The following is a 72,089-nucleotide window of genomic DNA, read 5'->3' as shown; positions in this document are numbered from 1 at the left end:
GACTGCAGTGGAATGATGGTGATTAAAGAGGGTGAGATTGCTTCCAATCTATAAACAAGAAATTCAAAAATTTTTCCAATCAAAATGAAAACAACACCGAAAGGCAACAGAACTCAAATAAATTGAAATGAAAAGTCTCATTTCTGGCTATTGTCCATCCTTTGTTCTCAAAGAGGATCACTGACATCAGGAAGGTGATGTCTTCACTTGCAAGTAAATTAGATTTAAGTGAGGCAGAGCTATGTAAATTTATCAACCTCACTCTCTCCTCCAAAGTCATTAGAGTCCAGTGGCAAGACATAACTCAGGATGACTGGCAATGGCCCAGGTTGGTCACAGTTTGTCCATTCAGTGATTAAAGGCTAGGTTAGAACCAAGGCTAAAAGATGTCCTGTTTGTCTTCCCAAAAGAATCCTTTTGTCTTAAGAGAGGGAAAAATATATTCTCTTATTAGAGATGTGAGTGACTACATATGTTAAATGTTCATATAATGTCAAATTTGATTGCTTTGCTGTTCAGTTTGGCTTAATGGTTTTTCCTGGTTAAAACAGGGTTTGTTGGGGAAGAGGAGGTATGAATATCAGACAATGACCATAATATAATAGACGAATTATTTTTCAACTTCCATTTAGCAGAAAATCGACAAAGAAAAGTCAATTTAGTTTATGTTTACTAAGCAATATATTTCCACTAACCTTGGAGTACCTGTGGCAATGGAGCTAGTATATCTGTGAGTTATATCTATAGAATCATTTGGTAGAAAAAGGAGTTTCTATTTCCATTAACTACCTTATTATCAAAAACATTCATAAGTTTACTAAGGTTTATGCTGTTCAGAATGATAATTTACACATACATTTCAACATTTTCCTATATAATCTGCCAGGCAACAAGAATGATTTTATGGTAATAATAAGTTACTCCGTTCATCTTCCACATAGATACCAAACTGATAGTTCTTAAACACAGATCTGACATGCCTAGTTTAGAATTTCACATTTTATCCTAGAGTCTATAAAGAGCTTATGAAGACTTTTAATTTGGATCAGGGGAGGGTATGATCTGGCCAGATCTGGGTTTCCGGATTCTAAATTTGCTATCTGTGTGGAAGATGGAGGGAGTAACTTACTGCCATAGAATCACGCTATAGATTAGAGAAAGTGAAAATTAGCAGTATGTACCTCTGAAATCCAGCTTCCAGTACCATCCTAATCTAATTTCATAATATTTACCTCTGTACAGCTTCCAAATTGATAAAAATTATCCTGTTACTGTCTCCTGACATGACAGTTCTCTTGCCTCCAAGCTTCAGCTCAGATAGATCTGAGTTTGGTATGCATCTCCTCCTCTTTCGGTCTTTTTGTTCATTTTTTTTTTCATCCTAGGTGCTGTGCAAGCCACAGGGATATGGTAGTCAAGGAATCTAGGTCTTGAGTTTGCAGTCAGCCCAAGATTTAAATTTCAAGGAGCATAAAACAATCATATGTATTGACCTTTGGAATCAAAGTTCAGCAGTAGCCACTCTCCTAGGGTCAGTTGTATTATGTTCCCACCCCCACACCATGGTTTTTGGGCACAGAGAGATTTGAGGTTGGCACTGTCTCTTTTTTCTGGCATGCCAGTCATTTTCTCTTGGGTCTCTTTAGGGACCCAGTGACTAGCACACCCAGTTCTATTTAATCTCTTAATGTCAGATTAGCTTTTGGACAGACATATTTGCTTCAAAAATACAGCAATAAAAACCATGAAAATGTCTCCCATAATGATTTCCACAATGCCTCAGGGACATAATCCTCCCCTCACCCCCATACCACCTTGGTACATTAAAAAAAAATAGTCCACTGCATTTACTGATCTAGGCCATATTTCCTTTGACCTCACAGTAAGAAGCAGATAACATCTCATTAATGTGTTGTTGGGAGTTAGATGACAGGGGGTACACAGGAACTCATCCTTTATCTATAGATAAGGAAATTGAGAAACTGAAAGGTTAAGTGATTTCCTCATGGGAATCCAATGAGTCAGCAGAAAGATCCAAACTCAGTTACCTTTCACAGATCCGGCCTCAAAGACAGATTAAGTGTTACTGACCTGGAGATCTTAATAGTTCATATGATTGATCTTCCATCTTACTGGCACTAAGTGACCCTCTCTTTGGTTTCTGTGCTATGGTTGAGATCAAGTCGCTTCTACATCTCCACTCAGTGACTCCTGTATTGTTACCCCCTAACCTGCTCAGCCCAGGGAATCCCTTGTTTCTTGTAAGCAACAAATTTTTCCACCATCATCACCCCACTCCTATACATACAAATACACACACACACACACACACACACACACACACACCACAATAATAAGGCAAAAAATAAATCAAAATCAGCAGCTCAGAAGAGGGTAGGAGATGTTCATTAGCAAGAATAACACATGACAGAAATACAGTGGTGTTATCTTCAGGGGAAGTATTCCCAGTTCTCTGAATGATGCCTGTCAGGAATCCAGATATATTTTAGCACTGAGGGTCCATAACCTATCTATGTCCCCAGAGGTTGGAATCTACTACTGTTCTACTGGTCTAACCCATCTTTTGATCCTGATTAAAGTGGGAGAAAAGTAAATATGCAAATTCCAACCACTTATAAATAAACAAATCTACCTCCAATGCCTGGGCTTTCATGGAAAATTGGAGCAGGAAGTGGGCCTTGGAGATGAACAAGTCCTGCCAGTTGTTCCCTATTTCCTGTAGAGTTGAACACAAATGCCTGTGTTTGGCACAACCTGGCTTCAAACCACCTTTCCAGCCTTATACATTACTCCTTTTCACTCATTCTGTACTTCAGTCAAACTGACCTTCTGTCTGTTGCTCACAAATAACTTCCTCTTCAATTGTATCTGACTCTTCATGACTCCATTTGGGGTTTTCTTGACAAAGGTACTGGAATGGTTTGTCATTTCTTTCTCCAGCTCATTTTACAGATGAGAAAACTGAGGCCAACTAAGCAAATGACTTTCTTAATGCTATACCATGAGTTGGTGACTGAGGAAGTAGAATCAGGTCCCCTTCATGTACAATGTTTTATTTTTTTCACTACCACTAACTTCAGCACTTCTCTTTCTTCCAGATGGTCACAGGATCATAGATTTAGAGTTGGAAGAAACTTTAGAGGTCTGCTAGGTCCAACATCCTCATTTTATAGAGGTGGAAACTAAGGCTTGCTTCTGTGAGGTCACTTCCTGAAAGTCAGGTGGTTAATAAGTGGCAGAGTCTGGAATTGAACCTGGGTCCTCTAGTTTCAAGGCTTGTGTTATTTCTACTAGATTACCCAGTTTTCCATATTCTTACAGAGACTTCTCAGGAGATCCGTCCAGAGCACCAGGAAAATTATTCCATTTTCTGAGTGTGTGCCACCTATCACTTCCCAAACATATTTTATGACATTCCTACCTCTATGAATTGCCCACCTCCCATCACTCTATCTATTTCCAGTGATAATTCTGACAATTCACATTTATATTTAATTACATCGAGCTTTATCCCTGTGATACTCCTTGTTTCTGCTATTTCCTGGATCCTCCATGTTCTTTCCCCTCTGCATTATTAATTTCTTTAGACCTCCTGGGCAAAAGAGGATCTCCCTCTCTTCATCATTATCAATTGCGCTAGGGACAGGTGATGAATTCAACTGCACACATGAATATTCATTTAATAAGTTGGGTTTCCTTTCAGCTGATCTCTTCTTCAGTCGCCTTATTTAAAGTATAGCTAAAAAACACTAACCAGATTCTTAGGATCAAAATAATCTTTCCCAGCCAAAGTTTGTCTTATGGCATGTCTACCCCACTCTTTTAGTGGCTGTCTCTTGAAATCTTCCTTCCCTTAAGGTAATTACTTATTCCACCGAGTTCTCCAAACCAGAAATAAGGCCTTGTATTTATTCTTGTAAATTCAAAAAACATTAGAGATGGACAAGGGTCTTCCATGAACTCTACACTATCTGTCCTCCCTAACCTCGTACTCTCACACTATTTCTGCTCTGCTTTTGTCTCAAAGATATACTACCATGCTGTATGCTGCAGGAATATAATGCCAAATTCACTGGAATTAGAGTCAAAAGACAAAGCAGATCCAACTGTTACTATGTGACTGTTTTTAAACTTTCTGAGCCTCAGGAGTGTTGTGAGTAAAGTATGACAGAGGGATAGACAGACAGATATGATATGATATGATATATGACATGATATGATATGATAAATACATAGGGTGATAAATATACGCAACAGCTGAAAGAGGTTTACTGCCTGATAATCACTGTGCTAAATGTTGAGTCTACAAAGACAAATAAGCAAGAGAGTCCCAGTCCATCATGTAGATGCAAATTACCAAACTCCTTTTTCATCTCATTAGAAATACTAGTATAACACAAATTTGAAGCATACTCAATCTACCTAAAATGGCATCACCCACATGGGCGATCCCATGGACCTGCTTCTGGGGAGCAGGACCAGTACATTATGTTTTGGCCTGTCATGTGATTGGAAGCAGTCTTTTTCCATTGTCTGTATAGCTGGAACTGGTTTCATCTTTAAAATTACCTAACTGGGAGAATCTTTCTCTCTTCCTAGAAGCATTCAGGATTAAAGACTCACAACAGAAGATGAGATATAATAAGGGGAAAGGACCCGAAACCACCTCCATTTCTTCCAAGGCCATGTGACTCCCAAGAAATAGCTGAGAGTACTTGATCAGCAGTCAAGAGACTAGTCCCTATCCTGGCTTTACCTTGCCATGTGACCTTGAGTAAGTCACAACATCTCTTTAGATCTGAGTTTCCTTATGGACAAAAAGAAAAATAATGAATAAAACAACATTAACTAAGTATATCCTAGGTGCCAGGCATTAGGCTAAGCCCTGGGGATATAAAGGTAAAAGACTGGTTCCTGCCCTTAAGGAAGTTACATTTTATTGAGGCAGACAACACATATAGAAGAGTGGTGTCTAGGGAGGGGTATTTTGGTTTGTAAAATAACATATATTATGAGGAGAGTCACAGGGGTGTAAGTTCCTGATTAAACTCCTGATTAAGACCTTAAGAGCAAGAAGGACACAGCTATACAGTAAGGAGATTGGACTAGATGATCTGTAAAGTCTCCTTTCAATTCTATGAAACTAGCTAGTTTGCCTTTTTCCCCTTGAGCCTCAGTCGCTCTCTAAAATGGAAATGATCTTCTGCATATTTCACAGGATTGTTAGGAGATAAATATTTTGTGACCTTAAAAGGAAACATAAATGTGAGTTGCTAGTATAATTTCAAGCATAGTAACCATTATAATTTTCATCACTAAGCACTCTTCCCACTTTGAATAGTCCATGTCTATAAATGAATTGTGCTAATGTGTGAGCACCAGAAGGGGATCCTAAGAAAGTCCCACGTGTGCATTTTAAATATAGGATTGTGGAAATAATAACTTTGTCTTTGTTGTAAAAGTCATGAGTACTTTGCATGATGCTTATTTTAAGTCCCTGGAAATGTTTTGGGGGTGAGAGCATCCTTTTAATATCTATCAAATAACACTGAATGCCATCCATATATAAGTAGGGCCTGTCCTTATTTTTAAAAAAAGGAAAAAAAAAGGACTGCTGTTGGTAAATGATTTGGAAAACCTCTTTTCTGTTCCAGGAAAACAGTCACTTAATATCTCATCATCCTGCACCAATAGACCATCTGTAAGCTTATATAGTAGGATTGCCGTATAGCAGTTGTGCCAGCCTACATCAATAAATGGTAAGCTGGAAATAGATTCCCTTGGTCTCTGGAGAATATAACTCTAGTAGCTACAGAAAAGAATGGAATATTCCTTACTTCTCAGTTGTTTCATAATGTCCTTTTTTTAGCCTCCTTTTCTTAGGAATGTTTGTCTTTGAACTGCATTTCTAGGCATTGTGGAGCAGCACTTCATATCTGCTTCCAAAGGACAGAGGTTATCACTCACCCTATCAGTCACGAGGTTAAGTCTTGCAAAAGAAATTACATTATTAGATCAGTGATTATCTGGAACTGCTGCACCCATGTAGACGTTTTTGGATGTCTACATTCATTTTTCAAATACAGATGTACCTTAATTTATACAATACTTATGTTTGTAATGAGAGAGAGCTTAGTAAAATGGATGGAGGGTGGGTTTTAGAGACAGGAAGCCCTGTTTTCAAGTCCTGCCTTCAAGACTAATAGCGGGGTGGACTAGGGCAAATTTCTAATGCTCTTGGAAAGACTCTAAGCTACTAATACATTGTCAAATTGCATTGCTGTGGGGGGGGGGGGGTTACATTAGGAGTTTTCTCTCCCCAAAAAATGATTATGGAAAAGAAAGAGATACACAAATTCCATTTTCTCAATTAAAGTATGTTTTAGATGCATTAAGGCAGGTCATTATTTTAAAGTAAGCCTACAGTGATTCTTTTTGTAAATCAGATCCTTTTGTAAAGTGAAGAATCACACACCCCCATTTGATTATTTTGTAAAATAAGATTTTATAAAATTAGCGAGCTTTCCTAAAGTAGTTTTTAATAAATAATACCCAGAAAGATTCTTTCAGTTACTTAAAATTCTGTTTGTGAAATGACATTATCACCCCATTCATAATTCTTGTCTTCTTAGGGTTCTTCCAGTTGGTAGATTGAACTTTCAGAGTTCTTGCTTTTGAAAAGTTGGAAGGGTTTCAATTTTGGTTATTGTCATGTTTTCACCATTTTATTTTATTTTATTTGTTGGGGTTTTATGTTTTGTTTTGTTTTTAAAAAATAAAGCTATATAGAGCTTGTGGATAAAACAGAATAAATTTCTAACTTTGAAAATAAATAAATAATACCCAGATAGCTTCCATTTTGTTCAAGAATTTTTTTAAGAAGTTCAGAATGTATATTCATTCATTTTCATTCATCTGATTCTACAGAAATCATTTCAGTGATGAATCAATTTAATATAAATGAACCACAAAATAAGTTAGCCAAAATATGAGGCAGCAGTCATGTAGACAGTCTCATTGTTACTTACTTTTCTCCCCCACCCAGAAGTTCTACATTGACACACGGGGTTTTTACTCTAAGCTGAACATTTCACAAAGTGAAAAGAGCACATAAGATATACAATACTTCCTGTTTTGAACCAGCAAGAAATAAAAGGGATGTTTTCATCTGCTATGCCACACAGCATGCATCTCTGATCCAGCCATATCTCCAAAGTGCAGAGAGCTATAAACATTTATGTTAACTCCATCCATGTAAAAGGACAAAAATGTTAACATGTGAAGAAAATTACTGGATCTCAGAAATCTTTACTCTTAACAGCTGACCTTAAAGAGACTAGGCACTTCTCCAAAGTTATAATCTCTAAAAAGGAACATTTTGATAAAATGCACAGAACAGGAATTATTAAAAAAAAAAAAAGATTTTATGTTCACTTTAGGTTAGGTTACAAGGGAAAGTTGATATTTTTATTTTATTAGCATCTATTTAGTATTCTATTTTATAATTACGTGGAATGATTAACATCTAAATATATCTACAAGGCTTATACTATATATATATATTTGTATATGTATGCATATATATATATATAGGTATATTTATTTTACATATTACACACACACACACACGCACACGCACACACACACACACACACATTTTGCAAAGACCTCCTGGAAAAGAGTTTATACCACAACCCCTGCTGGACATCTCAGATACAATATATCCAAAACTGAATTTTTTAATTTTCCCTACAACTTGCTCCAGATTTTGACTTTACTATCAGGTGTACTCCCATTCACCCAGTCTTCTCAGATTCAAAAAACTTTCTGATGCTTCTCTATTCATTACCTACCATCAAAATCAGCTGCTGAGCCTTATTCATTCTTCTTCAAACATCTCTCTCAATCCAGCCCCTCCTATTTATTCCATATACACAGAGTCAACCACAGGTTCCCATAATTACATGTCTGGACAGGAACCTTCCATTAGGTCTTTCTGACTCCACTTTTCCCTCTCCCCCATAAACCATCCTTCACAATGTGGCTAGATGAATTTTTGTTCACTGTTCTACAAACTCTATGATAGCTATTTCCCAACAAATACAGTTCAAACTGATTCCAGACCTTCAAGATACTGATTAATGTGTTACCACTACATTTTGGACTTTCAATTCAATTCAAGAAGGGAGGAAACATGCCTTTTATTAAAGTACCAACTATGTGCCAGGTACTGTGTAAGATCTTTATAAATATTATTCCCCTTTATCCTCATAGCATCATTTCCAGGAAATGCTATTATCATCTCCACCTCTTATCTTAAAGTTGAGGAAATGAGGCAAACACAGGTTAAGCGACTTGTCTGGGGTCATGTAGCTTGTAGGAGTCTGAATTCAAGTGTTCTTAACTCTAGGCTCAGTGAGTCACTTAGCTGCTTCTAGAAAGATTCATTTATTCAGGACCTACTAAATTCAATAAGTAGATACAAAATAAATCACAAAATAATACTGATAATAAAAGTACTAACAAGTCAGGGGATCTCAGAAACCATGATATAGGAGGTGACCCTTTAGATGAGCCTTTAAGAGAACTAAAAAAGTCAAAGGGAAAAAGGTGAGCCAAGAAAGAGTGTCATATGGACACTAGATATGCCAAGTCATGTATGGGCAATAAAGTATGAGACCATTTAGCTAGAATATAGATGCTTGGACAAAAGTAATATAAAAATCAGCCTAGAAATAAAATCTGCAGACAAATTATGAAAAGCTTTAAATGCCAAAAAGAGGATTTTTTGTCCTAGAGTCAGAGAACACCTGAAGCTTCTTAAGCAGAAAAGTGATTATTTCTTTAAGAGTATCAGTTTGATAGTTACATAGAACCTAAATTAAAACAACATAAGCTGAATGCAAGGACACCAATTAACAGGCTATTGGAACAGTTCAGAGAAAAATTGGTGGGAATTTGAGTTTGGTAGAAGTCATTTAAGTAGAGAAATAGGGATAGATATGAGGGAGATTAGCAAAGTAGAATCAGCTAGAAATGGCAACTGATGGGATATAGGGTGAGGGAGAATGAAGATGATGACTTAAAGCTTGTAGTCCCTAATTAATGGTGCTCTCACCAAAAATAAGGAAGTTAGGAGGAAGTATTGGTTTTAGGGAGGTCTATTTTGGATGTGTTGAGTTTGAGATAATCTGGGCACATCAGGTAATATTTAGCCAATGTCTGGTGTCTGGAACTCAGGAAAGATGTTAGGGTTAGATCTGTAGATTTGAGAGTCTAGAGTCTAGAGATGATAGTTAAATAGAGAAGAGCTGATAAGATAACCAAGGGAGAAGAAAAGAGAAAAGAAGAAAATGGAACGTCAGAGAGTGGGGCCAAGATGGTAGAGGAAGCATTCAGTTGAGCTATCTCAGCATTCCCCTGCAAACAACTTCAAAATAATGCCTCAAATAAAATTTTGGGCTGGCAAAGTCAACAAAAAGACAGAGTGAGATATTCTCCCAGTCCAAGGCAATTTAAGAGGTCAGGAAGGAAAGACCTGTGACAGCAGGGTAGAAGCTAGCCAAAAGTTGACAGAAATTACCAGTGGTGGAACTAGGTGTTGGTGGCAGCAGCAACAGCAGCTTTGGGAGCTCTCAAGACAAAGAGTCTCCAGCAAATGATCAAAAAGAGATTATAGATGACCGTTGTGCTAGCATTGAACCCAGAACTGGACTCTGTTTAGCAACACCATTTCCTATGCCCACTTCTGGATCACAGCTCCAGTACACTCTTGGTGAAGAGGAAGCAGAGATCCTGGGTAAGGAACAGAGCGCAGACCAGGAGAGCAGTATTCATACCTCTACCAAGATCACACCACTTTGGAAACATTGAAAACTTCCAGATCCCTAGAACTAGCTATGAAAACAACTGTGCAAAAAAGTTCAAGCTTGAGACATGACCCTCCCCCCAACACATACCACACAGAGAACAGAGCCTAACTCAAAATCAAGAAATAGCATGAAAAAATTGGCAAACAACAACAACAAAAAAGAACCTGACCTTCTAAAGGTACTTTGGTGAGATGGTATATCAAGATACAATCTCAGAAGACTATGAAGGCAAAGCAATTATAAGCAATGTCTCAAAGAAGAATGTAAATTAGACACAAGCACAATAAAAATTCCTGGAAAAGCAAAAGCAAATGATTTTCAAAATTATATAAGAGTGGTAGAGGAGAAATTATATAAAAAAATAAAAGCAAAAGAAGAAAATTATGAAAAGATAATTATAGCCAGCTTAAAAGAGACACACACACACTCCCATACACACACATACACAAACAAAGAAACTGGAGAAAATAACACTAAAATACAGAATATGCCAAATGGAAAAACAGATTGAAAAACTTCATGGATGAAAATAATTCCTTAAAATGCAGAACTGGTCAAATGGGAAAAAGAGGTACAACGAAGAAAATAATTTCTTAAAAATTCTAATTGAGCAAGTAAAAACTAAAGACTCCATGACACATTAAGAAATAATGAAATAATATCAAAAGAAAGATAAAATAGAGTAATCATGAAATGTTTTGTCAGGAAAACAACTGACCTGAAAAATAGATTGAGCAAGGATTATTTAAGCATTAATGGACTATCTAAAAGCCATGATCAAAGAAAAAGCTTAGACATCATGTTTCAAAAAATTGTCAAGGAAGACTGCCGTGATATTCTACATCCAGAGGGGAAAATAGAAATTGAAAGAATCTACCCATGATCATCAGAAAGAGATTCCCAAATGAAAGCGCCCCAGGATTATTATGGTCAAATTCCAGAGTTCTCAGGTCAAGGAAAAAATATTGCAAGCAGCCAGAAAGAAAACATTCAAATATCATGCACTCACAGTCAGGATCACAAAAGGTTTAACAGCTTCCATGTTAAAAGAGTGGAGTATTTGGAATATATGATATTCCAGAAGGCAAAAAAAAAAAAATTGGAATTACAACCAAGAATAATCTACTCAACAAAACTGAGTGTAATCTTCCAAGGAGGGCATGGATATGTAATGAAGTAGAAACTTTCAAATATTCCTGATGAAAAAATCAGAGCTGATTAGAAATTTTGACTTTCAAATTCAAGATTCACAAGAAACATAATAAGATAAAAATGAAAGAGAAACATAATGGACTCAATAAAGTTAAAGCATTTACATTTCTAAATGGGAAAATGATACATGTAACTTCTAAGAACTTTATCATTATTAGGGCAGTTAGGGAAATTCAATAAAAACAAAGGATATGGGAGTGAGTCAATTATGTTGGGATGATGTAGAAAAAATTGGATGAGTTAGAAACTGGCATGCTCTGGGAAAAGGTGGAAGAGAGAAGAGGAATGGAGAAAAATTATCTCCTATAAAAGGTGTGGGCAATGAGGAGAAGGGAAAATAGGGAGCAGGTAATTCTTGAACTTCATTCTCATCTAAATTGGTTCGAAAGGGGAAAGACATAGATATGCAAATTCAATTGGCCATAGAAATCTATTTTATACAATAGGGAAGTAGAAGGGGAAGGAAATAAGAGAAAGGGGCAGGGGTGTTATAAAAGGAATGGAAGATAAATGATCAGTGATCAGAAGCAAAACAGACTTTAGGAGAGGGACAGAATAAAAAAGAGAGAAAAGGATAAATAGAAGAAAAAAATACGATGGAGGAAATACACAGTGAGTAATCATAACTTTGATTATGAAAGGGAAGAACTCAAGAAGTAGGCAAGCAGGACAGATTAAAACTGTATTACAAAGTGCTAATCATGAAAACAATATGAGATTGACTTAAAAAATAGAATGTTAAATCAATGGAATAGATTATGTAAACAATACACAATACTAATTGACTATAGCAATCTCGTGCTTAAAAAACCCAAAGATCCAAGCTCTTGGGGTAAAAATATGCCATTTGTCAAAAATTTCTAGGAAAACTTGGAAAGTAGTTTGGAAGAAACTATGCCTAGACCAACATCTCATACCATATATCAAGGTAATGTCAAAGTGGATCAATGGTTTAGATGAAAAGGGTGATGGCATAGATAAATAAATTAGGGAAGCATGGAAAAATGTGCCCATCAGATCTATGAATAAGGGAAGAGCTTGTGACCAAATAGAGATAGAGAAGATCATGGGAAATAAAATTGATTATTCTGAGTACATTAAATTTAAATTTTTTTGCATAAACAAAACTAATACAGCCCAAATTAGAAGGAAAACAGGCAACTGCAAGGAGGGAAGATGGAGGGGGTGAACTTTACAGCAAGTTTCTCTGGTAAAGGTCTCATTTCTTAAATATGTAGGGAACTGAGGAAAATTCATAAAAATATAAGCCATCCTCCAATTGATAAAAATGGTCAAAGGATACGAATAAGTAATTTTCAGTAGAAGAAATCAAAGCTATCAATAGTTACATGAAAAATATTCTCCAAATCATTATTGATTAGAGAAATGACAATTAAAACAACTCTGAGGTACCACTTCACATGTATCAGATTGGCTAACATGACAAAAAAGGAAAGTGACAAATTGTGCAGAGGATGTGGGAAAAATGAGATACTAAGGCACAGGTGGTGGAGTTGTGAATTAGTTCAACCACTCTGGAGATAAATTTAAAACTATGCCCAAAGGGCTATAAAACTATGCATATGCTCTGACCAAGCAATACCACCATTAGGTTGGTATCTCAAAGGGATCAAACAAAAAGGAAAGGGACCAATTTGTAGCAAAATATTTATAGCAGTTCTTTTTATGATGATAAAGAATTGGAAATTGAGGGCATGTCCATCAATTAGGAAATGACTGAGCAGTTGTAGTATATAATTGTTCTGGAATATTATTGTGCTATAAGAAATGCGTAAGATGGTTTCAGAAAAACCTGGAAAGATATGTGAACTTATTCAAAGTGAAGTGAGCAGAACCAGGAAAACATTGTACACAGTAACAGCAATACTATATGATGAAGAACTGTGAATGACTTGGTTATTCTCAGTCATACAATGATCCAAGACAATTCCAAAGGACCCATGATGAAAAATGCCGTTTATCTCCAAAGAGAGAAGTGATGAACTGTCAGTGTAGATTGAAAAATACATCCTTTTTTACTTTCTTGTATTTGCCTTAAGTATGTGTGTTATCTTTTGCAACATGCCTAATATGGAAATATATTTTGCATGACTTCACATATATAATCAATATCATATTTCTTGCCTTCTCAAGGTGTAGGGGAGTTGCAAAAGGGAGAGAGAATATGAATTTCAAAATTTTTAAATATGAGTGTTAATAATATTTACATCTAATTGGGAAATATTTAAAGAAAGAAACAAAAGTTAAAAATTTTAAAAAGTAAAGAAAGTTGCCAACAAAGAGTTCTAGGATATATGCAATTCAGGAGAGTATGTAATGATGATTCAGCAAAGCAAACGAAGAAAAGACTTAACCAAAACAAAGAGAATCACAAGAAATCAATGTTACAAAAATCCAAGGAGGACAGAATATCCAGAAGTTAGGGATGCTGCGTGGAAGTTAAGAAGGTGAAGACAGAAAATCCATTGAATTTATCAATTAAGAAATCACTGGTAATCTTGGAGAAAGAAGTTTTCTGGTGAGTGACGATCAAAAAACAGAGTACACAAAGATATGTGGCAGAAGGAACTAAAATAACCAGTCTAGACAACCTTTTTTCTAAGAGTTTGGTTATGAGGAGGAGGATAGATATAGAATAATAAGCTTGAGGGGAATGGCAGTCTCAACTGAAAAAAAAATTAGGGATTTGGCAGATCTGGGCATGTTTGTGGACAGCAGACAAAGAGCAAATCTCTTTATTAAGAGATATTGAAAAATAGAAGAGATGATAGAAGAAGCACACTACTCCCCTACATATTTATCTCAAGAAAAATGTGCTCCTTCCTACATATATCCCAAATCCTCTCCTCTACTTTTAATTATGCCATTTCTATACTCAGAATGCCTTCCATTTCTTTCCATCACTTCATTACATCTACTGAATTCCTAGTCATCCATAAAAAATCAATTAATATACTCAAGCTTCCAGGAAGCCTAACCTTACTTATCTACTTCTCTCCAGTTATCCTGCATCCCTGGATTTCACCCTCTTCTTACCTCTTGATCTAGAGACAGCTAGTTCAATTTTAAGTAATTTGCCCAAGGTCACTTAGGGAATAAGTATTAGAATTATGATTTTAACTCAGGTATTGATGAATACACAAATAGCTGGAATATGATTACATGACCTATATCTATGTACTAGACTGTAAGCTTCTTGAGTAGAGCAAGCAACAGGAATTTATCAAATACCTATATTTTCTTAAGTATTTTGCTAGGCATTAGGGACACAAGGAGCTAGGTTCCCATCCTGGAGAAATTTATATTCTAGCCAAAGGAGACAAAATGTACATATTACAAGTATGTAGAAAATAGAACCAAGATTATTTGGGGAGCAAGGTACTAGTAGCTGAGGGAATCAAGAAAAGCTTCATGTATCAGGTCATACCTGAGATGAGCTGTGAAGGAAACTAGGTGAGAAAAGGGTGGAATCCAGGGATGTGAGATAGCTGGTGCAGACGTATAGAAACATGATTTGGAGGGCCACTGGTGAAAAAGAGTAAAGGTATCAGTTTTGTTGGAACATAGTGAGTGAGAATATCAGTAATATGTAATAAAATTGTAAATATAAGTTGTAACCAACATGTAAAAGATTCTAAATGCCAAACAATAAAATGTATATTGGATCCTAGAGATTAAGAGTCATTGGAGTTTATTAAGTTTGGGAACAGCATGGTCAGACTTGAGCTTTAAGAAAATGACTCTGATACCTGAGTGGAGGGTAGACTGGAGTGAGGAGACATGAGGTAGAAAGACCAATCAGTAAGCTATTGTGATAGTCCTAGAAAAGAGTGATAAAGGCTTGAAGTAGAATAGTGACTATGAGTGAAAAGACATTGACTGATGCAAGAGGTAATAAGGCAGAAGAAAGAGCAAGATGTGGCAGATGACTGGAATGGGGTGGGGTTTGCAGAGTCCATAATGACATAGAGGTTGTACACCTATGGGTCAGGAAGGATAGAGGTGTCATTGAAATAAATAGGGTCATTCAGTTTAAGAGCAAATATATTGAGTTCTGTTTTGGACACTTTGAGATGCCTGCATCAAATATGAAGTATCAAGGAAGCAGTTAGAAATGCAGTATTGGGGGCGAGGGGGGGACAGCTAGGTGGTGCAGTGACTAGAGCACTGAATCTGGAGTCAGGAGGACCTGAGTTCAAATCTGGCCTCAGACACTTGAACTTACTAGGTATGTGACGTTGGGCAAGTCTCAATCCCTATTGCCTCGTCCTCCTAAAAAAAGAAAGAAAAGAAATGGAGCATTGGACCTCAGAAGAGAAACTAGAGCTGAATAAATAGATCTGAGAGCCATCCACATGGAGATGATAGTCAAATCCATGAGCTTGACATCAAACAGGAAAGAAAGAGAGAGAAGAAAAAGGTGCCAGTACCGGCCATGAGGGTACAATCAGGTGTCTGCTGGAACCAGCTCCAAGGGCTTGGGAGAGCTGACAACTTTTCAAGCTAAGTTGCTGATCATTTACCAAGATATTCCTACATTGTTCTATAAATATTGATTAAGCTCAATAGGAGTATAGTAGAAGGTTCAGGGAATGACGTCATCACTGGACTGGAAGTCTGGTGACTATAGTATGATAATAATCAATAATAATAAACAATAATAATAGTCATTTATATAGATTTTAAGTTTTTAAAGTGCTTTACATCCATTATCTCCTTTAAACATCACAGTACCCAAAGTCTGGTAGCATCGTAAGGATAATGATTGTGATCAGAGCAATATTCTCATCCCTCTTTCCATGATGGTTAGGATATATTTTTTTTCCTTTAAAAAGTATTGAGACATTCCTTGAGACTTGGTTAGCTTAGTGACTAAAGGCTCAGGATGTTAATGTCACTTCCTCATCTCCTGGGCACTAAGCAACCCTGAGGAGCTACAGGGGCTCTCAAATGATTACTGGATAGATCACCACAGGAACTTCATTCAGCTGAATACATTCAAAATACTTAATGCCTATACTTGTTCAATATCTTTCTGCTGCTATAGATAAATCTCCTTTTATTAACTGTTGGATAAGCTACAAATATCTCATTTTATTCCAATATGGAACCTAAACTACCAGGGAATGGGCCTGAATTGGTCTGGAAGAGGAGCTAATTGAGACCTATCTATAAAAACCACATGTTGTAGCCATCTGTATTTAGGAACTTTTGGATAAATGATTGGCTTTTTTGTAAATCTTCCTTTAATAATCTTCAAATAGTAACTGAAAATGTTCTTAGAGAGCCATGTGTTTGTTCTTTGATTTATTCCAACCTGTTCTCAGATCTGCAATTCAACAAACTCATTAAGCAAGGTACTACACAAGGTAAGAATACAGGAATATAGCATGAATATAGCTAAACATGAGATCTTTTAGAGTGGGGGAGCAGAGAGGAGAGTGGAACCTGTGGCCTCAAGGTCTCATATGGCCCTCTAGGTCCTCAAGTTCAGTCCTTTGACTGAATCCAAACCTCACAGAATAAATTCCCATAATAAAAGGATTTGTTGTGTAAAACTGGGACTCAGTCAAAAGGCCACACCCTAGGATCTAGAGGGCCACAAAGCCTCAGGTTCCCCACCCCTGCTTTAGAGGATTCTAAAGTCTAAGAAAAGATTTTTAATATATAAGAAAATTTGAAAAAAGCAGAGACCATTAAGTTCACAATTTCTCTATTACTCTTTTCCATTCTCTCCACTTTCATACACCACTCCATTTGAAAATGAATTTTGCTTTAGAAAATGAAAAATATGAAGAATTCAGAGAAACACAGGAAGATTTGCATGAACTAATACTAAGGAAAGAAAATAGAACCAAAAATATTTTGCACAATTGTTGAGGTTTAGACTCTGCCCACCCAGGAATGCCAACAACTGTTGCAATTTCATGATGTATTGTGGTGGAACTGTCTCAAAGAGTTCAGCATCAGACCACCTCTAATCCAAACACAGGCGTTTATTGAGATTGACTCCTGTCATGGAGCAGGCTAAGCTCCAAGAGGAATGAGCAACTTCAGAGAAAGCAGGAAGGATTTTATAGGATAAAGAGGCAATTGCATAACAGAAATTATGAATATTAACAAGACAGGAGGGGTTTGTTAAAGGATTAGGTAACAGGGGAGAGATCCCAGCCTTGGTGCTTAAATATTTTTTGACTGACTGGAGGAGTGACACTAAGTGATGTGTAAGCAAAAGGAAACAATGAAACATTAAAATATTTTAAGTTCTTTTCTTAAAAATTTTGGATACTCTTCTATTTGACGCCACAGATTAATAAAAACAAACACCTTTACACAATATATGGCCTTCAAACCCTATATCTTTTATAAGAGCAATTACTTTTGTCTCCCAGGAGATGAGATTTTTCTTTGGTCTCTTTTAGTTTTCTCCAATGTAAATTGTTTTCAGGGACATACATAATTTTTCATTAGAGGCAGAATTAAATACAGAACTGATAAGCTAGTTTTGGAGAAGGCATAGGAACCCCTCAAACATCCATGTTTGATTCCCTAGTTTGTTGATTTGTATGTTTTTTGTGATTTGAAGATTTCAGCACAGTAAGAGCTTAAGAATGCTTGTCAAAATGAGTTGAACTGAGTGTGTTAAATGACTTTCAGAAGCTTTCCATGTTCAACTGAATATCCTATTAGGACAAAGCAACTTTGTCCAATTCCCGTGGCACTTTAACTCTTCCTGTAAGTTTTAGAACCATCTCATTTTGTCATTTGCAGATCATAAGTAAGAACAAATATTTTTGCTTTGTACAATGCCAAGTTTCCTATTTGACAGTATTCACAAAAATGCCTTTGTTCAACTTTGTTTGCATATTGAAGTAAAAGAAAGAATTGTTTGAATAAATTACCAAGGCAAATCCTACAGTTATGAAACAAGAATGAACTTGCTAATTAATTCCAGCTCTACAGGCCAAAATGTTATAGACAAGTGAGGATGGTACCATTCATGGGGTCAGGGACAGACACAATTGGTTATATTGGAACTCCATTCTCCCCTTCTCTTAAACTCTCTTAATTCCCCCAAATTCTTTTGTTGAGGTGGATTTGGGTTAAAAGGAATGCCTAGGATAGCACTGAATGGAGAAAATAAGTCACAATATTGCAGAAATATAGGCTTAAGAATACAGGTGAAAAGGGCAAAAGATTGTCCTACCCTCTGTGCTTTTATGATGGAATTTTTTGACTTCTTACACTTACATGAGTCTTAAGAGTTTTTTTAGCCCCAGGTACCAACCACTAGAGCTACCCACTTTAAGCTGCTTCCTAGAGGCATAATACCAAAGGATCTAGAACTGGAAGAGACCATGAAAATTATAGTTTCATAAATTTAGAGCTAGAATGGTTATCTAACATGAGGAGACAGATGCAGGGTCCATAGGCCACATAGGGTCCATTACACTCCCAAGTACGTGCCTGAACTAGGTTAAAATGTAATTGGGAAATATTTAAGACAATAAATAAAAATACAATAAAACAAAGATAATATTGCCATATGGCTTTATAAGTAAATATGTGGCCCATGGGGATCCTTACATACAGTTTAGTGGTTTGATACCACTGTTGTAGCATAACCTTTTTCTTTTACAAAATGTGAGGCCCAGCCTAAGGTCACTCAGATAGTAAGTAGCTGAGGTAGGATTTATCCACACCCTCTCACTCCAAATTCAATGTTCTTTATTCCATGTTCTTTTTATTTCACCTCTCCTTCATAACTGGGCAATGAAGGCACCTTCAAGGGGTATTTGCAATCCATCACTCTGCTTCACCTACCCGAGGGAATATACTGGCTAGACACTGTAAACATATTTTTAAATAGTCATATACAGCATAGTCATTTTAAATCTCTGAAACAGAGACGAAAACAGGAACTGTATAGAACAGATGTTCATGCTCTCGTTGGCCAGAAAATCTGCAGAGCTGAAACAGTCAGGAGCCTCTGAGGAAGAGAGAGAACACTGGAGTGGTGAGGTAATAGGAGTTAAGTGTCATTTATGCCATGACTACCATGGGAGCTGAAGACGGTCTTGAAATAGATTTCATTTAAAGGAGAAATTGACAATGCTATCCGCCACCTGCCTCATGAGAGGGTGAGTGTGCGATAAAAACCAACTTTTTTGTTGTTAAAAATCATTACTTTTGCTTATATTCTAGTAAGTTCATGATATTTATTATTTTGTTCTATTAAATGTGTGAAAAATATAGCTATGTGTAGTACTGCAAAGGGTATGTTAGGTTAAAACAGACTTTTCTCTGTTTATGGGAAAATTTAATGCCCTTCATTCCTCAAAAATCAGAATGGTATGGTTGATGAAGTTCTGAACATGGAGTCAGATTACATTAGTGTAAGTCCTGAGTCTACTCAGGATTTGACTCTTGGGTTGATTGAAGGAATTAAGGATGATAAGCCCAGGAAAGAAAAGACTTAGAGATGACATGATAGTTGTCTTCAAGTAATTGGGGTGGTTGGTCATATCCTTTTCCTGCTCATTTTACAGATGAGGAAACTGAGACAAGCAGGGTTAAGTGACTTGCCTAGGATCACATGTCAGAGGCCAGATTTGAACTCAGAAAGATGAGAATTCCTGACCATAGGCCCAGCCCTCTATTCACTGTGTCATCCAAACGTCTTTAGTACTCTGATTGACTGACTTCCAAGTGGAGACAACAATTATACACAAAATACGGATGGACTCAGGCTCTCACACCTCTGTTCATATCAGTGCTATCTTTCTTGGTGAACATAAATGGATGATGTTGTATCTAATTGTAAGCTCTTTGTGGTCAGGGACTGTCTTTTGACTTTTTATATACCCAGAACTTAGCACAGTGCCTGGCAAATAGTAGGTACTTACTAATGTTTATTGTATTAAAATAAATTCAATGACAGGATGACAGTGGGCCATAGATGAATACTCAAGATATTACATATGGTCACCTAAACTTCTACTGATGGTGTCAACCTTTCTGTCTCCACATTCACTACTTATTCTTTGTCTTTTCTACGTATGTCTCACCTTGACACCAAACTGCATCTTCTTAAGACCTCTCCCACTCCACTAAGGGTGGATGAACCGGAAGAATATATTGCTTAGCATTTTTTCTACTAATAGAAACAATGAGGCTGTCTCAAGGAATGAGTGATTTGTCTGGGCTACAGGTCTAATGAAATGAAATAAGCATCGGTCCATAGTATATTTGTCACAATATTGCTTTAAAACACTACGTTCTCTTCCTATATCTTTAGATAAAAATTTTACATAGGTATTACCCATTATCTCTCTCCCTCCATCTGGTTTATTCATTATTTGTGATGCTCCCAATCAAGGAATCCCTTTTCTTGACTTCTCTCTTTGTTGTCTAACCATAGAGATAACTGAACCAATAATTTTATTATTGTATGGAATTCCCAGTTGAGGAAACTCTATGAATGGAAATTGGCTTCATGTCTGTAATGTGGGATTTCAGAGAGTCTCCCAGACCACTGAGAGTTTAAGTGACTTTCCCAGAGTCACACAATCTGAGATGGAACTTGAACCCAGGTCTTCTATCCTTTGCACCTCTACATTTCTTATTATATTTATTAACCCTATTACCAACTCTGTTTATATTATTCACTTATTCTTCCTTATTCCCCTAAGCTTAGGTTACCAATCAAGACAAACTTGGCTCTGCCTTGCTTCACGCTATAGGGTTATTGAGGTATTTGGTGCTGGATTCAAACCACTGTTGCCTTCATGTTTCCATAAGGTGGTTACAGAGGAGTAAGATTTAGTCATACCAGCACTCCTGCCAATCTGATGCCTTCCTCCAAGTCTTACTTTGTACCTCTTAGTACTTCATTGTAATCCTTGTCATTTTTTGCTGTCTATATAATTCCTCTAAATTTCACATAAAACTTAAGGATTTATACACACACACACACACACACACACACAAATACATTTTGCTACAATTTAGATGATTTATTCGGACAGTAAAAGTTAAATGAAACAAAATTTCCTTTAATTCTCCGTATCATATTCTAGTTTTTTCAAACATTTTCATATTGGATAGATAATTTTGTATGTTTGAATCATTATCCCTAATTAGTAATAATTTTCTTCTTAGTTGTTTATAAGATCATTTTTCTGTCACTGTTACTCTAGCATTTGATAACCATAGGTCAGAATGTATTGAAACTAACATAAACTAATGATGATATTCAGTCAATTCTGCTCATCTCTGGCTTGTCTTGATTCCAATAATTCTCAAATATTTTGCTCTATAATTTCTTATAATCTGAAAGATTTTTTCAGGGAACCTGATGGCTCTTAAATTATCTCTTCCATTTTTTGTCCTGCATACCTCTGTCATCTTTGCTTATAAAGGGGCAGGCTTTTTTTGGAGTGACTTATCCTTCCATCCTTTTTACCGATTGCTTGTTCTGCTTCTAGGGTTGTGTCTAACATAGTAGCACTTTTGACATGAATAGCTCCCTCATGAATTTTTAATGAGCTTGCATATTCCAGGAATGTGAATATGTAAACAATTGAAAGTGTTTAAGTCTGGCATACTTGTGACAAGCCTCCATGGTTATCTTGTCCAAATGACATGTTTATAGTCATCAGGATGGCCATCTCTGTTTATCATGAATTATCCCAACATGTGACATCAATATATTTATATATATTTTTACAAAGAACCTTGACCACCTATTACATAAGGAAAGAAACTGATTGGTGAAGTTCCTCTTAAAGGTGGGCCATGCTAAGTCTACTTTGCCATTTGATCATGAAAGAATGGTCCCATGCTACCAGGGAAACAGTCTGAGTTCAGGCAAAACCCATACTGAAAATGATCCAAAATTTGAGTGAAACTACATTATGAGCCTCCAGCTTTCTGAAGCCCAGAGGAAACCAACTGCACCTTCTTCAGAAGGTAGTCTCTTGCTCCAGCTATGGTCCATCACTGACCATAGCCTGTCTACTCACATCCAACTCCCTGAACCCCTATCCCTCAGACCTTTGATCCATAATCAATGCGCCTGCCATCTTGATATGGTAAGGCTATTTTTGGGTAGTTTGAATGTGACTTTGAATGGGATATTTCTTATTGCATCTCTCAGGGAACGTAGGTGATTTCCACTGTGTTTTGTGAGAATCAGTTTAGGGGCTTTTCACTTGTCTATTAAGTAATAGGGTAAAGTATTGAGCAGAGTAATAAAGAGCCATACCTATTGACTGAAGTAAATACAAGCAATTTCACCAAATCTTTGACTGTCTTGCTTTTCTTTGGATTTTTAATTTTTACATTTTTAATTTTTTAAATTTTGACTTTTTTGTAATTTTGACTTCTCTTTCACAGCCAATACAACAACATAACACAACAGAATAATTCTATTTCTCATTAATTCAATTTTTATATTTAGATTTTCTTCAAATCACTACACACTTTAAAATTTCAATATTATTTAATCTTGTTCTTTTTTATTTTTACTAAGCACAGAATTCTCTCTTTCTCTCTGTTAGTGTCAAATCCATTTTTTGCCCACCCCAGTTCCTGCTGTATTCCCCCTACATTGTTTATTACCCAATTTGATGGATCTTGTAAAACTTCCAACTTTGTTTCTGTGGTCATTTTTTCCCCTCATGGTGTCTATTTTTTTCTTTTAACTTATAATATTCATTCACTACGTTAGATTGTTTTGCTTAATTATTTGTTTTTATTGTCCCTGTCCAATTTCTGAAAGGTTATTCTTTTTGGTTACCCTATCTTTTCCCTGATAGCCCTTTGAAAAATTTTGGATAGTTCTTCATTCTATTGGTAAATATTGGGGATCTGAGATTTCTTATGGTCTCTCACCTTCATCTAACCAAAAGTCTAGGAATGTTATTTTAGCAGCTGTGTTAGGGCTAGAAGCAGGGGATCAATAGATCTATAGAAAGCCAGCCATTGTAATAGTCCAGATGAGAGATTATAAGTGTCTGAATGAGTGGTAAAAAGTGATCTGAATAAGGCAAGGGTCTATGTGAGAAGCCAGAGACATTATAGAAATAGAATGGCCATGATTTGGCAACTGATTGGAGGGAGAATATAAGAGAGAGGAAAGTTTTGAAATTTACTGAGCTGGGAGAATGGTGGTGCCATCAACAAAAATATGGAAGTTGACAAGAGGAATAGATTTAATGGAACAGACAACAACTTTAGCAGCTAAGATGAAGCCAAGACGAAGACTCAAATCAAATCTACTGATTTTCCCATTATACCATGTAGTTTTCAGAAACAGAGTATCCAGATCAAGCCAACATTAATCTTGTACTGAGAAACTTCTCTAGGAACACCATCTTCATTTCTAGGCATCACATTTTGAGACAGTACCCAAACAGAAAGCATAAAGAAGGAGAGCAAATTGTTGAAATGTTTGGAAGATAAGAAACATGAGGGACAATCAAAAGAAATGGTGATGATTCAGCTGAAGGAGAGTGAAAGGAAATTGAAAGGAAATTCTTCAAATATTTGAGCAATTTGCATATGGAAGGAAGTATAGACAGCGTGTTCTAGCTCAAAAGGTAGAACTAGAGCTAATGGAATGATATTTCAGCAGACGTACTTTAGCTTGGAATAAGGAAGAACTCTAACCAAAGGAAATGACAAAAACATGGAAAGGCTGCCTGCCAAATTAGAGATCATCCTGTCACTGAAAGTATTCATGAAAATGCTGGATTGACCTCCAGCAAGCCTATCAATTTCTATGTTATAGTGGGATAGCCACCAGACTGAGAACCCAGAGATTTGGGATACAGTCCAATCTGTACCATTTGTCAGCCATGTGACCTTAGAAAAGTCCACTTCCCCTCTCCATATTTATTTTCTTACCTTTAAATTGAGATTAGACCATATTATCCCTAAGGTCCCCCCAAATGGTGAATATTCTAATTAGTGAAAATTGCTAATGTTCTATGATTCAAGGACTCCTGCTAGACTAGACAACTCTTAAATTCCTTTACAAAAATAAGGTCCTATGATCTTCATAAAACATATTCATATATTTAATTTTAAATCTATCTTAGAAAAAGACACTTTGCATTTAAATGGATTAGGGTTTTTTTCAAAGTATTTTCAAATTTTAATATAAAATTTAAGACATATAAATTTTTTGAAGTATCAAGGACTGAAACATAATACATACATTCTAAGAAACCTGAGACAACTAAATACTTTAAAGCCTACAGTTTAAGTAATTAACCAGATAATTTTACAAGGTCCCCTAGTCTTATGTGATGTGTAGTGGTTTTGCAGGAAGTTTTGCAGTTTTACAGTGATAGATACCTCATGAAATGTGCTTCATTATCTTTTCAAAGAATATTTTAATATTCAGAATCACAATTTATATAACTAGGAGATATAATACATTAATCATAAAATATCTGACTTAAAAAATATCTATTGCTTCTGATCATCTCACCATTTCAGCTGATCTGATCATGTTAGATCAAAGTCCTTTTATCGGTAATGTGTCAGAGTCCTGCAGAACTACTTTTCATATTCAATAGAGCCTCATTTTGCATAGATACAGAAGAATATAGGCATGTGTGTTGTGTGTGGGTAAAACAGAGGTTTCATGCAGTAACTTAGTGTGTCGAAAAAGATACTCAGAGAGAAAAGAAAATATTCTTAAGAGAAAAACAAAGGAGAAGCCTGCATGTCTCATGGAATTTCAGAACCTGATCCCATGAATATTTCTGGAAGTAGAAGCAATTAAATAGTATGTTCTGCACAACAAGACATATTTGTAAGTATAAGACTGCACAATGATTGTTAAATCCCTTGTAGCTGAATGTTTACTTCATATTAACAAGGACTAGTAGTTGTTGATTTCCAGTCTTTCACATTGGGATACAGAAACTTTTGCTGAAAGGGTGGACTGGTTTCTTCTGAAAAAAAAAAAAAAAAGGTAGAAGACATTCATTCTGGCCTGGTCTAGGCTGAACTTGCTGAAAATGAAATTCACATTACCAGTAGCAAGATCTGTTTTTTGGCAAAGTACTAATAATAAATGAAGTTTCTTCATTGGGCAATAGAAAAATACTGCAGCTTCAGGGTATAGTATGTTGTTTCTTTTTTAAGTATTCTGAGAGAGAGAGAGAGAGAGAGAGAGAGAGAGTGTTCAGATAAAGAGACATTTTCAGTAAATCAGCCATTCCAAAACTATTTTGAAAATCAGACATTTCCAGACTGTTTCAAGGTTTTAAAAGTTGCATTGATTCCAGTTGTGGATAATTTTGAGGGATCATTTTTATCTGTTGACCTTGATTACATGGAATGCCTTCATTCCTTCATGCTCTGTCCAAGTTCAACTGTATATCACTACAGTTTTAAATAACAAAAATGTTATGTGCTGCTGCAGATAAAATGTCATTTGCTTCAGAATTTTGTTTCTAATTTGGGATTAGAATAGGTAAATACAAGAATTAAAAATGTATGTTACTTCTAGAATAAAAAGTTAATGACATAAAATCACACAGAATCATAGAATTTTAGAAATCAACACCATCTAGCTTAACCCAGAGTCGAGAGGGATCCCTAGATAACAAATCCACCAAGTTGTTACCCAGCCTCTGCTTGAAGGCAATCCTAGAGGAGAACCCAGCATTTCCCAAGCCATCACTTTACAATTTGGTATAACTCAAATTGCTAAGAAGTTTTTTTCCTAACATCAAAACTAATTTTCATCTTTGCAGCTTCTACCTATTGCTCCAGGTTCTCCCCCATAGGATGAGAGAGAAAAATTCCAAAATCCCTTGCATAATACAGCATAGGAAGACTTTCTAAACTCTCTATCCTGTAACTAAAAAGACTTGAATATGGGAGATTTGTTTAGAGTTCATGTATACACACACACACACACACACACACACACACACACACACACACATATATACACATACATATACGGTTTATGTAAAATTTCAAAGTAAATTCAAATAAATAAAAAAGATCAAAGCTACATTTTTGACATTACATGAATCTAACTCTGCCCTCATCTGACATCTTCACAGAAAGATTTAGACTTATTAGATACTTTTTTAAGTCTTTCAAGTGAGTAACAAGAGTATATGTTATAGTCAGGAACTGTTAAGTGAGCAGAAACAGGCTTTAAATATTTTCTACTTGGGTTTTCAAATTGATACATGAAGTTCGTTTAAGAAGAAGGAAGAGGAAGAGGAAAAATTAAATGTTAGAATAATATAGGCATGCTTCATCAAATATAATTATAAAACAAGCAGGAATTTTGAAAATATTAACACATAAAATTATTGAAATGCTCACTAAAGAGTTAATGAACCTAAAATAAGGCTAACTATAATCCAGCATTTATGAACTGGAAAAATCATTTGCTTAAACCCTAGGCCAGGGTACTTGTAGAAATCGTTGCCAAATATGCATTCTCCAGGAGGCACACAATAACCTATTTTATTAGTATTATTTTTATTTTATTTTATTTTTAGGTCAATGGAATGTTTTCACATATCCTATAAGCCAATATGAGGGGAAAATATAGTGCTGATTTGAGATTTGGTGAGTATATTCACAAAATAAGATAGTTATTATACATTTTATTATCTTGAAAAGTATGTTTGAATTTTTATTTTTTTAACATCAGCTTTATAAAGAGTTTGGATCAATTTTTAGGTTTTGTTTAAATGGTTTTTAGCAATTATTTATTTGACTGTTCAATTTTAGGGATGCAATTAAACTGAATAAAATATTTATGAAGAAACTCAATTTAGGTCATTAACAGGAAAACTGAATCCCAGAAAACTATCAAAAGATCTCAGCATTTACAAAACCATAATGTGTCATTTCAGTTATAGAATAGTAATGTTGGAAGGAACTTTGTTAGTTAATAAAATGAACACTGTTAGATTTCTTTAGAATTGCTTAAAGGAAAAAAAGAATATATTTCAGTATCTTTATTTTATATAAAAATTTGAATGTGAATGTTGAAGATTTCAATCCCTCTCTCTTATTATTAACGTAGTACAGACAGCTAGTATTGTAAACTTCTAACCATTTTTGCTTAAAGGTGTGTCATTTTAATTACTATTGTTTTTCCTCAGTTTTCCTATTAAAAAAAATTTTTTTCCTCAGCTTAAGAACTGACTTCTTCATCTTGTCATATAGCATTCCAAAGACTATCTTAGACCTCATGGATAAATCAATTTCACACTGGGTGTGTACATTTGACCATGATGTTTAGAGATTTTGTAAGATACCATATTCTCACTTCAAGTTTACAGTATAAAACCTGGGGAAGAGCAAAAGTTAGAAGAGCAAATGGGTTCAGATTAATCAGCATTTTCTGAGCTAACGATCTCAAATAATTTTGTGATGTGGATGTTGAAAAACACGTCAGTTTACTGAATATTTAAATAGTATAATTGCCCAGGTATCCCCATTTGCCCACTTGAAACAAAGTATAAATTTATAATTTTTGAAATAGGTTACCAAATTCCTACATAGCATAATATTTCGTTTTACTATTAAATAATCAGAGAGTCAGAATTAGTGAGGGCTGGTCTTGTAGTCAGGGATTCAGATCCTCCCCTAAAACATCCTATCAGTGCAACCAGGGCCAAATTACTTAAGTTAGTGGCTTGGCCAACTATTTAAGTCTCTAGCTTACAAATGACTCACTGACATGCTTTGATAGGGGGAGTTCCATCACTGAAAGTTCCTTACACTGAAAAAAAAATCACATATTTTGACTAAAGAAATAAATAAAAAATCCATCTATAAAACTGATGTGAGACCTCTGTATCACTTGACTTATTCCATTATAAAAAAAAATCAATACGAATAAGATGCATATTAGTACTGGGCTGTTACTTTGATTAGAAGATCTTCCCATGAATTTTTCATGACATCTCTATTTTTTACAGTTAGAATCACATACCTTTATCACAGTGCTAAACACATATGAATGCCAAAAATATTAATAACTTGATCTTGATTTCAATTAAAACTTTAACAAAAATTTCAAATACTTAGAGTTTCCCAAAACTACAACTGGCTGCTTTAGAGAGGTAATGAGTTCCATATCCTGAAGGTTTTCACATGGAGACACTAAAACTATAGTGACATTAAAAAAAGATTTGGGAAACACATCCAAATCTTGCAGTGTCCCTGATGTCATCCTTATGCATATTAATTATTATTGCACCACACAAACACTGCAGAAATTGTTGGAAATTACACTGTTATCACATTGCCCTATAAAAGTTATCTTTTAGAAAAAATCCTGAAAAAACCTAGATTTTTCACTTGTCTGCTTTTTGTTAAAGTATAATTGAAATTATTCATATATTGAAACTAAAGCTACCTCTCTGCATCCTCTGTACGTGGTTGTAGTGGATAGACCTGGACTTGGAGTCAGAAGGCAGCAAACAAAAGTAAAAATTAGTTTGCGGAGGGTTTTAAATGCTATACTGGAGAGTTTTAATTTTATCCTTGATGTAGTAGTAAAGAGATGATGCATCCAAACTTCACAGAATTAATTGCCTTAACAAAAGGATTTGTTCAATAAACTTGGACTCGGTCAAAAGGCTACAACCCAGGACCCAGAAGGCCACACGTGAACTTTAGATGAAAGGTTCTCCACCCCTATAAGCCTAAACCATTCTTTGTGAATGTTCAAAGATTGTTGACAGTGGATCAGCTCTAGTGCAATCATGAGATGAAGTTTGGCTATTTCTGTTGACATGAATCCATTGAGTATAATCATATATATAGCTGCACACATATATGTATATATGTGTGGCTATATATGATATAGACATATATTCTTACTATCTAATTTATGCTGTTTCAATTCTTTGGAATCAATTTTCATTCCATTCTTCCAAATTTAAGAGCTTTTTACTGGTAGCATAAAGAGAATCAGAGCTCAATAACTCTGCCTTCTTCCTACGGTCTATTGTCATTAGCTCACCCATCATAAGCTGCAGGAGCATCCCTGCTATTATCTTCTTTGCTCCATTATAACTTAATCATAACATCCTCACTCTCCCAATTTGCACTGGATTATCAAGTTGAGTCCAAAGAGGGAGACTCACTCTTTGTCCCCTCAGAGTTCTATTTATCTAGTAATTCTGATTACTGCGCTTTGTAACACCATCATCTACAACCTTCCATCTGGTGTGATTCTTACAGCACTGATTAACCAACTGATGCTAATTAGCTTCCATAAAAGACTTGTTACTGAAAAGGGATAGCAAGGACAAATGTGACAAAAATATTCCTCAACCTGGGGGCATACGTTCCCTTTTATATGCATTTAACTGCTGAGGAAAATGGCCTCAAACTTGAAGCCCAAATGTACATATGAAGAATGTGTACCTGAAGGATACATTCTGACTCCTGCCCTTCAGAGATTTTTTTCTCCAATAAAGGAGTTCACACTGAGTTTGCTTCAAGGTGAGGCACTCCTTTGCTCATCTGCAGTGGCTTCTTGAAGTATTCAGCGACTCAGCTGCTAGATCAACCTACTGCTGAGCCCTCTTCATTCTAGTGCCTTTGCTCTGCTAATTATTTCCTATTTATCCTGCATATAATTTGATATATATACATACATACATATACGCACACACACTATATATATATACATTATATAATATACGTTATATATAATGTATATATATATATATATATATACACACACACACACACACATACTTGTTTGCATGTTATCTCCCCCATTATATTTTAAGCTCCTTAAAGGAGGGCAGAAACTGTCTTTTACCTATATCCTCAGTACTTAGTACAATACCTGGCACATGGTAGGCACACGTTTATTGATTGATTGATTAGGTCCATCAGATCGCTCCTTAGGGCTGATTTGTTAATGGATAATGGACTTAGCTTCTCTTGCTGCCAGTTCAGTGATCTGTTACTGACTCCTCTGAGGATCTGTCTGATGGCTCTTTCAAAGCTGCTCCCTTGGTTTACATTACACTGCTCTACAGTTTTTCAGTCTATCTATTTGAACACTCTCAGTTTTTGTAGCTACACCATGATTTATTTCCTGTCCACAAAGTATAAATATTCTGCAAATTTCTGGCCTGGCCCTTTCTCTTTAGTGAAAAGCAGCATGAGACAGTAAAAGAAAAAAAAATTCTTGTAATCAGGAGAAACATGGGCCAAAATCCAGTTTCCGAAACATTATTTATGCAGCTATGTCCTTCAGCTCCTCTCCCAGCAACTATTATAATCCTCTCCTAGTTGATCTCCCAACCTCCAGTTTCTCCCTCTATATGCCATCCTCCAAGTATCTGCCAGATCAGTATTTTAAAAGCAAATGTCCGGCCAAGACATATCCCTCCTCAAAAAAGTTCAATGCATTTTGCTATTATCTCCAGGATAAAATCCAAACCCCTTACATAGGCACCTAAAACTCTCCACAATATGATAGCCACCCATCTTTGGAGATTTGTTACCTATCACCCCTTTCTGCACACTCTGCATTCGTCCTATTTTAACTAGCCAGTTATTTCCTAAACTTCGTATCCCTCATCTCCATACCTCTGTACGACCTGTCCTCCACACTCAGGGTACATATTCTCCTCAAATCTGCCTCCTGACATGCCAAACTTCCCTCAAAGATGCAACTTCCCCAGCTAAGCCTTTTCTAAGCTCTTTGAAGGCAGCAGCTATTTCTTCTTTCATATAGCATTTTGCATATACTTGGTGTTAAATAAATGTTGCACTCAAATTAAAAAGCAGAATTATATCTTTCTCCACTCATGAACTAATAAGAGCTTACCATAATTACCACAGACAAAATTTCCAGCACCACCTATTATGGGAATAACAGGAGAAAAGCTCAGCTAGAATATGTTAATTAACAAAGACAGGAATCATTTTTCACATCATAGGCTGGTTTTTTCCATACATAGAATAAGCCACACCACATCAAATTGAGCTCTGCTAAACCAGAGCCATAGAAAGGCTTCCCAACTAAGCATGTCCTTATCCTTTCTTCCACCTGTTAACTATATAAGATTAACCCCCTTGGCTCTGAAACTTATAAAACGACACTGTCTATGAAAGAATTTTTCTATAACAATAATCCCATCTCAATTTCCTGAGCTGTAATCCACATTTGTAAAATAATCCAATCACTTTGACTTCTCCAGAACAAGGTAATCCAGACTAACTATCAAGAGTATAAATCCTGGTTTTGCAATTCCCTAAATAGCCCCCTTGCTAATCTATATTGAATGGAATTTAAGAATGTGGCCAGCCAAGTATCTTGGGGTCTATTCTTTGCCATCCTCCTTAAAGCATCTCCACGGATTCAGGGTATGCCAACCCATCTCTTGCATTTTAAGGGATGTTGCCTTTTCCCTTTGGGTTCGTGAAGAAAAAAAATGACTAGCACACATGTGCCAACTTCTTTTTGGCTCCAGAACTAGGAGCAAAAGTTAGAAATTGCAAATAAGTTATTTCAGAATTGATGTCAGGAAAAAATTCCAAACAATTCATATATACATAAGAAGAATGGGCTGCCTTGGGAAATACTAGGTTCTGACTCTCTGAAAGTCTTCATGCAATAACTGGATGGACACATTAAATATATTGTAGCTGAGATTCTTTGGGGAGTATGGGTTAGATTAAAGAGGCCCATCAGTCTCTAAAATTCTGGGATTCTGTAACTCATCTCCTTATAGGTAAAGAGTTATTACATGTCATGCCCCCCCGCATTGGAATGTACAGTCCTTGAGGACAGGGAATGTTTTGGGCTGTTTGTTTTATTCCTTTCTTGGTATCCCCATTGATCAGTGTATTGCCTGGCACACAATAAGCACTTAATAAATGATTCTTGTCTTACTGACTGACTGGCTTAACTTCCACCCTATTCAGTGTTTCTGAGTTTCCTAGTTCCTTTCCCTTTTGCTGTTCCTGGATCATTGCATTCCCTTTTGTCATATCTGTCATTTCCCTTCACTTCCTCCCATGTTGCCAAGCCCTCATATTAGGAACGGTTGCCCAAGGCTGTTGTCTGCTTTGATCCTACATTTAATTCTAGTAATAGCAAATCAAGATGGAATGGAGGGATCTCATGATAAACCTGAGAGAATAATTCATTAGATGAAGGGTAACTAATTATGTCACTATTTTGATTTAGATTCATGGACCTAGATAGTACCCAGCATCTAGGAGTTAAATTAAATTCATTCTTAAATATAAAGGGAGAGATATTTTCACCCACAAAAGTGGCTCTTATTGACATCCCCCTACATTTGTGGATTACATCACCATTCTCCCCATCGTTCACACACAGCTCATCATTGATGACTGAATTGATGGGTTGGCTAATTCAAAATTCAGACTCTAGAGACCTCCAATATCCAACAGCAAATAAAACAATTGGGTCTCACAACGATGCCACCTACTTTCTAAGGAAAACAAAGATCACAACAATCAAGTAAAGGGCCAGTGACCTCTCACTCCAGGTAGGAATCAGACCTGTCCCAGTTCACCTGACTTTCCCTTTCAGATGACCTTCACCTACTCTGTACATATAGTGTGAGTAGCTAGTTCTTTTCATGTTTTATCTCCCTGCTAGAATGTATACTCCTTCAAAGCAGGAGTTATGTTGTTTTCTTTTAGGGTTTCTAGTTTAGTTTTGTTTTTTATTTTCCTCTTCTCTTCTTCCCCAGCACAACCTGGCCCGAAGTAAGCACTTAATGAGTACTGATTGACAGTCTGATCAACATCCATAGCATAAAAGAAAAGAGGGTGGGTTTCTCACAGTTTCTACTTGAACCAGAGAAGTTCTTGAAGAACTTGAACCAGAGAAGTCAAACATTCTTTCTTAAAGTAGAATTTCTAAAGAACCCTTAGCCCAAGGAAGTAGCTGGGCTGCAGGAATGATACAATTTGCAATGACCAAGAGCCCTCTACTGGCTTTTATATACTTGCATTGTTTTGCAAGGCACTGCTGAGGGGTAAAGTCCTACACGTGACTCCACCTTCAACTTTATTCACTCTGACAGCTGTATTCCTAAGGTTGTCTATTTTTCCAAGCAGCCAAGTGAATAAACGTTGCAAATCTCCATGGTAACCTATTTAGCAGATCACACAAGAGACAAATCAGAGGATCAGAGATGATGCAAGTTCCTATTCGAGTCACACAGAGTTAGCTCCTTGCAGCATCAGCTTACCACCATCATATGTTCACTGAATGTGCATGTGTAGTAAACTAAATCCTTACTCTTGCAATCCTGTTTCACTTAATACTGTGTTTATGTGGAATTGATGAACAGTTTTGGATAGAATAGACTTGCAATATGCATATTTCTTTTTTAACCATGTATTATAATTATTTATTTAAATGCTGTATTTGCTCAACCACATTCTAAGTTCCGTAAGAGCATAAATTTTCTTTTATTAATCTAATACCTTCTCAGTATCTAATACAGTAACTTAAACATACTAGAAAGTCAAAAATTGTTTGTGAAATTTTTTAATTTATTTACTTATTTTCAAAAAGATTCCTAAATTCTGACTAGTGTAAAGCTTATGATTCTGAAATGGAATCTTTGAACCATTGGTCCTTATGTGGTCAATCTGACAAAATCACCATATCTGACAGAATATGTAATATTCTATACCTGTAGACCCCCCCCCCTTTTCTTCTGAAGAGGGAGGTATGTTCAATCATTTTGCTCTCCCTTTCAGGACCAAGATTAGTCATTAAAACTAACCCACCTGTATCATAGCTGTATACAGCTTGCTGACAATTTGCTCTAAATGATGGTATGTCAAACAAGCTCTCAACACAATGGCATGTTTATGAAAACTTGATCTTACTACATTTGCCAGGTGGCTCTTTTTCATCTTTCCATATGAGTTATTTTCTCATTTCTTGCAGAGGATGATATATCTTATTATTTTTTATGAAAATAAATTCCCTTTAAAGAATCTCTTTCTCTCTCTCTCTTTGCAGGATTGGGGGTACTGGAAGTGCTTTGGAATTAATCATTTTCTAAAGGTAGGGGCCTCAGTAACTGACTAGCCAAATATTAGTCAATGACAAGTCTCATCCATCAATCTGACTTCCTTAAAGGACCCTTATCTACCATAAAATTAGAAGAACTGAACCAGTGGAGAAACAGAAAAAAATTGTCTCCCTTCCTCCATGAAGTCTTCAGGGATCAGTTCAGTTTATGGTGATAACTCAATCTCCATTCTTTTAACACTTATCTATACCTTCCATTTAGCATTTGCATGCATTTTGCATTATTTATTTTATTAGATAGCTTCCTCCTCCCCTAATAGCTCCTTGAGAACAAAGACTCTGTCTGATGCCTCCATATCCCTAGCATTTTCTAGAATCATAGAATTTGAGAGTTTGGAAGTATTTGTCCAGGTTGTACATACAACATAACCAGCACATGACCTTCTGCCCTCTGCTTGAAGACCTCCAATCACCATTTTAGACAGCCTCTTCCACTTGGGGATAGCTCTAAATGTCAGGAAGTTATTCTTCTTTTCCTGAAATCAAATCTGAATTTGCTTCTTTACAGCTTCCAGTGGGTGGTCTTCCTTTGGTCCTCTAAGACTAGAGAGAATAAGATGAATTCCTCCTCCATGTCATTCCTTCAAAATCTCGATTACAATCATCTCTTCTATTCTTCAAATTAAATATGCTCAGTTCCTTCAATGGACTCATCATCCTTACTTCCCTCCTCTGAACACTCTACAATTTATCAACATCCTTGACATATGGCACAGAGAAGGGAACATGATACTCCAGATTAGGTTACTTCCCTTTTCCTGGAAGCTATGCCCTCTTAAACGCAACACAAGCTAGCATTTGGTTCTTTGTTGTTTGGTTTTTTTTCCTGCAATATCACACTGTTAACTCATATTGAGCTTTCAGTGTGCTGTCACCTCGAGATCTTTTAAAGAACAATGGACATGTATCCATGCTTTCATCATCTTATATGAAATTGATTTTTTGTACTCCACTACAAGCTTTTACATTTATTTCTGTTGAATTTCATCATATACAACCTAGTGCTAACCTGTCAAGATCCCCTGGATCTTAACTGTCAACTACTCATAGTTAGCCTACTCAGTCTTACTTCATCTCCAAATTTGCCTTTACCTTTAAAGAATTATCAAAAATGTCAAACTATACATTTCATCACAAATCCCTGGGGTATTACTTCTGCCACCACTGACACTGAACCATTAATGATAACTCTTTGAATCCAGCCATCAAACTAATCATGAATCCCTATGGTTATGCTGTCATCTCACATATCTCTGTGTCTTATCTACAAGAATAGTATGTGACACTTTATTAAAAAAATACTTTGCTCCAATTCATATAAGCTGTATCCACAGCATTCCTCTCATCTATTAGCTTAGTAATCCTGTGGGGGAAAGAAAGGGGAAATGAGGTTAGCTTGAGATGACCTCTTCTTGATTAGGTGACCCTGGCTCTTTGTAACATATGTGTCCCTTTCTTGGTCCAGACAGTTCAGTAAACATCTCTTTAACAATCCATTCTAGAATTTTCCCAGGAATCAAAATCAAGCTCCCTATAGTTTAATTCTGTTCTCTTAATGTTTTTGGAAAAACTTTCCAATTTTGCTTCTCCATTCTTGTTTTCCATTATGTCCTGTTTTCCTTGACCTTGCCACTCAACAGTCACATCTGCCAGTTGTTTCCCAACCCAAGAATGCACTTCATTGGCTATTCTTAATAGATACATACACACACATGTATGCACAGAATTCATGACAATGTCACTGAGAATCTGATTGAAAACAAAATCAAAAATCTGAAAAAGACTAATGTGGAATTATAAGAATTAAAAATATATTTCTGGGAATAAAATCATCTTTTTTTTTCTTTGTGAACTAAATGACAGTCTTGAAACACTAGAAATATAGTTCAACCATAGGTATGTCGTCTTTATTAAAATTAAGATTTTATTACAAATTCCCATTAAAATACCTTTGCATTCCCTAAAAAAGAAGTTTCCATTTTTATTGGATTAATTCTAAATATGTGTGTGTTCATCCTTTGCTGCCAAAGAAGACCATGCCATCAGAGAAATAATGACATGACTTGCACTTGACTTTGTTTGGAGTGAGGGAGGGCTATGCAGGTCACCAGCCTCACTTCTCCTCCAGAGTCACCTGAATCCAGTGACCCGATATTCATCAGGATGACTGGAGATGACCCAGGATGAGACAAGTGGGGTTAAGTGACTTGCCCAAGGTCACACAGCTAGTAAGTGTCAAGTGTCTAAGGTGAGATTTGAACTCAGGTCCTCCTGACTCCTGCACTGGTGCTCTATGCACTATACCACCTAGCTGCCCCCAATTCTAAATATAATTTGTAGTTCAATATGGGTAAAAGTTCTGCTTTATTTTGTACTACATTTGGTCTTATGTTAAGCAACATTTAAGACAAAGTGAAGCTTGTCTAGAAGAGATTGATCAGCATAGTAAAGGGTCTGAAAACCATGTCATGGGCAGAATGAATGAAGGAACAGGGGTTGTTTAGCCTAAAGAAGAGGATGCGTGACATAGTAACTATATTCAAATATCTGAAGGGCCATCTTATGAATGATAGATATGATATTTTATACAGATCCGGAGTTTAGGTCTGGGACTCATAGAAAGAGGTGGAAAAGGGGAAAGGAGGATTTTAATATGAAAACGAAAGGCTGTACAAAAATAGAATTGGCTGTCTTGTGAATTAGTGACCTCTCTATCAATGGAAATATTCAAAAAGGAGTCAGATGATGTTCCACTAACCTGAAAGTGATTTTATAGCAGATCACTTCCTTCTCATGGGGCAGATTCGAATCTGTGTCCTCTATGGTCCCTTTCAATTCCTAAATTCTGTAGTTCTAGAAATATTTGTTAGAGGTCAGTTCTTATAACTCTATCTTGTCCTTCAATTGCACTCTACTACTTCAAGATATGACCTTTTTTAAGTATTTATAATTTCTGGATTTTCAAAAATAACTCAAAATACTTAATCATTCAAAAATTCCTGCTTTGTGTTAAATTATTCTTTTATTTCTTTAGAAAAATGAGCACAAGAGTTTGCTGGCTCTGTAAGAGAGGAAGAAAGACATCCAATGGAATCTCTTCAGAGTAAGTGGAACAAATTCTATGATCATTATAAAAACAGATTTACAATGGTTGATATACATTTATTTATGCAGGCATTATTTTAATTATAAACAAGCTGTTCAACCAAAAGAAGAAATAAAAAAGAAATTAATTACAAGTCCTATTAAAAGAACACTTTGGGAGATTCTGGTAACATGGTGTCTATCTGCTAAGATTCAGCTTTATCACATAATGTCCTCAAATGACAAAACAGTGTTTTCATCATTACTTACTTTTATTTTTAAAAAATTTGGTGAGAGAGAAAGGAAGGAGCACTGTAAGAGTATAAATTGTTCCTTAACATTCACAAACCTTATTTTTTTAAATTTCAATCAGTCAATGGTAGTCTTTTGTCTAAATTCTATAGTTGGTAAACTTTGTTATCCCAAGTTCCTCTATTCTAATTCTAAGTTGGTCTTACACAGAGAAAAAGTATCTGTTTTTTTCTTTTCTTATTTTATACGTGTTTATATTTCTTAAAATTAAGCAATAATAACAAAAAAGAAAAGAAAGTATCTCTCTACTTGTGTGATATGAGGGACACTGAAAGCCCCTAAATGTTCCCCCTTCCAAGCTAGCCTTAAGATTTTTTTGAATCTCACTGTTAGGGTCAATGTTTTGACTTAAATGCTGTGTCTCTAGGAGCCTTTGCCTGGAAAAGATAAGCTATTTTTAAGAAACTTAAACTATTGTTCAACCATTAACATAGATAGATATATTAGATTAGCTAGCCTTAAAGGTCATCATTCATTTTTCAGACATTTACTAGCAAAGGAAAAGAACTTAGAGGTTGCTGATATTCCCCTGAGTCTCTGTCCCAAGTGAATTCCTGAGGCCATGTGGTCTAAAAGTATAATGGAAAGAAAACTGAACTCAGAGTGCAGAGAGAGAAACCTGGGCTTTAATCCTACCAACTGATACTTTCCAGGTGGGGTAGCTAGGTGGTGCAGTGGATAGAGCACCAGTGCAACAGTCAGGAGGACCTGAGTTCAAATCTCACCTCAGACACTTGACACTCACTAGCTGTGTGACCTTGGGCAACTCACTTAACCCCAATTGCCTCATCCTTGGTCATCTCTAGTCATCCTGATGAATATCAAGTCACTGAATTCAGATGGCTCTGGAGAAGAAGTGAGGCTGGTGACCTGCACAGCCCTCTCTCACTCAAAAATAAAGTCAAGTGCAAGTCATGTCATTATTTCTCTGATGGCATGGTCTTCTTCGGCAACAAAGGATAAACACACACACACTTGCCAGGTGTATGACCACAGATGAGGTATTTAAACTGTCAGCCTCAGTTTCCTCATCCATAAAATGGTGCCAGTGCCCATCATCATATCTACTTCACAGAGCTGTTGCAAAGATCAAATGAGACAATATAAACATGAAGCATTATGTAAATGCCAATGCTTATTGTTTCTAGTAAGGATGTCTAGAATCTAGAAACAACTTTCTGCTTTTTGTGCTCCTCTATACTTATAAATGCCCTATTATCACTCAGGTTCATGCTTCCTCATGGTGACTGAGAGTACAAAGTACATTTAGTGACTTTTAATGGATACCAAAGTAGACGGCCAGAAGACAGTTTAATTGGATTTGGAGTCAGGATGAACTAAGTTTAAATCCTGCCTCTAATCCTTAGTTAGAAATGTGACTCTGGGCAAGTAACTTAACCTCTCAATCTCAATTTCTCCAACTGTAAAATGGAGAAAATAGTAACATCTACCTCCTAGAGTTGTTGTGAGGAAAAATAATGAGATAGTATTTATAAAGCACTTTGCAAGCCTTCAAGCATTTTAAAAAAACAAACTTATTTTTATTAGTTATTATTTATGATGGCCGTTTGTGTAATCACAATGCTTCTGTTTTGTTTTGTTTTTTTTTTCACACAGGGTTAGTAAGATAGTAAATCAAAGTAATGCTGTAGATATATTTTACCTAGATTTCAGAAAAAGCATTTTAAAAAATGTCTTGTTTCATGAATATGGTTAATACATTAAGATTAGGAATAGATGATAGTACAATAAGGTGGATATTGAATTGGTAGAATGGAAAGGAAGGTAAAAAGCATTTATTAAGTGCCCACTGTGTCAGGCACTGTGCTAAGCCCCTTACAAGATTATCTAGGACATAGACAGTGTTATTTTCCCTGTTTTACAATTTAGGAAACCAAGACATCAATTAAGTAATTTGCCCAAAGTCACATAGCTAGCAAACGTCTGAAGCCGTATTTGAACTCTGGTCTTTCAGACTCCACAACTAGCAATCTATTCACCATACTGCCTAGCAGTCGCTAATCAAAAAAATAAATAAATGGCGATAATTATAGCACCTAACTCCCAGGGTTTTTATGAGGATCAAATATTATAATACATGTAAAGTACTTTGTAAATCTTAAAATGATATATAAATTGGATTGTAAGCTTCTAGAGGGCAGAAATTGTCTTTTGCCTTTTTTTTATCTCCAGCCCTTAGCAGAGTGCCTCACACATAGTAGGGTGCCTCACACATAGTAAGGTCTTAATAAATATTTATTGATTGATTAGTTAAAATGCTGTTACTATTATAAGGCACATTTGTACTGGAGGATGTGACCAGGGGGAGTGTTGAAACCAAAGTACAGTTTTTGGAGTACTTCCTAAGAAAATCAGCTGAGGGCTATGATCACTCTGTGACAGTTGTTCACTATGAATGAATGACAGTTGGTCCCTATGGGGACAGTTATAGGGCCTTCTCTAAGCAGCATAAAACCACAGAACACACGACTGGTGGAAAACTCTGAACAAACTCTACCACTTTGATTAGGGTTAATCTTGACATGAAACGTAGTCTTTCTCTGCAGAAGCTGACATGTCTTGTAGGCATAAGAGTTTCTCTTATCAGAGCACTCAAGGGGAGTGACTTGACCTAAATTAACAGGATAGATTTAAAACTGGTCCAAGTGATGGTACAAGGTATGGACTGATCAGGTTAAGTGTGAAATCCACAATGTCCTTGCACTTTCCTGTCTCCAATAGAGGGGGAGAGTTATTTTTGGGTTACTGTACTTCAGGTCCTAATATGAGAAGAAGAATGAGTCAGACACCATTTCATGGAAATGTTTTTGAAACCAATCTAAACAGCAGTACTCTGTTAAGCCTCGGTAATGATGCAAACAGATAATCTGAACCTGGCAAGGTCCATCTGAATTTTTAGAGAGACATTTGACCTTTTCAGGACTCCAGATTATTTTTTTTTATCTCCATATCATACCTTAATGTTCACCCTTTGACAAATTTTCCTTCTAGGTATCAAATATCAGCCATTACTGGTGGCTCTTCCTGGTACTCTTACATACTAAATTAACTAAGATAGGGGTGATCCACTGGACATCCTGTTCCTGTCTAGAAATTTATTTTCCTCATGTCTATGTCTAATTTCAAAAACCAGGTTGAAGACGACAGATCTGAAAATAGATCAATTGTCAGTTATACAGCTATAATAACATACAAGCGTTACAAATGATATACAATTATATAAATAACATAAATAATCAAGTATATCAATGCATTATAATCATTATTAGGGTCAAAGTCTAATGGTTCAAGTCATGCTAGGGTCTGTTTGACCCTAGGCAAGATATTCAAATCTCTCAATACCTCCAGGCAACTCAAAAAGTTCAAAAGTGTGGATAGCTCTGCATGGGTACATGAGATTTTAGAACAGTCCAAGACCTTGAGGATCATTTGACCCAACTTCCCCATTTTACAGATGAAGGAAATAAAGCCCAGAAAAATCGAATAACTTGTTCAAGGTCACATGGGTCATTGGTGGCAGAGCTACAACTAGACCTTCATGATCTTCCTATTCCTTCCTTCCTATTCATATCACCTTCATAGCCCTATTTCAAAGAAATTGTCTAGATACATACATACATACCCTGGAGAGCACATAAGAAACCTGCCAACTCCTCCAGGGTATCCGGACCAACGTCATCACAGCAAAGTTGTCAAAGTCTCAAAAAGGAATTCTAATGGCTTCTTTGATTGTTTATTTTTCTTGCTTGGCTGGCTGAGAACTCATTTCCCTTAGAGTATTCAGTGGAAAGAAAATTGAAGGGGAAAATATTTATGAGAATAGTTTACATATTACTTTTTCTATTTCATAAACATTCATTTCTATAAATGAATATGCTAATAACATATATTACTAATACATTCCATGATGCAAATTCCCTAAAGATGTTTCTAGGTATTTATAAAGAGCATAATTGTTAGCTATTATTATTATTAAGCAACACTCTTTAAAGATTTACAATGAATAAAAAGTACATTTTTTTACCAATATTTTAAGATCACATCTCCCTTTCTGAGATTTCATATCCTTAACCAATGTTCTAGCAAAGTTTCATGCAATGTAGAGTATCTCTACAGAGATTCTATTTTTCCTTACTCAATTAAAGCAATGCAAGCTTGGGCCTAAGAAGAATTATAAAGAATTTGCCTTCAGTGTTCCTAGTCTACACATTCTATGAGCCTTCTCCACTAGATGGCACTGCCCAAATTCCTTCAGGTACCCAGTGCCCTATTGCTTTGTCACAACCTTCACCCCCTCCCCAATCAAAATGGAAAGGATCTGATGGTGGTCATTTACACCTTGATTTCGTTTCAAGCACACTCTAAAAGATAACCTTTGCTTCTGGGTATTTCTAGTTTCCTTTATCTCCATTATAGAATTGTTGAATGAATGACTATCTCCCATTTGATGACTTCAGTAGTAATAATTGTTTACAAATGGTTTGCAACCATCTTACAAATATCTCATTTAATCCTCACAACAACCCTAGATACTATTGTTATCTGCGTTATGGGATTGAGAAAACTGAGGCATACAGAGGTTAAGTGACTTTCCCAGGATCACAAAGATAATGTTAATGCCTAAGGTAGGATTCAAACTCAAGTCTTCTTAACTCTATATCCAATATGCTCTATACTGCACCACTTATCATTAAATAGGGAAGAGATATATTTCAGGAGGCAGGGAGGACATCTTGTTAATCAAGCAACTCTATGAAATGTCAGGGCTAGGAATCTAATCCGGTTCTCCTGATTCTGAGTTCTGTGTTCTCTCCACTATACTACCTGCCTCCTTTGAGGAAGGGTCAGACTAGATGACCTCCAATGTCCCTTCTATCTTTAATGTTCATCAAGTCTATTGGCCAAACTAAAGGTGAACTTATTTTAATGTTTACTAGTTTTGTTGTTGTTGGGTTGTGTTTGTCCTTTGTTCTCAAAGAGGACCATGACATAAAGATGATGACATGACTTGCAGTTGACTTTGATTTGAGTGAGGGAGGGCTATACAAGGTCACCAACCTCACTTTTTTCTCCTAAGCCATCTGGGTCCAATGGCTTGATATTCATTAGGATGACTGGAGATGGCCCAGGTTGCAATGTGAGACCTTGACCCTATCAGGCTAAGGTCTTATCACATTCTCACTTTGAGTGAAATAAACCCAATAAATAGGCTTCTTTAAGTAGTTACTCAAGGGGTGGCCCCTTTAATCAAAAAATAAAACTGGGAGAGGAAGGCTTTTAGGGTCCCTGAAAAAAAGAGAAACAATTACTGTTTAGTAATTACATGTTTACTATTTTTACAATTTACAGAAGTGAGAGGAAAGAGGAAGTTATAGGAAACAATTTCCCATCAATGCCTCTGCTTCCTTAGAGAGAGCAAAAGGTTAAAAGTTGGGTTTGGGCTTTGATTGATTGAATGGACTACTTGATCTGGGAAGTCCCTTCCAACATGGAACATGGTCATCTAATAGCAAAAAATAGTTAGCAGGAACTCTGATGCCAACTCCAACCAATTGTCTTACAAGTGAATATTGCTCATAAAAACAAATGGAAAAGCAACTCAGGGCATGTTCTGTCGACAATGAAGCTACAAAATTATTTTGGATAGGAAATCATGGCAGGATGCATTATAATGAGAAAGAGCTAAGTGGTAGAGATGAGAGTATTGAATATAAGACTTACTAACTGTGCGACATTGGGCAAGTCACTTAGTTTCTCTCTTCCTCACTTTCCTCATTTGTAAAATAGGGATAATAATACCACCTACCTCCCCGTATGGTTGTAAGGATAAAATGAGATGTTTGTAAAGTGCTTTGCAAGCCTTAAAATACTATATGAATGCTAGCTGTTACTGTTATTATTATTGATAGAAAAAGATTATCATTAATAACAATAGATATAGATGATCTATTGTTATTACTGTTGTTTTAATGAAGTAGCATGAAATTAATGCATTTGTCATTTGGATGGGGATTGCAATTAATCCAAGATTACAAAGCAGTAGAAGACAGGGCTCTTTGCCACTTTCTCATTCTGTGACATTGGGCAAATCACTCCATTTCAACAACCATGAAAGTGGAATAACAATGATTACAAAATATATTTTACAAAGTTTGCCTGAGGATCAAGTGGAATAGTGATGTAAAACTCTTTATAGTCTTAAAGCATTATGGAAATGTGAATATTTACTATCATAACTGAGGCAGCTGGGGGTAGAGTAAGTGGATATAGCAAGGGGCCTGGAGTAAGGAAAAGCTGAGTTCTGCTCTTACCTCTGATTCTTTCTAGCACTATAAACCTAAATAAAAAAAAGTCACTGAATCTCTCACAGCCTCAGTTTCCTTATCTGTGAAAGTGTCATAATGATAACAGAGAGGTGATGCAGTAGATAGAACACTGGACCTGGAGTCAGGAAGACCTGAGTTCAAATATAATTTCAAACTCACACACACACATACACACACACACACACACACACACACACACACACACACACACACACACACCACTTAGTAGCTGCGTGACGCTGAGCAAGTCACTTAACTTATGTCTGCCTCAGTATTTCCAACTACAAAATGGGAATATTAACAATATCTACCTTCCAGGTTTGTTATGAGGATAAAATGAGATGATATATATAAAGTGCTAGGTACAATACCTGGACATAACAGGCACTATATAAATACTTATTCCTTTCTCATTCCTCCCCTCCTCATCCATCTTTCAGGGTTGTTTTGAGGGTCATATGGGATAGCTTAGATAAACAGTCTTATAAACCTTAAAGGGCTACATAAATTCTAGCTAGCTATATTAATATTCCTATACATTTTATCATATTCCTATAATATAGCAGGATGTAACAATTCAATTTACTTGGCCTTAGATTTTATTAAACTATAAATTCATGATATAGAGAGCACCAAATTATCTAAAATGGAAAAGGAGTCATCGAAGAGAGCCCCTTTCCAAAGGATACTCATAGTCCTATGTTGTTTCATTTAATACACATTTCCAAGGCTTAATCATTGTGGTTTTATTCAGAAAGTCTTACAAAATCAGCCAGGGCATTCAATTGCTTTGTTTCTTTCCAAAGCCTCACTCTGGAAGAAGTGTTCCAGTGGGCCGAGTCTTTTGAAAAACTGATGACAACAAAATGTAAGTACTTTATAGTTATGCTATGATAGAGTTACCTATCATCTCCATATTTTACAGTAAGAATATATGTGTATATATTACATCATAATATGTAATACAATATAAATTAGTCACCAACCTCCACCTGTTAAAGTAGACATATATTTTATACATCTGTTCATTCTCTCTCTCTCTCCCTCCCTCCCTCTCCCTCTCTCTCTCTCTCTCTCTCTCTCTATCTCTCTCTCTCTCTCTCTCTCTCTCTCTCTCTCTCTCTCTCTCTCTCTCTCTTTCTGTATATATATATATATATATAAATATATATATGCACACATATATATTTTTCACAGGGGAAGGTTGGTGATTAATTTAGTTCTCTTTTCCCATAGTTTTCAGATGACACTCTCCAAGTGTTAAAAAAGAAAAAGAAAAAAGAAAAAAATGTGCAAAAACCCCAAAACAGTTTTCCATGTCAACCATTACTATTTCCTCTGGTGTTAATTAACATTAGTCATCAAGAATACTTAGTATTCACATGAGTATATGTGCACAATTCCCTGGAAGAAGATGCATATATAGTACCACTTACTGCAAGGCATTACCATCCCTTTCTAAATTTAGAATGAGACACACACAAAAAGGATTCTAGCAATTTACAAGTATCTTTGAAAAAAAATGATCACTTTTGTAATTTAGCCCTGGCTTTATGAAGAAACTCCCCATCCCCATCCTAAATATATGTCTATAATTTTATCTGGCTCAGATAGCAATCTAATATCTCATAAATGTTCTCTCTGCACATGCTAGCATTGGAAGGGGAAGACAGTAGTGAAAGAGATAAAAACAAAATCAAAGCAGGAAATGAGAAACAAAGATGACATTTTGACCACATATGTTCACAGTTCCTGAGGTCAGGGAAGAGGATGCAGAGTAAAGGAAGCTGCTGAGACAAAACCAGGGATCAAAAAACAAGAAATCCTCATGGCTTTAACGAAGATGAAAGTTGTTATGGATAGTAAGAAAGAAAGAAGAATGGTGAAGAATATGTTAGATTATCAGAGAGAGAATTCTTGAAGCCAAACCTTAAATGTATAATGCTTCAGTCTTACTCCAATGAGCTGTTGCCATCTGGAGGCAATCCCTGCTTCATGTGCATGAGCTCTCCAAGAATAAGCTAGTGGAACACCATGCTACAAAGACCAGGAGCTTGGTCCCAAAGCCAGCCTTTATTCCAGCTTTCTGCTGTTCAATCTAGAGAAGAAAAGAGATTATCATCCGGAATAGACTGGCCATTAGGCGTGATGGACTCTTTGGCCATGATAACCCAGGACAATAAAATTTACTAATCACTTCACTTTATATGGTTTCATTTTAACCTTACAATATCCCTGTGAGGAAGGAAAGGCAGAATAGGGGAGTGAAGGATACACTCAATCGGGAATGAGGAAGGAAGGGAAATTCTGCCTCAAGTGTTGATTGTCTGTGTGACCTGTGGAAGATCACTTAACTTTCCTCAGCCTCAGTTATCTCGTTTGTAAAATGGGCATAATAATAGTTTGTACAACACAGGATGATTGTGAAGATCAAATGAGACAACATAGATAATGCAGTTTGCAAACCTTAAAAATCTGGTATTGCAGCTGTTCAGTCATTTTTCAAACATGTTCAATTCTTCATGACCCATTTGGGGTTTTCTTGGCAAAGACACTGAAGTGGTTTCCCATTTTTCTCTCCAGCTCATTTTACAGATAAGGAAACTGAGGCAAACAGGGTTAAATGACTGGCTATGGGTCACACAGCTAGGGTTTGAGACCAGATTTGAACTCAGCTTCCTAATTCTAGGATCAGCACCCTATTCACTCTGCTCCTTAACTGCCTGTTAAAGCTCTGTAGTGTATAAATATGGGCTATGTCCATTTCACCAATGAGAAAAGTTAAATTCAGAGGACTGAGCAACATATGGAAAATAACACAACTAAGAAACTGATAGAGCAGGCTCTCTCTATTACATCATGACTCTCCTTTCAAAATAAGGATCAGTTCTAGGGGAAAGGATATGGTTCAGTATTCCCAGAAAAGAGAATTCAAACAATTTGCTATGAGTAAGAAATGAAAGAATTATAAATATTAAGGATATCAGTGCCTGCCTATGATTCACTGTGGTCTTCATTCAAAGGTAAAACCAAAAATGTTCAGAAAGTACCTTGCTTGCTCTGTAACCACAAAGAGCTGAGAAAGAGAGTTCTGGCTTGGACTAGGAATAAAATATGCAAAGGAGGAACCCAATGATGCAAGAAAACACTCAAGGAATGAGAATTATATTAAGCAGAGTTAAACTGAATTCAACAAATAATCTGTATATCTATAAATTTCTTCCCTTTATAATATAATATATATTATTATGTTATATTACATTACATTTATGTTACATTACATTATAATATATATTACATTATATATTATATCATATCATATCATATCATATTATATATTCCAAAGGATTCCTAACCTTTTTTGTGTCATGGACCCCTTTGGCAATCTGGATACTCTATCTCAGGACAAAAAATAATGCATTAAAAAATACACAGAATAACAAAGGAAACCAATTGTACTGAAATACAATTATCAAAATTTTTTGCAAAAGGTTAGTGAGTTCCATAATAAGAACCCCTAAAAATAGATAGTGGATGCTAGAGTCAAAAAGACCTAGGTTGAAGCCCCAGTTCTGACTTTCATTGACTATGCAATGCCTGGTAAGTTAATTAACCTCTTAGCGACCGAATCTAATCTCCAAATTATGTTATCGAAAGGTTGCCATCTGAATTGACAGAGGCAATTTCTTCCATGGTAGTTCTCTATACTGCTGGGGAAAATAAAGAAAAAAAGTGAAATAATTCCCATCCTCAGCTAACAATATATGCATTTGAGGGTTTTTCTTCATTTTTATAATATAGTATTTTAAATAGCTAAGAATATCTAGGAAATTAACTCCCTAAAAGCAACCATTTTGTTTTCATAAGCTTATTAAGGTCAGGGGTTGATTTGTAATTATATTTCAAGCCTGTAGGATAATGCCTTGGGGACATAGTCACTGCCAATAGAATTTTGTTGAGTTGAATTAGGAAATTTATTCATTTAAGGTATCACCATCAGTGAGTTTTTGCTATTGCTTTTCTGAACTAAGCTCTTCTGGCAAATTACAGATTTTTGGCTGGGTGAACCAGACTTGACTGAGATTACATGGAGGTAGCTCTAAAGGAATAGTCCCCATCTAGGCAGAGTAAACTAGAAGATGTTGTGAATAAATATACAAAAAGAAACTTGACTGTTTAATTAGGTCTGGATTATAGTTGTCAAGGATGATTATGGATCTATAGGATGGAATGCCTTGTGTGGAAAACACACCAAAGAGCAGTTTGGCAGGAACATAGAGAACATGCAGAAGGGCAATGAGTAATAAATCTGGAAAAGTATAGTAGAATCAGATTTTTTAAAAAAACAGCCTTAAATACCAAGTGAAGGAGTTCATATTTTAGCCTTGAAGCAAAAGGTAGTCATGGAAGCTTTTTGATTAGGGGGAATGAGATATTCAGAACTCTATTTGGGGAATTAAGGCAATATAGATTACCAAAATGCTCTGTTGTGATGCTGAGGTTTCTAAATAAAGACCTACCTTGCCCAATATCATTAAAAACATTATAATCACACCCAATGTTAAGTCCTGAGAATCTTACTGTAGCCTCTTTAGACTCCTCACCTAGTCTGGTCTCTTGCTTTACCCTCCCCACCCTGCCATCTCAGTCCTCCACCCCAGTTGCTCGGATTCTATTAGTCAGCTTCTAGCTTGATGGCCACCTATAACTGTATTACACAACCAGGTTTTCATGGAACTAATTAATGACATTCTGCCTGTAGGATAAAGAGCAGGTTCCTAGAACTGGTAATTCAATAAACCACAAAGGATAAATAAATTCAATCCTTACTGGCCAAGAAACCAGTCTAGAAGGTGAGATGCTGTAGGCCAGAACTATCACAGCATGACAAATTCAATATCCTAGAAGAAGATGGGGCAGCAAGGTGACACAGTGGGTAGAGCACCATGCCTGGAGTCTGAGTTCAAATCCAGCCTCAAATACTTAGTAGCTGTGTGACCCTGGGTAAATTACTTAATCCTGTTTGCCTCAGCTTCCTCATCTATAAAATGAACTGGAGGAAAAAAAATGCAAACTACTACAGTATCTTTCCAAGAAAATCCCAAATGGGGTCACAAAGAATTGGACACAACTGAAATGACTGAACAACAAAGAAAAGAAGAAACCAAAGAAATTTATCACACAAATTTCAGAAAGGGAAACCATGACAAAATGTAGATTCATTAGAGAAAGAAGCCTGGAAACTATTTTTAAAATATCTTATTAGAAGTTCTGAAAAGAAGAAAAAAGTGTAACAAGAATTGAAAGGATTAGGTATTTGAAAAGTCCCATCACACCAGTAACTGGCCAAGTCAAAGAGATCATTATAGAAAATAAAATTTAGTCCAAGTAAAGAAAACTTGGAAGCCCATAAAGTGTGACAAGGTTTGGTATCAGCCAGGAAAAAGGCAGGTCAAAAGTAATTTTCAGGAGCAAGATGCAAGGGGCTCTAAAAATAGGTTCTTCAAGTGCAACCAAAGGAGTAAACCCCAATGTGGCTAGATGTGGCCCTCAGTGACTTGAGAGCAGAGCTCATCCTTAGTAATGAAGAGGGGACAGTTAACATGATAAAAAATTCTTCTCCTTGGTCTTTACCCAGAAGACTATTAGGATGAGCGCCACTTTCAAATTTTACCCAGAATTGATCAGGTTAGAAATAACAGTTCAGAGGGTGATCAGTTATCTGAATGTTCTAACTGATTGAGTAAAATGTAGGATCATAGCATCCCTGATTTCCTTTAAAGCATAGTTCAGATGTCATATACTACCAAAGGCTTTTTCTAAGCTTCCCAATTCCCTGTGCTATCTCTCACAAAATTACTAGGCAGGATGGTTGGGCAGTAGAGTTGGACTCAGGAAGACCTGTGTTCAAATCTTGCCTCAGACTCTTTCAAGCTGTGTGACCCTGTGTGACACTTAAACTTTTCTAACCTCAATTTCCCTATCACCAAAAGTGGGTTAATAATAACACCTAGTTCACAGGGGATCAAAGTTTTGTGGTAAATAATTATCTGTATTTATGTTGTTTTCTCTACGAATATCTATGGAAGGTCCTTAAGGGCACAGATGGGAGGAATGCTTCATTTTTCTGTTTTTAATGGGGGTTGAGTGAATGCGGAGACGACTTGAGATCTCAGCTACCACCAGGAAGGTGTTAGGGAGTTGCTTCCAACAAGGTTGTAATGATGAGTGAAGAGAGAACCTTGGTGACACAGACTGTGGAGCACGTGTGGATATTCCATAACTGGTTCTGGTCAACTAACCATGTGTTTGACTATGGAAGCATTCAAAAACGACCTGTCAGATTCAACTACTGTCTCTTTACCTCATTCGTACCTAGGAGATCTCATTGACTCCTTCACTCATAGCGTCCAGTGAAAGGAGTGAAGTTTCCAACCTTGGAAGTTTTGAAAGTGAGCTATAAGAATACAGAAGTCAGAGCCAGATCTGCTACATTGCACTTCAGGATTCCAGGACATCCTGAGGGTTTTCTCTTTTCTACTGCCATCAGCTTGAGCCCCCACATGCTGCTTCCCCTGACCCTCATTATTAAGGAGCCAGTGATTCTTGCTCACCAGCTTTTTCTGGTTCCAAAGATAATAGTCTCTCTATCTTTGACCAAATTAAATCCCTGATCTATTAATTTATGCCCAGATTAACACCTGAAACCTGATTTGTCACTGTGTGCTTGGGGTCCTTAATAGCTTGTTTTGCAGCTGATCTGGACACCCTAAACACTAACCTACACTTTATGTTATACCTTATTCAATTCAATTCAACAGACAATTATGAATGTAATGGGCCAAAGGTGGGGAACCTGCAACCTCAAGGCCACTTGTGACCTTCTAGGTCCTTAGATGCAGACTGAGTCCAAGTTTTATAGAATAAATCTTTTATTAAAGGGATTTGTTCTGTAAAGCTTTGATTCAGTCAAAGAACCACATTTAAGCACCTAAAAGGACCCTAGGACAAAGGGAAAGGTGGAGAGCAGTAGGGAAGGCTGCAAACTAGGAAAGAGAAAAACTCAGTGCTCTGAATATTCATTGCTTGTGCTGTTGTACTCTGACTCTTGCTCCTACTCCTGGCTCCCCAAGATCTGGCCTAACCCAAGACCTAAAGCTTGTTTACAAGACATGTAAAATATATTTGGGATGTCTCAGATGAAAGGACCTATATGAATAATAACCACATTAATTTGTATTTCAAAACTATAAATCTATCATTTTTCTTGAGTTTCAGAACTTTGATTCAGACTTTTAATTCAATTCTTACTCAATATTTTTCAGTTGTGTTTCTTAATGTTGGACCATGAAAAAAATTATCAATTATTTTTAGATGGTCCAGCAATCTACACAGCATACTTAAAAATGGAACACAGTGATGAGAATATGAAATTCTGGATGGCATGTGAAACATACAAAAAAACTGCATCACGATTTAACAGGATCTTTAAGGCCAAGAAGCTTTATAAGACCTACATTCAACCTCAGTCCCCTAGAGAGGTAAATATCTTACTTTGTAATAATAACTATTCAAATGATTATAAGAGTATATATTTACATCTCTAAAAAGGAAAGATGGTAGATAGAGACTCTTCTGAAGTGATTGAACCTTCTCCCCCTACATTTTAAGGAAACGAGATAAACCTGTAAATACTATAGGAATGAACTTAAGCTATGACAAATAATAGATTTATTTGATTAATTTTATTTCCTAAGATACCCTTTGGATACAGTATAGCAAGGGGGGAAAAGCACCTGAAAATCAAGAGACCTGGATGCTGCTCTATCATTAATTAGCTATATGCATTTGATTTAAGAGGGGAGGGGGGAACTTCATGACAGTTAGAACTATCCAGAAATTGGAAATGGGTTACCTGGGTAGATAATAAGTTGTCTTTTGGAGATATTCAAACAAAACCTAGATACATTTTAGAGAGGATTCTTTTTCAGATTGACATGTAGAGAGCCACTGAGGTCTCTTCCATTTCTGGAGTTCCTTAATTCTTTGACATCAGGTCTCTAAGTATATTTCACCATCTGCAAAATGAAGAGATAAATAATGTTTCACAACTCATTGATGGGAATTTTGTGAGAGTGAAATGAGGATGTGAATGTGGAAATACTTTTCAAAAGTATGTAGCTCTCTACATATACAGACGTCAGCTAGCATTGTATCATTCTAATACTGAAACCCCTCAAAATGATTACATCAACTGTAATTAATGTCATGATTTTACTGTGAAGTACAAGGCTATTTATGCTGACACATTATATTTTAAATTTATACTAAAAACACTTATTAATTATGTACTATATTCAGAGTTTCCTGCTAGATGTAGTTAGCAATACAAAATGCAAATAAGATACAGGCATGTATTTATAGAACTTACACTTTGGTGGATGGATGTGACAACCACAAAAATATTCAAGGGAAAATAGTATGTGATAGGTGTGTTAGAGAGATGTGAACAAATTAATAACATAACATAGCTTTGTGAAGATGGGGGATGTGACCAGATTTATGCATAAGAAATATGTGTAATTTGGCAGAAGTATAAAAGATGGATTGGATAGGGAGCAAGTAGAGTCAGGAAATCCTGTTAATAGGCTATTACAATAGTACAAGTAAGTGACAGTGAAAGCCTGCATAAAGATGGTAGCAGTGGTAATAGAATAAGGGAATAATTCATAAGATGTGGAAGACAGAATTAATGGGACTTAAAAATAATTGAAAATGAGAGGTAAGACTCAGGAATGGGTCAATGACAATGTCAGGATTTTGAATATGGGTAATAATGTGGATGGTAGTGTCACAGATTAAAAAGTAAAGTCATAGCTTTAAGAGAAAGGTTATAAGCAATTTTTGAAACATTGAGTTTAAATGTGGGAGAAGGGATGGGTGATGTCTAGAGAGCAGCATGGTAGGCCTTGTGCAAGCTATACATTCTCACCAGGCAGAAGCCCAGGGCCTCAGGACAGAAGCTGAAGTGCTGGTCAGTGTCCAGGAAGCAGCAAGGAATGGAGTAAGCATAGAAGATGGCTCAAGAATAAGAGACTGAAAATGGAATTCCAGGTATGAGAAACAGAGAGGGTGATTTTGGCTACACTATAGAGTATAGGTAGGGGAATAAAGTATAATGAGGCAGGAAATTTAGGTTGGAGGCAAGTTGTGAGGGATTTGAAAAGCCAAATGGAGGAGGAGTTTACATTTTATTCTAGAGATGATGTTGGATATTAAAATTAATAATTGGATAAGAGCCTAAAGGTTATTAAGTAAGGGAGTGACAAGAAAAATGCTTAAGAAAAATCCCTCTGGCCTGTGTATGGAGAATGGATCGGAGAAACAGCTGAGGCAGGGATACCAATTAGAAAGCTCCTACAATAGACCAAGCCAGAAGCAATGAGAGTAGATACTGAAATGGTACCTGGACGAGTAGAAAGAAGGAGACAGATGAGAAATGGAATGTATAGGCAGAAAAAGTAAGATTTGGCAATTGATCAGATATGAATGGGAGGAAAAGAGGGGAGAAAAATAAGATATTAATGTTATGAACCCAGAAGAGTAGAAGAATTGTGGACTTTGGGGGAAATATCATGTATCTTATTTTGGACCTGATTAGTTTAAATTGTTCTTAAATATCCAGTTTGAAATGTACAACAAGCAGTGGTTGATGTCCAAGAGATTGGGACTGGATATATAGATCTGTGAGTCACCTGCATAGAGATGCTCATGGGTGTTCAAGTCATCATGAGCAAAAGGAGGGAGGGAGAGAGGGAGAGACAGAGAGAAAAAGACAGAGACAAAGATAAATTGAGACAGAGACAAATAGTGGCAGAAACAGAGAGAGAGAGTTTAAGAGTAAAAATAGGAGAGAAGAGGGTCCAGGACAGAGCCTTGCATTATTCCTACAATTAGAGGCTATGATGTGGATGATCCAACAAAAGAGACTGAGAAGGAAAGGTCAGACCAGTAAGAGGAGAACCAGAAGACAGTACTGTCATGACAACCCAGAGAGGAGTATCCAGAAATAGAGAGTAGTCAAGAGTGTTAAAAAAGAGGTCAAACTGGCTAATAAAAGAGTATCATATTTGGGAAAGAGAGTTTTGAAGAAGCAACTAGATACATTAGAAGCAAACCAACTGAACGTGTTACCTCTAAATCCAAGAAAGGAAAGAGTTTCCATTTGGAAGGGTGAGTCAAAGATGGGAAATGCAAGGTTTCAAGGTGAATGAAGACAATTCATTGGATTTAGCTATTAGACTATATATAGAGACATTTCAGTAGATTAGTCAGGATGAGAACCAAATTATTAGAGCTTGAAATGAATTAGTCTTGATAAAGTAAACTGAGTCATTGGTATAGGCAACTTTTTACAGAAGTCTGGCAGAGACGGGAAGAAAGAATGACAGAGTGGTTGGAACTGAGGTCAGACCTAAAGATATAGATGTGGGAATTACCTAAATAGATGTGATCATTAAAACTATGGAAATGAATGAGAGATTGTCAAGGAAAATATAGAGAGAATGAATCCTAAGATAGAGGATTTTAACTCTTTAATTCAATTATCCAGAATTTTAATAACCTACTTTAACTGGGAGCTAGATTTTATAGATGGGAAAATTAAAGTTTTAAGAGAGGGAAGATGATCACACAGATGAGGTATGAGAACCTAGGTCCTCTGACTCTTGGTCCATGGCCCTTTAAAGTCTCATGCTGCCTCACTCACTACACAGTGGTAAAGACCCAAAGTGATAGTGGATTGAACTATCTAAATTGATAAATGTGGTAGAAAAAACAGCAAATTCTGACTTGAGGTGCATGGTCTGGAATCCAGCTTTGGTACTAGCCTTGGAAAGACCACTTCTGGGTCTTAGTTTTCTCATGTGCAAAAAGGGAAGGCTCAGACCAGATAATCTGCAACTATTCAAGCTATAAAACGACATCGTCCTGTGGCTTTGCCAGTTACCACACTTAAACCTACTGCCCGTCTGAAGTTAAAAATAACAAGTCATGAGGAAAATCTTAAAGTCACTACTCTCCATTCACATCTATTCTAGAAGAAATGACAAGGATGGGGATGGGACAGGGCAGCAAATGTAAAAGGATTCACAGGAGTCCAAGTGATGAAGACAGGATGTGGTACAAAAGTTCCTCTTGATGGTGGGTCAAGGGTTGAGAATAGAATATGGAAATTGTACCCCTCAACAGAACCCAACTTTGTTGACTAATACCCTAAAACCCTCATCTGGAAAATGCATGGTTCACTAAAGCCACTTCCTTAGTCCTTTTTTTCCCCACTTCTCATTCTCTTCTCAATTTGGGGCATATTCCTTGTAATGCGGATGTTTGCCAGCATTCAGAAAAAAAAAGAGCCTATTACAATCATTTCTATAGGATCTTTAATTTCCCCTTTCCTTCAAAGAATCCTTCATTTCAATGCTTCCCTATTTTTCACACCAAAGTTAACAAACCACTTCTTTTTATTTTTGCCTTAGCATCATGAATATTTTTTTCCAGTGTGGGCATGGATATTTATCAAAATCAGAAACTAAAAAATGTCTCTTGTAATTTTTTCTTGGTATCTAAGAAATGACACTAGTAAAAGATTGAGTGAAAAGATAGGAGAATCATACTGTAAAAGCTTAGAGTTTTCACTTACCAATGTTTGAGCATGTTCCATGAACCTACATGTCATTTAATTTTTCAGATTAACATTGACAGCCCTACCAGAGAAGCCATCATTAAGAACATTCAAGAACCTACCCAGAATTGCTTTGATGAAGCTCAAAAAATTGTGTACATGCACATGGAGAGAGATTCCTATCCGAGATTCCTAAGGTCAGAATTATACCAAAACCTCATCAAAAGCCTGCAGATAGATAGCCAAATCTGAGAAGCACCTTACCACTTCAAAAACTGAAGATGGTGTATAGAAAGCAGCTTCTGTGTTCTGTTAACACCCTCTATATAACAAAATAAGGAAACAGAGCAATGAATGGATTTATAGCTTCCAAATAGGCACTCTGCAAACTTTACAAATACAAGAGTAATCCAGTACAATTTGATTACCACACCAAAGGGATTATAACACCGAGCAAATCATGTACCTACCTCTCAGGGATGTTGTAAGGATAAAACACTTTGGAAACCTTGAAGTGCTATATAAATGCTAGCTAGCTCAATGTAAGCCTGATATAACAGTTTATATTTAAGCCAGATGTTAAGATTATTTCCACAACACCAACATTAAAGAGATTCCACTCAAGTGACCAAATCAAAGCTTTTCAAATTCACCCACTGATCATGCTCCTGGATCACGCATACCTTAGGACCTCAAAAGTTGTACTTAGATGAAGATTAGCTATATGGTAGATAATATACTGTAAAGAAAATGTTCTTGCTTAATAAATTTGCTTAATTGCATGGAATTATCAAGAATGTAATGAGATACTTCACAGTAGAAACCAAGTTAAAGCCTCAGTAACAATAACAAAGGTGTGGTCTTAAATTCTATGTTACTTGCATAGTATTTCATGTATGTGCTATTTTACATGCGTACTTTTTCATTGCTTTATAGCTTACTTAAACTTCAACCATTGATTCATTGCCTACATTTTAAAGCAATTACTGCGTGTACAAAGCTTACCATGTTTCCTGGTTACATAACAAATCGAGGGATTTCTTTTCCATTTGTACTTGAATATACTTCAAAAATGAAAAAGAACATTGTCCTATTTCTGGGATTTTTTACTCACAATATGAATGTATCAGGCCATACTCTGATACATGAGTCACTCTCTTACCTTGTTGACATGAATAGTGCCTCCCCCACTTCCTCCTGCCCCTAAACAGACTGTAGTTATTCACCCCAAGACTCATCCCATACAATTATTGCCCTGTCCTTCTGTGAAATATAGATAGGGAATTTATCCAATATGTTGATGGCCTTTCCCTAGTTCTTTTAGTATTCTGTGAATCACATTAGCCATTAAATAGATATATGGACCTACAGAGGCCATGAATTCACATTCTTCTCTGTTTATTTGAAAGAAGAAATAGGTTTTGCTTCTAATGACTAGAACAAATTAAGGTTTACATATTACACCAGCCAGAACATACATCACTGTTCCCCTAGTGCCAATCATACTAGAAGATGTGAGAAATATAGCACATCTATGTGAGATCACTTTCCTGGAACATTCACAGATATTAAACGAACACTTTGTCCAGCACTGTCTTTTTCCAAAGTCCAGTTCAAAAACCATTTATAATGCACCTGTGATGTATAAGGCACTAGGCTAGATAAAGGGCATAAAAAGATAAAGATTAGCCCTTTCCCTCCAGAAACTTCTGTTGTACCAGTGGGTGGCCATGATGTTTTTCAGCACAATCAGAATAACCTGCTGGTGGAGACCATTTTGTGGAGAAGATTTGTGACTTTTCTCAATTCATACCAGTAGTTTATTACACACAGTAAGCATATAATAAATGCATCTGAAATTGAAATTTATTCAGAGTCAATCTCATTGACGTCTACTAATAATGATTATTGGTATTTATGGAGAAATTCTGTGAAATGGGTGCTATCAGTATTATCATCCCCTGTTTAGAGACAAGTAATGTGAAACTCAGGGAGGTGCTGATTGGCCTTTAGTCACACAGCTGATATGTGGTGGGACCAGAATTTTGAACTCATGTTTTCTTGATTTCAGGCCCAGAAGGCTCTTTACTATATGACGCTCTCTTTCCATACTCCTGAGGATTTCATACTTTGAAAGAGAACATAAATATATATTATTTCTTTTTCTTCCTGGAATCAATTTTAAATATTCTTATTTCAATTTGTTTTCTAAAATGCTTCCCAGTGGCCTTGACACTACTAATAAGAAGTGAATCCTTCTCTCATTGCATAGGAGCATGTTAGTTTTTTTTAGGTCGTCAGGTCACATATCACTGACTGGTTCTTCCTTGAATATATTGAAAAAATCAATACGTGGAAAGGGTAATTCACTTTCAAATAGAAGTGAGCAACCTACTTTTTTTTAATTATCAAAATCAGATCCAGCATTTCTACTATGTATATTAAGGTTCATATTAACTAGTGTTTTGAATGAGTAATATTTTTCCTGCTTAAAATAAATAATAATAAACTACACTCATAATAGAAACCATAACACCTTATTTGCTAAACCGAACATACCCTAATCTGTACTCCTGAGACTAAGAATACCCAAGTAAAGAATATAAAATGAAATCACTCACTTAAAAAGTTTTGAGATATTTAGCCATGCAGAAACTCAGAACTGGAAAGACCTTCCCTTTGGAGACCATTAAGTACAACCCCTTATTTTAAAGATAAAGAAACTGAGGTACAGAGAAGTTAAGTGATTAGCCTAGGGTCACAGAACTATTAACTTACTGAGGCAAGATTTGAACTCAAATCACCATGGCTCCAAGTCCAGCCCTTTATCCACCATGCCACCTAGCTGCTGAGTAAGCCTATCAACTATTAGAAGTCAGTGTGCTGTAAAGGTACATTAGAAAGATAGTGTAGTACTTATTATATTTGACACCAGAGGACCATGGGTGTAGATCCTGGGCTCTGTTTCGTACTAGCTGTGTAATTTTAAATGAGTTATTTTTATTTCTCCAGGCCTCAGTTTCCTTATCCCCCAATGGGTCTAATAGTCCTTACACCAAAAGGCGGCCGATCGTAGGTCTTGTCCTCAACTTTGTTGCCCAGATCTGACTCACAGTTTTATCTGGTAACTCAGGGTTTTTTTTGCTTTATTTTTCAGTCCTTTCAGGGGCGAACTAGAGGACAGGGTCATGCTAACCAAACTAACAATATATTAACTCACAAGAGATTAGCCAGAATGATAATTCATCCCCTTATGATAAGAAACAATAATAAGAGCTAGCATTTAATAGTATTTTCAACTTTTCATAAATACTAACTCATTTTCTCCTCAGAACAAGTCTGGGAAGTAGGTGCTATTATTATTCCCATCTTATAGATAAGGAAACTGAAGCATATCAAGGTTCAAGTAACAACCAGGAACAAGCAGCTAGTATTTGAGGTGGGATTTGAATTCTGGTCTTCCTGACTCTAGGACTATCGATCATACCACCCAGGTGCTACTTCCAAAGGTGTTTGCCACCATCAGGCAGGGTGTTCAGAATTAAGTTGAAATTTAAGGCAGATTTCCTATAGATGACTTCTGCTGATGATACAGTATTTATTGAAAAAGCCTCAAAGTACTGAAAAGTCTCCTGAAGGAGCCTGGCAACCATTCAAAAGAGTTTGACCTCAATAACCTTATGGGTCTGTTAGAACCCATAGAGACTTCAGGGGAGAGGGAGGATCTAGGCCACAGGTTACAAAGTTTTACTCATTTTATCAATTGGATATAAAGAAGTTCTGGGGATGTTATTTGAAATACATTTGCTCAATTTTCCTCTGTCATTGCCAGAGAGTTTCAATGTGTGTGTGTGAGTGTGTGTGTGTGTGTGTGAGTGTATGTGTGTGTTTCACCTAGAGGAATATCATCTATCCCTTTATTTAACACTAAATTTTCTTTCAGTATTTTCTATAAACTGAGATTTTACATTTGGCTCTGGTAAGTTCTGTCAGGTTTAGAAAGCTTTTTATGTAGTATGCCACTCATGCCTTCTCCTAACATTTGCCAAAGTTGCCAGGATAACAGTTGCTAGAGGGAAGAGAATCTTGCCTGTTTAATGTCCTTTTTCAGCACTTCTCAGAGAACCATATTCAAATGGATAGAAAGGTAATCAATTCTTTGGATGCCAGTTACATGAAAATAAAAATGCTTAGAAGACTGAAATTTTAAAAATAAATATTCTCTTTGAAGGAGTACTAAAAATAGTCTTCTCATGTTTTATTTTAATGATTATCAAAACTATTACTCAATTCTAAAGAGGAATGGAAACATTTCTACTAAATTCAAAATCTCCATGAACCTATGCTGTCAATCATCAAAAATGACAGTTTAAAAATATAATCTTTTCACTTGAGAATTCAAAAGAATTAAAAAATAGGAAAAAATGTATTTCTAGTACACTTCTGAGTTGCAGACCAAGACTTTATAAGACAGTAGAATTTGTAAAGAAGGTCTCCCAATACTTTTGAGTGAATGTCTCTTACAAGAAAACATGGATGAAAATCATAGAAGATGAATAGGCATGTAGGAGTAGTGATCTGCATTTTTGGAAGAAATATCCACAGTGATGAGAACACAAAACCATTGATGTAAGAAAAGATTATGATTATTCTTTTTTTGCTTCAGCACAAAATTTAGTCAATTTTTGAAAACTTCCAGTCTCTATTTTCTAACATAAGAAATGAGATTGAAGTACTTTTAAATCTGTCAATTCCCCACCTATCTTCATTAAAAGATGTTTTCAAATTATGTAGGAGACTTTCCTTCTTTGAAAAATAAAAATGAAATGACATACCAAAAGGGGAAGTGTGGGAATATGCAGAAATGTATCCATGAACAATCTCTGAGCCATTTACAAACTTACCAAGCAAGTAGGAAAAATTTACCACACTGCGGTCCAAAATTTTATTAACACTACCTTGTCTCTACAATTAAACAAGCTATAAAGGAAGTCAATCTACTTAGCCTCTTTACTACTCACCTGGTCTAAACTCTTACCCTGAGCAGATGGCTCTTTGTGCTTCCGCTTATGAATAGTGTAGTATAAACTTTTCACTCTTACCTCTACGTTGTCTTTGCTTCATAAATACAACCCTATGGAGCTCACCTTACATCAAACAATGTCTTTGTAATTGACATGATGCCCTTTTCTTAAGTTGTATGTATCTATATACTTTGTCAACCAGTCAAAAAATTTTAGTAAGTATTTATTACATGCCAAGAACTGTGGTAAGCACTAGGGATGCCAAGGAAGTCAAAAACACAGTCCCTGACATCTATGAGCTTGTATTCTATAGGAGAAGACAATGTATAAATAACTGTGCATACCAGATTTAGAAAAGATTAGAACAGCATTCACTATTCACTGTCTTCTGTGACTAACTTGGAAAAGTGTTATCCACATACATGGCTGCTGGCCCAGGGGGGAATAGATATTTAGCCTATCAAATAGCCCTTACATTGCAATGTGCTGAATGGGAAGAAAATAGGGTGAGTAAAGAGTCATAGAAGAAAAATATTTTCAATATTAACAGATGAAATAGGCATGCAATTTTTTTCAAAAGTTTATAAGGGTGTCATCTATATTCATATGAATTTTGAAATGCTGAAAATATGATGAATTAAAGCAGCCAAGAGTAATTCATTAAACTCTATTTGGCAGTCAGAGATGTGAGTCTATTTAATAAATGAGTAATTGTAATTCCATATTCAAACTCTAGAAATAAAGGAAATATGGTTATATCAAGCATTTCTGGAGGCTTCAGGTTTCATCAGAGCGACTCATTCAACTCTGTCAGAACCACTCTGGAAGCAGGGGCTGTGTTTTTATTGGAGAGGATTTCTGGTCAAATAATTCTGATTGTTTTCCTACCCCTCATGTCACAATTAGGGAGCCAGACCATCATCATCTAGGAAACTGGAAAATACCTAGTCCAGAACAGATGATTTCAGATATGAGGGAATCCAGAAATGAAACACAAAGATAAGAGAAGGGAGTATGGTTAAGGCATAAGCAGTTTGTTGTACTGAAAAAGACTAAGCTTGCAAGGGAAAAACTAGCTTTTTCTGAATCCCAAAGTCCACTCTTCAATAATCTACTTCAATAGAAAACAAGTAATAACAAACATGTATTACTTAGTACATCTGAACAGGCAGGTCCTCTTCACCAGTAAGATGAAGTCAAGAAAGGTACACTTAGGCCCTTTCAAAGTTAAACCGAAAAACAACACAATAACATGTCAGGAAGCAAATCTTACAAAGCAGGAGAATTTCCAACATTCAAGCATTGTTTTGGTGATGGGATTCTATAACAATTTCCTTTAACTGATTGCAGAGACTTAGGAAAGGGATGAATTGTTTTTTTCATTGGAGAATTGAAGTTCTCCTCAATGGAAGTTATATTTTCCTCTCCACCTAAGTATCTTTCCAAGGTACATTGACAATAATGAAGTGACCTCTGATTTCATTCACAATGCCTCCCAGAGGAGGGCATTCCATCACTGACACATTGAGCCTTTAGCCTTGGTCAGCTGCATTCCTCACTGTTGGAACTTTTACCACACCCTAAATTGAAGCCCATTTGTTACATTTGATCAAGACTGTTGGAAAAACTGTGTAAATAATAACATGATTATATGGCAGATAGTTTCCTGTGAGTAAAATCCTAATCCAAAATAATCAATCCAACGCAATGCAATATACTTTCATCCGATCCAAAGCATATAAAACAAAGAGACCTACCATCAGGGCAGTGCTTTCTAAAGGCTGAGGATGGAAGTGCAAGTAATGGGGGTACAAGTGAAGAAAAATGCAGTATTGTTAAGAGAATCTTATCATTGCCTTCATGAGATCACGCTGTCAAAACTTGTCCTTAAATACCCATGCTCTCCCAAAGACCAGTTAGATAGTCAGAAGTACTTGCCATGGCTTTCATGCATGAGCTCTCAGTAAACTAGTTTGCTGGTAGTTTCTGAGAGTGTGTGTGTGTATGTGTGCGTGTGTGTGTGTGTGTGTGTGTGTGCGTGTGTTGGTCATGGTGTAACTGAGAGTGAAGGGTTTCCTGAGAGGGATTTGAGTTTTTCTCCTTGGCCTTATGAGGCACAATGAGGTAAGACCAATGGATGTAATTTGCCAATAGGCAAGCTGAAATTTAATGTGAGAAAGCTCTTCCTGAGGATTAGAATTATCCTGAAAGTGAAATGGGCCTCTGAAGGTGGTGAGTAGCCCCTCATTTTGTCGTCAAGCAAAGAATGATGACCATTTGCCAAGTATGTTGTAGAGAGGATTCTTATACAGTTACAGAGTAGGCTGGATAACTTCCAAGGTCCCTCTCCAATCAGAACTTCTACTACTTTAGTAATAGTTGAGCACTGTTCTACACCATTCTCTTTTGGTTTTTCTCCAGTTAACTGCTCTTTGTTTCCTTCACTGAGTACTTGACCTCCTCCCAACTCTCCACTCCCATGGATTCAACTATGACCTCTCTGCAGATGTCTCCCATTTCTTTAGCTACAGCTTTGAATTCTCCTCTGAGCTGCAGATTTGCAGTTCTAGCTGTCTTCATATCTTTGCCACCTGGATGATCCATTGGCAAGTCAATCTTAATATAACAAACTGAACTCATTAGCTTTTGCAAATATATTTTTATTCCTCCTTGTGATTTCAATCTTTCTGACTGTAACAACACTGTTCATTTAAGTTTCCTATGTTTGCAAGCTTTGACTCTGCCGTCTGATTCACTTCTCAAATATGATCAGTTGCCAAATATTCTCATTTATAGCTCTTGTGTTTGTCCTCTCTTCCATACTCCCACTGTTACTGCCTCTCTTATGTTCTTATTACCACCCCTCTAGAGTAGTTCACTAATATCTTAATAGGTCTTCTTCCTATTTCCTCTCTTATTTCTGCAGTCTTTTCTTCAGCCCAGAACCAGGATAATATGGGGGTTTTTGCAGAACTTATTATTCACCATAGTAGATCCAGCTAAACTATATTTTTATCATTCATTTCTTAACATCTGGTTCATGGCAGCTATAACCCTTCCCGTAAAGATATGTCTGCAATTTAGAATTTTCATAACTGTAAGTGCCATCCTTCCTTTATAAATGTAAATGTATTGCCATTGCTTCCTAGAAAATATAAACATGTAAAGTACATTAGCAATTGTCTGGTTGCCCATTACTTAAATTCAAGACTCCCTATTATGTAAAGTACTGAGCAAAGAGCCCTCATTGAAAATTAAGGTTTATAGTTCCTGAAGTAACTTTAGAGTCAGAGACTGGAACAGGAGAATTAAAAATTAAATTAAAAAAAAATCAAGCTACAAACAAACTTAATGGCATCTTTGTTCTTTGTTTTGCCATGAGGCTCATTATGAATTATTGACCATCTTTACAAGAGATGAAAATCTGGGCAAGTTTTTTGGAGCGTAGCCAAGGCCATAAGAGCAAGTCACTCTATGAAAACAGAAACAAAGCTAGCCATGAGACGAGTCAGACTTTTAGTCATTCTTTTCTTCTCTTTGACTCTCCTTTACCCTCTAAACCAATTACAATGCTCAAAGATCTCAAAGCACACATTTGAGAGTGGAGGTAACATATAATACGTTGTTTCTCAACCAATCATTGTTCTAGAACCCAACAGAAGTGACTAAGGTATTTCAGAAGTGAAACTTTTCTTGTATAAAATAAAGAAAACTAGAGACCCCTTATTATCTGCTGCCCATTCTCACTCTCACCCCACCACAAGGACTGATATTACACTTGGCATCACCCAAACAGCTAAGTGAGGTTCACCTAGAGATGTACACCAGAAAACTTATAGCACTCCTTCTCAATAGGTCTTCAGAGGCCTTCATCAAAACTAAAGAATATTCTCAGGGTGGAGCCAAAATGGCAAACAGAAGTCAGGAAGTTGCCTAAGCTCTCACCAGTTTCCGCAGAAATGACATTAAAACAAGCCTCTAAATGGATTCTGGAGTGACAGAAACAGCAAAAAGATGGAGTGAAACAATTTTTCAGCTTAAGATAACTTAGAAGGATTTCAAGAAGGGTCAGCCCAGTCCAGATAGCATCCAGGCAAGCCAGAAAGAGGCTCTTAGCCCCAGCACAGATCAACCAAGGCCCCTCAGCACTAGTTCAGCAGGACCCCTGTGAGGTTTCCAGCCCCATTGCAGAAGGCAAATTGAGAGCCACAGAACACTATCACAACAGATGTGACTAGGCTTCCATAACATGTATCTCTCTTCCTAAGCTGGATATAAGCTGACCTTGATGTGTTGATATTAAAAAAATAATTAAGGAATGAAAAAAGTATAATGGGAGAAGATGAAAGGCGGAGGCAGAGTAGGGTAAAATACATCACATGAAGAAGCACGAAAGATCTATTACAGTATAGGGAAAGACGGGAGAGGGTGAGCATTATTTGAACCTTATTCTCATCAGATTGGGTTCAAAGAGGGAATAATATATACAATTAGTTGGGAACAGAAATTTTTCTTATCCTGTAGAGCAGTAGGAGGGGAAAGGGAAAGAATAAGGAAAGGGAGGGGGCTGAGAGAAGGAAGGGCAGACTGAGGGAGGTGGTGTTCAGAAGTAAAACTTTGGTGATGAGGGACAGGGTGAAAGGGGAGAGAAAAGTATGAATCGGAGCAGGGGGAAATAGAATGGAGGAAAATACACAGTTAGTAATCATAACTAATTGTGAATAGGATGAACTCTCCCATAAAATGAAAGTGGATAGTGGATTAAAAATCAGAATCCCACAATATATTGCTTACAAGAAAAGCAAAGAGATACACACAGAGTAAAAGTAACAGACTGGAGCAGAATATATTATGCTTTAGATGAAGTAAAAAAAAGCCAGGGTAGCAATCCTTATCTCAAACAAAGCAAAAGCAAAAATAGATCTAATTAAAAGAGATAAGGAAGAAAACTATATCTTGCTAAAAAGTACCACAGACAATGAAGTAATATCAATACTAAATATATATGCACCAAATTCTTAGAGGAGAAGTTAAATGAGCTACAAGAAGAAATAGACAACAAAACTATACTAGTGGGGGACCTCAACCTCCCCCTCTCAGAACTAGATGAATCTAACCACAAAATAAACAAGAATGAAGTTAAAGAGCAACCAAACTTTTCATATCTTTTGATCCAGCAATATCACTACTAGGTCTGTATCCCAAAGAGATCATAAAAAAGGGAAAAGGACCTACATGTGTAAAAATATTTATATCAGCCTTTTTCACAGTGATGAAATATTGGAAATTGGGGGAATGCCCAGCAATTGGGGAATGGCTGAACAAGCTGTGATATACAAGTATAATGGAATACTATTATGCAATAACAAATGATCAATAGGCAGATTTCAGAAAATCCTGGAAAGACTTGTACAAACTGATGCAAAATGAAATGAGCCAAACCAGGAAAACATTGTACACAGTATCAGCAATATTGTGTGAAGATCAGCTTTGAATGACTTAGCTCTTAGCAACATAATGATCTAAGACAAGTAGAAAGAACTCATGAAGGAAAATACTAGCCATATCCAATTTTAAAAAATGAAAGACTCTGAATGGAGATCAAAGCATAGTTTTTTACTTACTTTATTCTTTCTTGGTTTTTTTTTTTTCCTTTTGAGCTGTTTCTCCTTTCACAACTGTGACTAACATGGAAGTTTGGTTTTTTTTTTACATGATAGCACATGTACAAACTATATCAAACTGCCTACCATTTTCAGAGAAGTGGAGGGGAGGGGAGGGGGAGAAAAATTTGGAACTCAAAAATCTTGTAAAAATGAATGCCAAAAAAATTCTTGACATGAAACTGAGGAAAAAATAAGTACTATTAATTTTTTTTAAAATAAATGTTCTATTAAAAATAAAAATTCAAAAAGAGAAATAAAAAATATTCTTTAATAAATCATTCAGATACAAAAATTTGTACAGCCTTTCTCTTTCCTTTTCCTAGTGTGAACATTTATTTATTGTGAAGTCATTCCTTCAAGAGGCAGTTGTCACCAAATGTTAGATTAAAATAAAAACACTTTATAATTTCTCTTTCTCATTAAAAAGAAAAAAGAAAATCTTATGACCTTGGGAAAAATAGCACTATTTCAGGCACTCCTATATTCATATATTTTCAATTCCTCCCAGCCACCAACTCAAACTCTTTTGCCTGGAATTCAAGACCTTTCACAAGTTCCAACTAAACTGATATCTCAGTTCTCATAATAGCCCATGCATACATCGGTCTCCTTTCAGTCCATTTTTTGTATTGGGAATGTCTTCCTTCCCTCTCTTCATCTATTGAATTTCTACCTAGTCCATGGGGGTCAGAAGCAGATTCCATGGGGAGAAAAAGGGAATAAGTATTCATTAAGCAGCTACTATATGTCAGACATGTTGCTAGTCACTTTTACAAATATGATCCCATTTAATCCTCACAACAGCCCTGAGAGCAAGCTGTTATCATCATCTTCATCATCACCACCATTTTACACCTGAGAAAACTGAGGGTTAAATAACTTCCCCAGGGTCAAACAGCTGGTAAGAATCTGAGATCTACTTTGAATTTGGGTCCTCCTGACTCCAGGGCTGGCATTCTATCCACTGTGCCATCTAGCTGCCCCAAAAGGGAATTTAGACTAACCAAAAGCTATACAGTTAGCTATAAGCAAGCATAGATTAAAATCTAGGTTTCCTAACTTTGGGACTGTTATTCTTTCCACTACATCATGCTGATTATCTGTCATACATTTTATTCAGTGGGAATATAGTCCATTTCCCAAATTTAAATGGCTATTATGTGCAGGATCTTAATACGAAGCTTTGTTATTACAGCTGTTGTCAGTTACTGTTACTATGAACTATTGCACATTGATGAAAAACATTGTCATTTCTTATCCATTAGTGGGAAAGAGTAAATTATTGAAGAGTTGGTGTTCAATTTCCAGTAATCATGATGTCTTTTTTTTTTTTACCGGAATTGCCAGATGTGTTTTCTAGACCAACTGGCAAACCTAGCATGGCTACCAGATGGGAGTTATTGTCCTGCCCACCACACCTGTTTGGTCTGGCAAAGCCTCACTCATTCAATTATCCTGGGGGCTGTAGATTTTGATCTAAGGTCCTTACAACTACCCTTCCTTTTCACAAAGAATACTGATAAAAATGGATAAAAATATTGGAGTTTGGAAATCTTTTGGTTTTAACATTTACAGTAATCTTCAATGTTATGTTATTTGGAACTATAAAACCAGATAATCTTAAATATGGAAATTTTTCAATATTTTCTTATCATTCTTATTTTGCAGAGTAGAAAACAGAATTGTAACAGTTAAATGATTTACACAGTCATAAAGAAATAGAATGTCAAAACAACCTTCAACATGAAGCCTTTCCTGATTCCCACCCCCCCAATTGCTAATGCCCTTACCTCCATCTCTAAGCTATCTCTATGTATTTATTTCATATGTACTTATATTTGTACATATTGCCTTTCCCCATAGAATATCGGTTCTTGAAGGCAGGGACTGTTTCATGTTTATCTTTATATCTCTAGCACAAGTGCATAATAAGTATTCAATAAATATTTGCTAGTGCTTGTTAGAAAAGAATTTTAGATATTTTAGAATATTTAGATTTTAGAATTTGTATATAATTGTTTTTAGGGGCAGAGCCAAGATGGTAAAGTAGAAGCAGGGACCTGCTTGAGGTCTCCCCCCCTAAACCCCTCAACAAACCTGTAAAAAATTACTCTAAACAAATTCTAGAGCAGCAAAAGTCACAAAATGACAGAATGAAGCAAATTTCCAGCCCAAGATGATCTGAAAGTCGACAGGAAGAGTCTATCACACTAGGCTTGGAAGTGGAGCACATTTTGGCTTGGCCCACAGCAGTGCTAACAGTGCACGCCTTATGGAACTGAAAGACTGGCAGTTATAGTGGTTTCCAGACTTGTCAACCCACAAACACCAAAAACAGCTTAGAAGGTCAGTGGGAAGGGTCTCTCACCTGACAGAGAGAAGAGTATGGTCTGACCCCACCCCCCAGTCACAGCCCAGCCATGGCCCCAGGGCAGTGGCAGACACTGCTGAAGCCACAGCTATTTCTAAAACCCTCCACTTAATGAGGAGCTCAAAGATTAAGAGACTGGTTGGGAAGATAAGCAAACAGGAAGAAAAAAAAAACAGACTACAGATTCTTACTTTCTCAATGAAAAGGTATCATTTTCTTATATCATTGGTGATGAGAAAGATCAAGAGATACAACTAGAAGAAGGCCACAAAATTGAGGCTCCTGCATCCAAAGCCTCTGTGGTCTCAGGCCACAGAGGAGCTCAAAAACTATATTGAAAATCAAGAGAAATAGAGCAACAATTGGGAAGAGAAATGAGAGTGATGCAAGAAAAATCAATAAAAACAAATGAATAGCTTGCTAAAGGAGACCCAAAAAATGCTGAAAAAAATAACACCTTTAAACTTAGCCTAACTCAAATGGCAAAAGAGATCCAAAAAGTAAATGGGGAGAAGAATGCCTTAAAAAGCAGAATGGGACAAATGAAAAAAGAGGTCCAAAAGCTCACTGAAGAAAATAATTCCTTCAAAATTACAATGGAGCAGATGGAAGCTAATGACTTTATGAGAAATCAAGAAACTATAAAACAAAACCAAAAAAATGAAAAAAAGAAGACAATGTGAAATATCTCATTGGAAAAACAACTGACCTGGAAAATGAATCCAGGAGAGATAATTTAAAAATTCCTGGAATACCTGAAGGTCATGATAAAAAAAAAAGAACCTAGACATAATCTTTCAAGAAATTCTCAAGGAAAACTGCCCAGATATCTAGAACCATAGGGCAAAATAGAAATGTAATGAATCCTCCAATCATCTCCTGAAAGAGATTCCTAAAGGAAAACTCCTAGAAATATGGTAGCCAAATTCCAGAGTTCCCAGGTAAAGGAGAAAATATTATAAGCAGTCAGAAAGAAACAATTCAAGTACTGTGGAAACACAAACAGGATAACCCAAGATTTAGCAGCCTCTACACTAAGGAATTGGAGTACTTGGAATATGATTCCAGAAGTTGAAGGAGCTGGAATTAAAACCAAGAATCACCTACCCAGCAAAACTGAGTATAATATGTCAGGGGGGAAAATGGAATTTCAATGAAATAGAGGACTTCCAAGCACTCTTGTTGAAAAGACCAGAGCTGAATAGAAAATTTGACTTTCAAATATAAGAATCAAGAGAAGTATGCAAAGGTAAATAGGAAAGAGAAACCATAAGGGACTTATTAAAGTTGAACTGTTTATATTACTACATGGAAAGATGATATTTGTAATTCATGATACCTTTCTCAGTATTAGGGTAGTTTGAGGGAATATATATATGTGTGTGTGTGTGTGTGTGTGTGTGTGTGTGTGTGTGTGTGTGTATACATACATATATAAATATATGTGTATATGTATGTAAATACAAATATATATACATATATACATACAAATATACACATACAGATATGTGTGTATACATATATGTATGTATATGTATACATGTGCATATGTGTGTGTATGTATATGTGGAGAGAGAGAGAGAGAGAAAGCATAGGGTGAGCTGAATATGAAGGGATGATATCTAAAAAATGCAACTAAGTGTTGAGAGAAATATAGTGGGAGAAAGAGAAAAGGAGAGGTAGAATGTAAGAAATCATCTCACATAAATCAGGCAAGAAAGAGCTTTGAGAATGGAGGGGAAAAGGGGGAAGGTGAGAGGGAATAAATGAGCCTTACTTTCATTGGATTTAGCTTCAGGAGGGAATAACATATACACTCAATTGGGTATGGAAGTTTATCTTACCCTATAGGAAAGCAGGGGGTAAGGGGATAATACAAGGGATAGCAGATTGGGGAAAGGGGCAATCAGAATCAAACACTTTTGTAGAGGAAGGTCAAAGAAGAGGATAGAATAAATGAAGGACAGGACAGGATAGAGGGAAATATAGTTAGTCTTTCACAATATGACAGTTATGGAAGTGTTTTACATGACTATACATGTATAACCTATATCGAATTGCTTGCCTTCTCAATGAGGGTGGGTGGGGATGGAAGAAGGGAGAAAATGTGGAACTCAAAACTTTAAAAATGAATGTTTAAAATTGTTTCTGCATGCAACTAGGAAATACAATATATAGACAATATATTTGCCCTACAGGAAAATAGAAGGTAAGGGGATAAGAGGGTGAGGATAATAGAAGGGAGGGTAGATTGCAGGAAAGGGTAACCAGAATGTGTGTTGTCCTGGGGTGGGGGCAAGGGGATATAGGGAGAAAATTTCAAATTAAAAATTTTGTGGAAGTGAATGTTGAAAACTGAAAATAAATAAATTTAATTACAAAAATATAAAATATATATAATTGGCTTTAAAAAAAGTAAAATTGTGATGGTCATGTGAAAAGGAGAGCAGGTGAACTTAGGGAGGAAGAAGAAAACAAACTGTTTAAAGAGTAAGAGGAAAACAAAGTGAAAAGCATAAAGCAAGAGAGGAGAGAGAGTAAAACCTAAAGAGCATCAGGATCTTGAAACATTGCCCATGCATAGCTACAGGAGAGTTCCATATATGACTTAACATTATGTAGAAAAGCCCTGGGTAGCTAGGTGGTACAGTAGATAGAGTACCTGCCATAGAGTCAGGAAGATCTGAATTCAAATCTGACCTTACTCACTGTCTGATGCCATTAGGCAAATCACTTAACCTTGTTTGCCTCAGTTTCCTCATCTGCAAAATGAGCCGGAGAAGAAATTGGCAAACTACTCCAATATCTTTGCCAAGAAAACCCCAAATGAGGTCATGAAGAGTTAGATACAACTGAATCACAAAAACAAAAAAGAACATTAGCTTGCCTTCCAATGCCAACTTCTTTGATGTCCAAAACTACTTATGCTCATTCCACCATCTGACTTTATGAATATTATTCACAGAGTTTGAGGGGATTATCTGAAGTCTGTCACACAGGGAATAAATAAATCAATCAAGAAATCCAAACACAGGCCCCCTGATTCCTAACCAAACTCTCTGTCTGCTGAGTCTTGGGTACAAAAAAGTATGGAGAAGGAGAAAAAAATAGGGAAGTTGATTAGATTTTGAGGTATTCTTCTACAAAGCCCAAAATAAGGGTATAAAGTATTCAATCTCCCAGGAGTGGGGAAGATGTATGAAAATCTCAATATGGTTCTTATAAACTTGATATGTTTTCTTTGTTAGCAAGTCAATTTTTAATCACAAAAATAATGAACTGCTTATCATAGACTCCTATTGTTTTCATACTTTGCTTTTGAAATAGAGAAGTGGGAAAATAAGGTTATTTTCAGAACTC

At 36.3% G+C, this 72,089-nt stretch overlaps 1 protein-coding gene across 1 annotated transcript; it reads left to right on the top strand.

Moving 5' to 3' along the window:
• The first annotated feature begins 34,169 nt into the window (after window positions 1-34,169).
• Window positions 34,170-57,497, top strand: RGS13 (regulator of G protein signaling 13). Its single transcript, XM_072638605.1, has 5 exons — window positions 34,170-34,215; window positions 37,277-37,345; window positions 44,792-44,853; window positions 51,360-51,526; window positions 55,735-57,497. The coding sequence occupies exons 2-5, from the start codon at window positions 37,281-37,283 to the stop codon at window positions 55,918-55,920; spliced, it is 480 nt and encodes a 159-aa protein (XP_072494706.1). The 5' UTR covers window positions 34,170-34,215; window positions 37,277-37,280; the 3' UTR covers window positions 55,921-57,497.
• Window positions 57,498-72,089: the final 14,592 nt, after the last annotated feature.

Source organism: Notamacropus eugenii, chromosome 2 (genome assembly GCF_028372415.1).
Source record: "Notamacropus eugenii isolate mMacEug1 chromosome 2, mMacEug1.pri_v2, whole genome shotgun sequence".
Lineage (NCBI taxonomy): Eukaryota > Metazoa > Chordata > Mammalia > Diprotodontia > Macropodidae > Notamacropus > Notamacropus eugenii.
The sequence above is the reverse complement of the archived record's forward strand: the minus strand, read 5'-3'. Positions and strand labels throughout refer to the sequence as shown.

Coding starts and splice junctions, on each gene's coding strand:
- RGS13 (XM_072638605.1), top strand. CDS start 37,281: ATGAGCACAAGAGTTTGCTGGCTCTGTAAGAGAGGAAGAAAGACATCC. Junction 37,346..44,791: donor TCCAATGGAATCTCTTCAGA/GTAAGTGGAACA, acceptor TTCTTTCCAAAG/CCTCACTCTGGAAGAAGTGT. Junction 51,527..55,734: donor AACCTCAGTCCCCTAGAGAG/GTAAATATCTTA, acceptor TTAATTTTTCAG/ATTAACATTGACAGCCCTAC.